This window comes from Nelumbo nucifera, chromosome 2, assembly GCF_055504915.1.
Source record: "Nelumbo nucifera cultivar China Antique chromosome 2, China Antique-T2T, whole genome shotgun sequence".
Lineage (NCBI taxonomy): Eukaryota > Viridiplantae > Streptophyta > Magnoliopsida > Proteales > Nelumbonaceae > Nelumbo > Nelumbo nucifera.
In genome coordinates, this window is record NC_142650.1 from 31,728,723 (window position 1) to 31,800,811 (window position 72,089).

The 72,089-nt window shown below is 36.7% G+C and overlaps 1 protein-coding gene and 1 long non-coding RNA gene across 3 annotated transcripts in view; one reads left to right on the forward strand and one right to left on the reverse strand.

The window, feature by feature from the left end:
* The first annotated feature begins 17,562 nt into the window (after positions 1 to 17,562).
* LOC104603319 (uncharacterized) lies at positions 17,563 to 49,772 on the forward strand. 2 transcript variants are annotated; one of them, XR_016082727.1, is made up of 5 exons: positions 18,300 to 18,774; positions 18,866 to 19,470; positions 19,640 to 19,935; positions 47,516 to 48,167; positions 48,391 to 49,772. It is a non-coding gene; the product is annotated as an uncharacterized LOC104603319 (long non-coding RNA). The 2 variants fall into 2 exon arrangements; XR_736202.3 differs by lacking the exons at positions 18,300 to 18,774; positions 48,391 to 49,772 and adding an exon at positions 17,563 to 17,922 and having other exon boundaries at positions 47,516 to 48,001.
* Positions 49,773 to 71,175: 21,403 nt separating this feature from the next.
* Positions 71,176 to 72,089, reverse strand: part of LOC104603318 (CBL-interacting serine/threonine-protein kinase 6-like) — a 1,308-nt gene continuing 394 nt past the window's right edge. The window contains 1 exon segment of the mRNA NM_001319695.1: positions 71,176 to 72,089. This exon segment is cut by the window's right edge and continues 394 nt beyond it. Coding sequence (NP_001306624.1) covers positions 71,176 to 72,089 — 914 coding nt within the window.

The window sequence follows — 72,089 nt, forward strand, 5'->3', positions numbered from 1 at the left end:
GAGAATTCGGTTTAGTTACTAAAAAAGTTATCTTTTTCTTGACATGTGGATCTAGTTGTGAATATGAGGAGACCCTGGACCATCTCAAAAGAGGTGGTCCAAAATTAGACCAATGTGGTTTTTGATCTATCTCCATTATTGATCTCCAGTGTAACATACACTGTGGGATCATCTCTAATCAGTTCTAATGCAGTGCACACTGTTCTTACTGATAGACTAGTGCACATCTGCTGTGGGAGTCCATTTGAGACGTCAAGGATGAAGTAAGTCTGTTCAGGGTACGTGATCATTTTGCCATTTCATCACTTAAGATGGTCGACTGTACTTATCCTTCTTAACTCCGGATTCATTCAGCTTTTAGTCTTCCTTTAAGTGCTTTTGCTTCATTTATCCTTTTCAACTACATCTTAAACCTCCTGCTTGAAGTAAAAGAAAGCTTTCTTACCAGCAGTAATGGTCCAAATCCAAATGATCAGCATGTGATTGGCACCTCTTCCCGTCTCTGTGATAGGTATCAGCCGAAGAGCTGCTGAGAATTGACCAAAGGATAGAGTTGATTTGATTTGAGGCATTTTCGTAACTCCCTTTTTTATTGCATTACATGTGGATGGAGGAGCGGAGGCAATCCGCGAGAGACAGGACTTCCATGTAAACCTGTTCATGGGCCGGGTGGCCCGACGGCCCAGCCCGGCCCGGCCCGACTCCCAGACGGGCTTGAACAGGCTTTTTGGCCCGCAGGCTTAACCTCGGGTCAAAAAGCCTGGCCCGCATACAATTCGAGCCAATCTCGGGTTTTGCCAAAATAGCCTGGCCTGGCTCGACCTATAGTTAAACCAAAGTAAACCTGGCCCGACCTATAGTTAAACCTAAGTAAAAACCCTAGATGTCCATTTGAATAAATTTTTTGATTTGAGAATGTTGTTGATTCACTTGTAGGCCTATTATTCATTTAAATAGGAGAAAAAAACATCTAAATTAAAATAAAAAATGTCCATTTGAATAGGAAAAAATTCGAATTTCTTTTATTTAGTCGGGCTTCGGACTTTTTATCAGGGCTGGGCTCAAGCCCAAGTTATAGACTCGTTGGTCGAGCCGGACTCGGACTCGGACCTAACATTTTTCTATTAATAAAGAATCAAAGCCTGGCCCGAGTCCGACCCGACCCGGCCCATGAACAAATCTACTTCCATGCATGTCCATATCAAATTTCAATTAATGGGGAAGCGGTTGGTGGTACGTCAATCATGTCAGACAGAGATAGCAAGGTTTTTAAAAAATAAAAAAACAAAAGGGAGAGAAGGTTAAATCATATTTCTTAAAACAAATAACACTTTTAATTAACTATTATTTTTTTCAGAGAAGTAAATTGTACCCCACTCCAGAATTCTGAAACTATAACCCCCCGTAGTCTATTAATAGCACCCTGTCTGTCAGATTCATCTCATCTGTACGGTAGATTTAAGAATTCTGAAGTGGGTTAATAGTCATTCTCTGTCTTTTTCTTTTTAAATTATTGATTCTAGGGTGGATTCAAGCTGAAGCTGTTGAATCGGATCAAATATCTAACAATTAAAGAGAGAGAGAAAGAGAAAGAATAGGTTTTTCTTTAACAATAAAGAAAGAAGGTTAAATCACAAACATGCATCGCTTAGAAAGCTTCAATATTTTCACAAACAAACGTTCCTTTAATTAATATTTTCAAGCTGAGTTTACCTGAGCTATTCAAACTCGATGCGGTAGAAAAACATTAGGCTCTACTTTGGGTTCTGAGTTCGATTCAAGCTACAGATGTAAACTTAAATTTGACTTGACCCAAAAGCTCGTATTTTCGATATCAAATTGGTTCAAGCTCGATAGTGAATTAAGTTATTTTCATATAAAAATAAAAAATTATACATATAAAAAATAAAAATTATATATATAAAAAGAATATTTATTATATATATATATGTGATTAGAAAAAAAGAAAAAAACTTATATATTAGTTTCGAAGCTTGATTTAAACTTAGTCGATTGAGCTTTTTACAACCAAACTTGAATAACTCGTAGAAAACTCAATCCATAATTGATTTTGTAGCTTATAACTAATATTTTTATTTATTTTTTATTAATATTGTAATACTTTTTATATTATTATTATTATTATTATATATACATTACAACATGAACTGTCAGACACTACTTTTTGAGTAGTCAATTCTCAATCTTATTTCCAATAGAACAAGAAACCCCACATCTCCTCTGGTGGGTTACAAGTTGTCATGGTATTAATAGTTAATTTTTATGTTCTTGGCTTATATAATTATTTTTAAGGTACGTGGCAGTAGCTCAGTTATATTGTCTTGCAAGTAGGGTCTGAGTTCCTAGTAACTTTGACAGAGGATCAAGATCCATCTCTCCACAAAGATTAGTATGTATATATTGTTAATAGACCTTCACCATGCCATCTAGAGATTCAAAGTATTGGTATGTCCAATATGAAAATATTGCATATTATGCAATGCAAACTAATAACGAGTTTGAAGCTTTGAATCAGGCCGTTTTCGTAAAGGGTATATATTAAACATTGAAAATGACCATGCGTCCAATATCTATATGTATTTAAGATATTAGAAAAACATTATACTAGCTTAACCAATCAACTGGTATCATAAAATAGCTAGTAATTAATTTATCAAAATTTATGAAGGATTTTGATCAATGTTTTAAAAATTATTTTGGAGGCAAAATTATTCTGGCCATCGGTTTTCGAGTTGATTGTTTGAACGTCCGATTTAAATGGACAGCCCGCTCTAATAAAAAAAAAAACATAATTAAAATAAAAAACAGTCAAAACTATTGAATGGATGAACATATTAACAGTTCGACCGTTTAAGTCAATGGGTTATTGATCAATTCAATAATTTTTGGCCAAATGCTGAATTTAGGGCCAATAAAACAAAATTGGTTGTCTAGATGATTCCCATACCAAACAATTCGATTGTTTAGGTCAACAACGGTTTAAAAACATTGATTTTGATTGGAATTATGCATGTTTCGAATCACATCTCATGATGGATTTTAGTAGAGAAATATCAAAGTGGGAAAACTAATTGAGTAGGTGGTTTTGATATTCACAATATGTATTAGAAAAATGGCAAGTTATGGGGCCTAGACAGGTACATATGCAGCTGTTGCTGTGACACCAAGTTGAAGCGCCTAACCTGTCTGCCTATTGCATAGGCTATTTTAGAATTTCTTATTCTAAGTGCTCCCTTTATTTTAAAATAGGCCTAGTGAGTAGTGAGTACATGCCAATGATGGACTTTATAAGGGAACTCTAGGTTTTGAACAAAAAAAAAAACTATTTTTTTATAAATTAAAATATATAAAAAATTATATGAAGAACTTTTTCCCACTGGATTATAATTTTCTTTCCACCACGATTATGAGTTACTAAACAATATTTCACAAATGATTTGACCATGTATACCTATCTTGGAGAAACTTACCCCTTTTTAAGAATTTTCTATTTTTGTTTCATTTTAGGCATTTTCTCATAATACTAAACCATTCTGAGAGATTGGCTTCAATAGTTTAAATAAAGACAAATTAAGAAATCAATGAAGAAAAGAAGAGGAAAGGTATTAAAATATTAGTTAATCCAAGAAAATTATATGCATAATTAAAACATTCATTGCTCTTCATTATATTGCTTGAATAACAAAGCTTTGTCATTGTCTCTAACATAAAAATGCATTACAAGGCCCATCAATTTATACATACATATGATGCATGTATATATACATTTACATCTCTCAACATTGCGTGAAACACATTCATTATATTATAGTGTTACATGATGTATTTTTTATGCATACATGATGTGATATTATGTGCATACATTCATAAAAACATCCATTGGTTGTGCAATGGTGGAATGTCTGACAGTCTGAACAAGAGTGAGAACATGGTTTTATGCCCTATACACATGTCAAATTAAAGCTCAACTATAAAGTAATAAATTACCATTATATATCAAATCAAACTTATCTCCATTTCAACCAATCCCTAAATCAGGGGTAACTAACTATCTTCAATTATTTATAAATTTACAATTAATCTTGCCATGTTTGATCCAAGTAATATGTGCCTTGTGAAGTATAGCTCCTGTGGGCTCACACAAAACCTCCATTCTTTTGATGAATTCATGAAAATTGAATACATGCTTCCCACTTCCCACCATAAAGGCCTTAGCTTGTTTTCTCTCTTCATCAGTATTTCAGTGTACAAAGGAACTTGATTTTTCTTCAAACCAATCAGATACATACTGCCCCCGTGCAGTCCCATGCATCTTAAAAGTCTATTCTAACATATTCTAACATGATCTGTGTCCATACATCTCATACATAATACATAATAGGTGCCAATATATAGATGATGCTGGAAATGTCAAATGTGTTGAGACAGTTTTTGTTGGGAGGAGATTCTAATTTTGGCAATAAAATTTATTCACAACAAAAATTATCCCAACACGGTTCCAACATGATTTGTATCCCCACATCTCACCATGAGACCGTGACCTACCATATTTAAGTCTAAGATATGGGGACATAGATTATGTTGAAACCTATTGGGGCAGCTTTTTATTGTGAGGACGGGATCTGTTCCTCACACTGGGCGCCTCACATGCACATCCACCGTACATTGGTAATATCTCCAGTGAAAAATAATTAATATTTACGAGAAATGTTCCCAATACATGATTGAATGTGCGTGTGAGGCGCCAGATGTAAAGAACAGATCCGGTCTCATCTAACTGTGCTTTTAGCTCTGCAACTGGACTGTGTTCACGTTATGACAGCCATGGCACAACCCCCAAAATCACTTTTTGCCAGCCTAGCTACCTCATTTTGATTGTAGTTTAAGCTCAAACTCAGAGCGTTCACTGTGCTGATATGACATCTAATTTTCCTACTCTTTCTTTCAACGTGAACGTGGGGATTTGAACATTGTGGACTCAGAGAACCGAGTTGGGATGTCCTGCCAACAGAACACAATCCAACACCCCGTAGAACCACCTGAACATTTAATTCCATGTACTACTTGAAAAATACCAGACTTGGACCATGCAAAATCGAGCCCTACCTGAAGGCTCAATCAGTGAGGTGTAAGTATATATGGGCTACATGGGCTCAAATTTAAGGCCCAAAAATGATATCAAATTAGGTTAATTATGACACTCTTTGGCATGGTTGGGATGCAACAAGGGTCTTACTTTCTTGAACTTAAAGACAGAAACATCTATATCCCATTTGACCTAATATGGGTTACAGAGTAGTGAGTGATAATCCAACTTGAACCTGGTCCAAAACTTTAACAAGGTCGGACCATCCAACCCACATTTTAAAAGAACCGGCCAGACTTCAGGGAAGTTCAAGAATGCTACCTGCACATAGATTTGTAACCTTAGGACTTAGGAACAGTATTTATGCATAAAAAGAATGACCCAAATAGCTACTAGCATCTAATTCCACAATAATCCAATGTGTGTGTGAGAGAGAGAACCAGGCCATGTGGGCCCAGACCAAATCCGACCCACTAAATTCCTAAGACTAAAGTTGGCTAGAATCAATTAAAGTTCACTATTTTAAAATCAATAGTAAAATACAAATATATTCTCCAAATCAAAGTTGCTCCCATGTGTTTCTGCCTCACATTTGACATTTCAGCTGCTGGGGTTCCCTTAATCTACTCTTCTCTGCTTTACAAATTCCAACCCTTTTGTTTTTATTGCTGGCCGGATCTCTCTCTCTCCGCTCGTCCGGGCGCCCAAAGCGGCCAACTAATCCCTACTACGCCATAGACAAAAAAGATTCCAACAATATACCGCATCTATCTCCTCTGGGTCTGGGGTACGGCCTCTCATGTCAAGTGCTGAAGCCATGAAGCAACGTGGCTCTCTACCACTTTTTTTATGCAATAAACTAAACATCCAAATGAAATTTCAGAATCTCTAAGTACTGAGTTTGACTCTAACATCTCAATTAATTTAGTTTAATATATGAAATGGTCCCTCCTTTCCTCTTATTTTAATCAGATAGATGGTCCCTCCCCCCACATTAATTTGCACATATATCTGTACTCTCTAGTATGTAACAGTGTTGAGTATCCAACATGGGAATAAAAAACTAAATTATTGGTTTAGAATTTTGCGCCACACACAAACGGTGCTTTAATCTAATAAAGGTGATGTATCAATGATTCTGCTATTCTTTACTCATTTTTACATGTTTGAATGTGCCATGTTTGTTGAGAATCCCGTTAAGGTTTCTTTTGACCCTCAACTTTACATTTTGTATGTTAAATCGCTTTTGTTTTACATGGGTTCGAGAGCTTTTGCCTTGATCCACCAAGAGCAAGAGCAAATTGCGTAAGCTTCTTGGGAGTTTCAAGAGCAAAAATGCTATATATCCCATTAACTTTGGAAAACCAAAATACTTATTGGTGGATGGGCGTAGCAGATGAACACCAAAACCAAAAAGAGGTAAGCCATGGAAGAGATTGATTTCTTCTTCATCTCAAGCTACTCTATGTTGGGTTATATATGAAAGGTTAATGCAGTGGTGAAGTAACAAGTTCAAATTGTTTACAGTTGTTGATCATAACAGCTGAAGTGGCTGATGAGCTTATTAAAATCAACAATATTTTGAAGATGTCAGGGGCTTTTTCATGGCTAAGTTGGGGTAGGTTGCTTGCTGAAGCACTTGAATCTTTTATTACAAAAAAAAAAAAAAAAGACAAAGCAATAAGTCATTCATTCAGCTGTTATCAAACTATGCCCCTACTCTTTGTGGGTATGTAAGTCTAATAAAGTGGTGAAGTAATGAGTTCAAATTGTTTACTGTTCTACTTGCAATAGTGGGCTAATCATGATAACCCACATCAGCCCTTATATGTCGGGCTAACATCAGGCTGACGTGGCAAATCATGATTCACCCAGTAAAGAAGAATCGTACATTAAAGTAATTGGGTGTTGATTCCTGGGGTCTGGTTGGACGGGCCCAAGGTCAAATGAGGCCTGGCCCTACTTACGCCCATACCTAAGCATTTGGTGAGCTTTTCTCTCCATTAAACAACAAAAATTGAATAAAAAAGTGGATAGATAAACAAAAAGAGGAATAAGTGGCTAGAAAAAGGCTTTCCTTGCACATGGTAAAGGTCCCATATGCTGAGGTTTTATAGGTCACGAGGGACTGAGATTGGTAAAACAAATGGAGCTATTTGCCCCTTCCTCCACTGCAATGTATAAAAACCATGTATCAATTTAACACTAGATGCAATGAAATTTGGAAAAGTTGTAGCCTTTTGTGGATGGATTGGATTTATTCCGGTTTGGATTTGATTCCTATTCAATTTAAGTAAGATTTTAGATATCCATTTAGCCATAACTGGATTGAACCAGATATGAAAATATGATATATTCATCAAGGTTATAAAACCAGCTCGGAAATAGAATTACTGTGGCTACCGGTTTTCAGATCAGTGGTTTGATCGTCTGGGTCAAATGGTTCAGGCGGTTTGGAATATTAGGGCAAATAATATTCATTTCTCTTAGTCTTTTATAAGAAAAAAAGAAGTCAAAAAAGAGATGGTTGTTGGCTAAAAAAAAGAAAGGAAGGAAGGAAGGATGGAAGGAGGGAAGGAGAAAAGAAGGTGGAAGAAGAGGAAGGGGAGGGAAGAAGAGGAGGAGCATCCGGTGTTCATCAACTGTGACGATGGCAACAGAAAACACAGCGACAAAATCTTGCTGATCTCTCTCTCTCTCTCTCTCTCTCTCTCTCGTTCTAAACATTTTTTGGCCCAAGAATGAGTTAAGGGTGATGGAATTGGTTACCTAGATGGTTTTTGGGCTGAATGGTCCAACCGTCTGAGTCAACGATGTTCAAAGACATTGTTATTCATTAATTGTATTGAATTTGGATATTGCCTCATCTGATCTAATGAGATTTGATCCGATCTTATTATATGTATCTATATGCAATATATAATTTTTTTAATACTAAAATTCTTTAGAATTAAGTGGGAATTAAGGTTTAGATAAATTTATTTTTCTATTTATAGTATATATTTTTTTGTTTTATATCTAAAATTTTGAATTTATGCTAATTGTATGTGGATTTACTAATAATTTTAATCAATTGAAGTCAAATCTATATTTTAGTATCCATCAAATATCGGATTGAGTCCAAATCTCTTGTGTTCTTATTGGATATGATACTTTGTGCTTTATTGATGCTACCCCTGATCAGTTGGAAGTGATGCTTAGTATCCTATGATGGTTTGAAGTTGTATCAGGTCTCAAGGTGAATCTAGGGAAGAGTTGTGCGTCATGTTGACAATGTGGAGGCTTTGGCTGAGGTGTTGGATTGTCAAGTGAATAATCACCTTCCAAGAAAATATTTGGGGTTCCCTTTTAGAGCAAAATGTAATTCTACTTCTGTTTGGGGTCCTGTAACTAAGCAGATGGAAAGGAAGTTAGCTTCTTGGAAGGCAAAGTACCTCTTTTTGGGAGGTAGAGTGACATTTATAAAGAGCACCATCTCAAACCTCCCTACTTATTTTCTTTCTCCCTTTCCCGTCCCTTCTAAGGTGGCAAAGAAATTGCAATCCCTTCAGAGAAATTTCCTCTAAAGGGGTTGGGAAGATGAAAGGAAAATAAATTTTGTTAAGCGAGATCAGGTCTGCTTGCCAATAGTGGAAGGGGGATTGGGATTAAGGAAATTAAAGATTTTCAATACTACCCTCCTAAGCAAATGGTTATGGAGGTTTGGATCTAAAAGGAATGTTTAGTGGAGGAATCTAATAGCTTCTAAATTTGTGGTGGACTAGGGTAATTGGGGATCTTTGGACCCACTGCAGAATTGGGGATGCTCTCTATGGAAAGGAATTATGAAATCCTTTCTTGCTTCCTTAGATGGTTTGGGGTTCAAGATTGGCAGAGGAGATAGGCTGAAATTTTGGAAGAATCCTTAGTGTTTGGACATTCCTCTAACTGAGGTTTTTCCTCTTTTCTTTCAGTGTGTTGTTCGCCCAGATGAATTAGTTGTTGAGTCCTATGGCATGAGTGGAAATTTTGTCTCCTAGAGACCAATTTTTAAACAAAATCTTTTTGACTGAGAGCTGGAACAACCGGTGATCGCAACACCAAGTTTTTCCCTGCGACGGTTCAAGCAAACAGACATTTAGAACATCTAAGATAACAAAAATAGTGCTGGACAATGGAACATCTATCTCTCATCCAAAAGACATTAAGAGGGAAACCGTTAATTTTTTTTTTTTTTGATATCTTTACAACTGAACATTGTGCTTTTCATTATGATTTGCTGAATTGTATTCCTATGGTTATTGATTCTACTGACAATAATCTCTTGATGATAGTGCCATCGGATATAGAAATTAAGGTTATATTTGGTTTGAAGGAAAAAGTAAGGACACGAAAGAAAAGGCAAGGAAACCTTTACAAATTTTGTATAAATTTTTTTTTTCTCTTCTTTTCCCTACATTTTCCTTCAAACCAAACATAACCTAAAGGTACATTTTCCTTCAAACTAAACATAACCTAAGGGTGTTGTTTTTTCTCTCTCAGAAGATAGCTCTCCTGGGCAGACGGATTTATGGGTTACTTCTACACTCACTGTTGGGATATTATTCAGATGGATGTGGTTGAAGCGGTTCAATATTTCTTTCAGGGAGGCAACTTCCCTCTTAGCTTCACTTCGGCGCACCTCTTTCTCATCTCTAAGGTTCCAACACCTTCCTCCTTTTCAGACTTCAGGCCAATCAGTGTTTGCAAATTTTCATATAAAACAATTGTGAAGATTATGGTGGAGAGACTTGTAACTTTACTGCATAAGGTTGTTTCCCCCCAACAAGCAGCCTTTGTGAAGAATAGAAATATCCTTGATAATGTTGATTTGGTGCATATGATAAGCTCAATTGGCATTTGCTATTCTTTGGCATATGGGGGTGTCAATTGGACTTGATTTGGTCCAATCTGATCCAATCCAATGTGAGTCCGTTATAAATGGACCAGGTGCAATCCAATCCAATGAATGTTTTGGACCAATTTGGACCAGTCCAATTTAATGTCCGGACCATCCAATCTGTTCAAATTCATTTTGATTTAGATTGGTTTCAACCCAAACCTGATCCATTGACACATATATTCTTATTTTATATCAATGGACTGGATATTGACTTAATCCAATCCAATCCAATATAAATTTGTTATGGATAGGATGGGGTCCAATCCAATCTAATAAATATTTTAGACCGGATTGGTCCAATCCAATTTGTCTTGTTGGTCCGTCCAATCCGTCCAAATTGATTTTGGATTGGACGGAGTCCAATCCAAAACCGGTCCATTGACACCCTTACTGGCATGGATCCCTCCGATTTCTCTCCAGATTGGATCACTCTGATTAAGAAAGTGGTATGTAACTGTTGGTTTTCCTTGAAGATGGAAGGTTTGTCTCTATGGCTTTTTCAAATCTAATAGGGGTAAGACAAGGGGGTCCTCTCTTGCCCTACCTCTATTATAGTTGAAGAAGTTTTAAGCAGAGAGTTGTCTCAATTGTTCTTAGATATCCGCATATCACTCACTATTTATATGCAAGACGACACCATTATTTTTATAAATGGCATTAAGAGTTCTTTGGTGAAGCTCATGGGTTTCCTTAAACAATATGAATAATGTTCTGGACAGAAAATTATGAGGAAGAGTGCTTTTTATATATCCACCAAAGCTTCGACTGTTCGTTGTAATGTGGTAAAGGCTGCGTTGGTTTTGAGAAACATCCTCTCCTTTGTAAGTACCTTAGAGTGCCAATTCATAAAGGTAAGGCCAGACATTAAGGCTGCGTTTGGAAACAATACAAATAGAGTGTAAATCTCGGTTTAGGGTAAATTTGTACTATGGTTCATTTTTGCTTGTATTTGGCAACATTACATTTATGCATTGACAAATGACAGATCAATGCATATTTACATTGATAATAAGATGTAACAGTACATCAATAAAAAAAGAAGTAAATTTGCATTCAAATGGGCTTTTGAAAAAAAAAAGCATATGTTTTATTGAAATTCATTTTGCATCCATTACAGTTAAAAGTCTGTTTGGTAAGAAGGTAAATTTGTCAGTGCAAAACTAAACCAACTTTGCAATTTATGTGAACCGTTTTGCTTTTTATATATTTACATTCACACTTATTTGCATCGTTTCCAAACGCAACCAATATGTTTAAGGAACACTTTTTTTTTTCTAAACTTTAGAACAAAATTGCTTCTTGGAAAGACCGACTTCTCTCTTTAAGGGATAATCTTATTTTGTTTAAACATGTTCTAGCTTCTATGAATGTTTACATGATGATGGATCTAGACTTGTCGAAACATACTATCTCTCTAATAGATAGATTTTTAAAAATTTTCTTATGGTCAGGTCCGGGTAATGATAACAAGTATAGTTGGATTTCTTGGAAAGATGTTTGCAGGAATGTTGAGGAGGGTGGCCTAGGCTTAAGGTGGCTACATGATGTCAATTAAGTCTTAGGCTTAAAGCTTTGTGGTGAACCTTGAATATAGAAGGGGTCTGGCCCAGTTTCTTCCAATCCAAGTTGATTACCGCCCTTACCAAGAATCAGCATTACAAAGGTCCTCTACATGGAGGAAAATTTTGTTCTTTACTAGATGGGTTTTATTCTTTATCAACTTGGCACATTAGAGAGGGTAAAATAAATTTTTGGCTTGAGAGCTGGTTCTCCAATACACCATTATTGCAGCATGCCCAAAATCCTGCCGAGGTGGATACCTCACTCAGAGAAGAGATTGCTACCTTCGGCTTATAGTTGAAGCCGGGTCGAGATGCAGTTCGAATTAGGTATTGTAAGCATATTAATGAGCACTTAGAAATTTTTTTGATACCTATCTCTTAAAATATCTCCAATTTACCCTTAAAAAAGATCAATACCCACTTTTGACAGTTATCATAATATTTATCAAGTGCTCATTTAATGTGCTTACTATGTTATGCCTATTAGATCCATCATGTTCAATTGTCATTCGGCTATGAAAGATTTTAGACTAACAGCCAATCAGGTCTTGTGGAGCAAATTTTTATGAGTTAAATTGCCTAATCCCGAACCAGTCTGCAATAGAGAGAGAAAACATTTTTTAAAGGCGGGCTAAGTTCTCCCCTGTATTATCTTTTATTTTGAGTTTTTTTTATTAATAAAATTTTAGATGGCCGCCCCTCTACCTATAGTAAAGTTTGGGGTTAAAACAAAAAGATTTTCTGTAAAGTATTTTAGTAAATATAGAGGATGAATGGTTATTTTTTAGTCAAATCTTTGGCCTCCAAGCTCAACAAGACAAATATTACTGGATTTCCAGTAAGCAGGTGTGGAATCCAATCAGCCTTTCCAAGGCAAACTTTCTTGTTTGGGTATTGACTAAATAAGTGCCTGTCAAAAGTCAATTTGGATAGAAGATGAGTGCAGATTTCTGATCTGAACAGTGGGATATGTGGGCTTCTACCAAAGACAATGATCACCTTAGTATTCAATGCACTATTTTTGCCAAGATTTAGGAGCATTTCCTCAAAGCTGCAGTTCATGCCCACATCTGTCAAAGAGTTATTATGCTGCTGGAAGCTGCCTGGCCTAAAGAAAAGGGGAAACTGATTTGGGAGACCATTCTTGCGGTTGTTTTAGTGTCTATATTACTATATATGGTCTGAGAGAAATAGTCGAGTTTTTTTGTAACTAAGTGGAAATTAAGCACAAAAGACCTAGTCCATATTAACTGTGAACAAGTTTGTGTGGAATTTGTAACATGTTTATATTGTAATCTTTCCCTTATATCACTAATAAAATGCTTATCTTACCTTTCAAAAAATGAAAGACCTATCTGCAGCCCTAGCCCTTTATAGAAAGACTTGGTGTAAAACTTTCGACTTGTAAACATTTTTTTTGAAGATAAATAATTTACATGGCTGCCCACCATAATCTTGGCCCACAAACCAGCCCGGTCCGTGGTATGGCATGAACCCACACGGGCTTGGGCCGTGGGCCAGGCTGGGCCTAGGGTTTTAGGTCCATGGGCTGGGTTGGCACGACATGACCAAGTAGGCCGTGCTGCCCGCTGCCTGTAGCACGGCACGACATGACCCATATATATATATAATCTATTTATATATTTATATATATATATATATATAGATATAATATGATATATAATATATTGTATAAATTATAATTATATAATATATTAATAAAATAAAACAATTATTTTCAATTTTATTGTACTAATTTATTTAATTGTTGTATATATAAGCAATTGTAACATCAAAATTCATATAAAATTAAAATTTTTAAGTTTTTTTTTTCAATTTTTTATAAAATAGATAGCTTTGGCCCGGTCCACGGCTTGGCCAACATACCAGCCCTGCCCGTGGCATGGCATGGGCCATGCCAAGCCGACCCCCAAGTTATCACAGGAGAGGGCGGCACGACCTGCACTTTGCATGAATCACCCATGGGCAGCCATAAAACAAACAGCATGACCCGTTTTACACCTCTAAACAAAGGACCAAACAACACACTCCCAGAACCAATAACAAAACTTCCCCACCTGACCAACCAAGAAACAAACTGACACTCGGGCATCTGCATCCTAGGAATTACTTTCCTCTTCCTCTCCCTTTAGTTCACCTTGATCGAGCAATCTACAAAGTATTCAACTAAATTTCTGATCAATTTGCGACTACCAATTATAAACCTCCCAAATTGAAGCCCCCATCTTCTTTTTCAAGTGAGATGTTCCCCTCTTATTCTTCTAGACAAGTACATTGATCTAAATCCTTCCTCCCCTCCCCCTCTTCCACCTCTACGTTCTAAAACACCTAGCTATCTTGCAAAATTTTCTCCATAAAAAAAACAGACCCAACATTTTTTCAACCTTCATGTCGATGGTCACTCTCTTATCAACCTTTCTTTACCTCAATCGAGGGAGAACTTTCACTCAGCCTAGCATGGCTAAGCCCCAAAGCCTCACCGAATCCGTCAGAATGAATTCTTCCCTCCCTCTTCCAAGTTCCAACCCACCATCATCAGAAGAGAAAATAGAAGAAGAAGGAAGAGGAAACTTTCTAGCTAGCTAGCTAGGCAAACTCTGATTACCTAGCTTCTCGACCTAGAGAAGCCGACCCAACTGCTCTCGTTCCCTCACCAACAAACGAGCCATGCACCAATATATCTACCTGAGACTGAGAGGCCCACCCTCTTCTCCTGAGGCTTCCACCGTACCACTCTCACAACAAATACCAACCACGACTTGGGAAAATCCGAAGGTGCTCAACCCCAACCAACTAAACACACGACCTTAATTTACATCTCTTAATTGAAGATTCTCCAATGCACATCAACAAAACCCCCTAGAGCCTGACCACCCAACTCCAAGTGTGGAGGGGGAAGCCGAAGCAACATACCCTCCACCTTTGAATGCCATTGAACACCCAATTCCTCTCTAACTCATGACACCAGTTTCAAAGCATTAACTTTACACCCATCACACCAAATTGGACTTGAACCTAATAATCTAAGTGCCTTTGATTTTGAATGCAACACCACTAAGAATCTTGCACCAAAGAGGGCCCAAACTCCACCTCTTCCTTGCCCCTTGCCAAGAGTCCAGAGAAACCCAACCACCTTTGGAGGGCCCGGACCGGTTAGCATGGCATGAACCCGAACCAAGCGGGGGTGGTCCAATTTAGGATAACAAACCAAGCCACTTGATGGTTAATGGGAGTGTAGAAGAAAATATATATAAAGGGGATGGGTTCCCAAACAAGGGCCGGGACCCAATATCTGAATACACCACAGAAATTCATATTCTCTCTCTCTACCACTAACATGGAGTCACTGCCATTTCTTCGGACCTTGGGAGGTTCAACCACTACCATTTTCATTTTGGAGTCCCACTGGTTTGCATCAAGAAACTTTAGATACATGATCAACTTAGTTAGGGCTTATTATTATTATTTTTAATAAATTGGGAAAAATAATCTTATATTAATGTTCCTTACATTATAAAATGCAAGAGAGCAAGGGAATCCATATCAAATCAATTGCCTAGATGACTTATTAGTCCTCCTCCTCTCCTCCTCTATTCAGCAAGAGCCAAGAGGGGGATGATAAGATGCTCGGATCATATCTGATCAGGTGATATATAATTAATTATATATCAGTCTCTCATGAGGTTCACATGTTTAAGTAAAGGCTCGGTGCAAAGCAATACAAGATATATAGAATAGTGTAGGACAGGACAAAAGGGTACGAAATCACTTTAGCTATGAGAAAATTAATTTGATTTGAATAAACGCCAAAACCAGATATTTCCAAAGTTGGTTCAGACCTGATTATGTGCCTACCTGTACATTCTCATGTGTCCCGCCTTACGCAAGTTGGAGCCCATTGGAATAACAAAGATGAGTACTGATTGTTCTTGTGCAGATTACTTGATTTCTTTTCAGACTCCTGTGGCGTACACTATTCTTTTTATACAAGAGCATTGGTAAGAAAAACAAAACAAACAACATCGAAAAGATTTGATTCTAAACAACAACAATAACTTATTCCAGTTGTATCACATTGACTTGATTTTCTTGTCTACTCCCTTTTCATTCTTTTCTCATATCTTTAATGTCTGAATATTTTTGATTAATTTTATCACATACCTTGAGAGAAAATCAAAGGCAGAGAGAGAATGCTATACATACTAAACAGTTACTGTTTCTGCTGCTATTACTAATAACAACATAGCTTTTATAATAATAATAATAATAATAAATGTTTATGTCTTTTAAAAACTAAGATGTTTTGTATGGTTAGTTAATTAAAAATGGTGTGCCTAAATCATTTTTCTTTAGTTTAAATACATTTGTAATTGACTTGATTCATTTATGCACATCTCTTTTTTGATTTCTTTATGTTATGAATTTTTAGGGGGCATTTGGACATGAATTCTTGAGAACATCTTCATATTTGTATGCTTTTTTTTTTATAGGGAGATATTTCTAATGCAAGGTTACAAGGGGTTGTGGGAATTGTATAAGCACGGTCATGTGAGCACTAAAGTCAATTTCTAATTGGACGTTTGCTATAGATAAATAACTTTTCTATTGATATCAATCCATCATCAATTGAAAAGGAAAAAAGAAACAGCAGAAGTTTGGTTTTCCATCTACAAAATAGCTCTGATAGGTAAGCTTTAGCAAAAGAAAGAATTTATGATAAATTTATGTGTAAAATTAATTTTTGATAAATATATTACCATAAACTTACTAACAATAACCAAACGCCACCTTAATATTTATAATATTTCAACCTCACCACTTTCACTACCTCATAGGCTGTTCAGGTTAATGAAATCAATGTGTGTACCGTTACACTCGTTATACTTATCCATGATTCCACTGTGAGAACCTACCTACCAAGTGGTTCATGTAGTCTTGATTAATTCAAGCTTACTGACACACTTTTGTACTGTCTCCTTGAATTGACCTTGTGTCAAAGTTGAAAGAGTAATATTGTCAAAATAATAGAGGAGGCAAAAGAATAACAGTTCATTTAATTACTAGCTTCTCCCTTTACACCTTAGGTTAAAGTTCTCTCTCTTTCTCTCTCTTAGAGAAGAAGAGCTAGAAGATTGCATAAGGGAAAGGTTCAGTTAACCGTGGCCTTATTTTTCAAACTGAACAGGTATTATTGATTTTTAAAAAATCATAAATCGAAACTGAATTAGAACCAATTGATTAATCAGGTGATCCATTTGGTTTTTGACTGGTCCGGTTCTTCCGATTTTTAGTTTTTGATATACTTTGTAGATGAACACCCGAGAACACAAATCATGAACATTCTTCATGAAAAACAAGTCCGTTCAATTCAATTATTTGATTTTTTTTATTATTGATGAACACCCCAGAACACAAATCATGAACATTCTTCACCTCTATCTCTTTCACATCAGAAAAAAAAAAAAGAAAAATAAAGTGAATCTGCTGTGATAATGGAGAAAGTGGGATAATGTGAGGGTAATTAATGAATTTGTTGGAACGTACAGTCTATTTTATTTACTTCAGTCGTTCTCTCTCCATCTCCTCTCTTCTCTCACTCTCACTCTAGGGAGAGAGAAAGATGGAGAGGTGTGTAGTCGGGCCCCTCCAGCCAGGCTCCCTCCAGTCCAGTCCAAGAGTCCAAGAGTCCACGAGTCCACCAGACCACCACCACCACCACTGCAAATTTAACAAAGGAGTAATAAATACACGCACCAAAAGAATTTAAAAGAGCCCCGTCTATATCTTGTCTCCCTGTGTGACGCAGTCCAATTCGCACAAACCCAGGAGGGGGCCATCACCACCACCGACAGTGGGCCCCACTCTCCTCTCAATCAATGGCTTAAATCCTCCGTACCAGTCAAATCAAGGGCTCTAAAATAATGAAAAGTCAATCGCCATTATATCAAACACGTAGCCAGACCATCCCAGCCAGCCAGTCGCCGGTCGCCGCTCGACAAACTCGCTTCCTTCTCCGAAGGCCCTCCGCACCTCCATTTATCCTTCGGCTCTCCGCTCCGCAGAATCAAGCCATGACCATGACCATGAAGAGAGACCAAAGCACAGAGCTTGAGCCTCATTAGTCGTCTCGTCTCGTCTCGTCACCTGCTCGCTCGCTCGCTCAAGGCTCAACAGTCACCAGTCACCACTCCGCCAGTACCCCCGCCTCTCTCTCTCTCTCTCTCTCTCTTGTGTAAACCTGTGTTGACCCTTTCTCTCTCCTCACCACCGGTGCGGCAGTTCTGCCTTCTGCGCTGTTGAAGTACTTGAAGGTACGTGCGACCGACACGTGTGTGATTGCATGGAGAGAAATTGTAACTTCTAACTACTAACTAGAGTTGTAGAAAGTAGAAACAGAGGGGAGGGGGAAAGACAGAAAAGAAAAAGAAAAAAAAAAAAACAATATATAAGAATAATAATAAAGAAAAGCAGACAGGAGAGGGAACTCACAAGTCACAAAAGGGTTTCGTGGGTTCGTCTACATAAACCCTAATATCGTCCTCGCTTCTTAAAAGGAGGGAGTGTTTGATTGAGTTCGTGAGTTTCATGGCTTCTGATACCTTTCCGTAAATGGGTGTCTCTGTGGTTTCAGATCTGACTCTTTTGGTGGTTATTTATTTCCATTTTGGGAAAGCCTTACCGGGTTTGTTTTTCTGGGACGTGAGAGACTGACAGAAGAGAGTGAGCACACACAGGCAATTGTATATGGGTATGCCGTCGCCGGTGCGTGCTCACTTCTCTTTCTGTCAGCTTCCGGTGCCGGAATCTGACCTTTCGGGTCGTTTCCTGGCCTGCTGATGCAGTCCCACATGAATTATTTTTGCTGCTCTTTCTCTCTCCTCTCTGTCTTCGTTTCCTTTCTCCATCTGTCGTCTGCCTAGAAAAAAGGGAAATTTGTAAGGCCAAAATAAATGGAAGAAAAGGAAAAGATAATAGTTGGAAACGACACATCAAGCAGCAGTCTTATCTTCCGCTCGCCACCAATCTTATCCTCTCTGTCTCTCCTCTTTCCAATTCTATCCTTATCAAGTTTCTTCGAGTTCCGATGCTGAAGAACGAAGGATGATCTCTTTTTTTATGTATTTATTATTTTTCTGGTAGAGAAATCGAGATCAATTCGACAGGCAGGTTTTTTTTTTTGTTTGTTCGTCTTGGTATTAGTTTTATATACATTTGATCAACAGTAAATTTGCTTGTTTTTTAATCATTTTTTAGCTGAGATGAAGGCTTGAAAGCGTGACTTTTGATGACGCTCCAGGAGAGGACGATTGAAGTGGGTGACCGTGGGAAGGTACGCCTGTTCACTGTGCGGATTTAACGAAAAACTGTATGGACCAGTTCATCGATTTCGCTCTGTAACCTCTCTTAGTTCCCATTCTTTATTGATCATTCTTCATTTTTTATTTCATGCGCATGCGACCGATGATTCGCCGGCCATTTGAGCTGTTTTCGATCGGAATCTAGCCGGAATCTGGATGCTCGTATTCCAAATTCAAACGGGTCTTCGTCGATCTGCTTATTGTGCCGGTAGTTTCCAAGAAACAGCGGTCTGTTTTGATCAATTTCTTTTTTGTGATGCGGATCCGTTTACTTATTGTGGACTGTTCAGCAAGGTCTAGCAGATAATTTTGGAAGTTGGGTTTCTTTGGGATGGTCGTAAGTATGGATAGTTTCCGTGCGTTTTGGTTCATTCTTTCTTTCCTCTCTCGCTCCTTCCTTCTGTATTTTCCGTTCATGGGAAGATGGGTAGGATATTCTGAAGGAGGTCCCAACTCCCAATTCATGAACAAGCAGCCATGGAAGCATAATCTATTCAACAGGTTAGATCTCGTGTTGCACTTTCTTGAGCATCTGTTTCATATTATATCGTCGTTCATCCGTTATGATCTTGATATTGTCAAAGCATAGCGGCCTTATATTTCATGTTTCCTTTCATCGAAAACGCTTTCTCCTTACACTTGCCTTTTCTCTCGGTATCTCAATTGGTAGGCAGGTTGTTAATTCAGAGATGCAGACTCGAAGGTGGTCTGAGATATGCCTCACTTCATGAATCACAACTCGTATCACTGATGACGAACTTCGTCTGTCAGTAAAGCAACTAGGTCTACTATATTCTTTGGATGAAGTTGAAGAAATGGGATTTTCTGGTGGCCAATTGAAGGCAACAACTTGTACCGGAATTAGATGGACATTTTCTTCGATGGCTGGCTGTGGATGGGCTGTGAGGTGATACTTGGTTTTCAACACTCAACTGCAAAAGAGATCTAGCCTTTCTTCTGGATGCGGTACCGATTCCTCACCTTAGTTGAACTATTATCTGAATTGAATCCTGAGCTTGTTTTTGAATCCTTTTGGGTAGTGAATATACAATACAATGGGTTTCGTTCATTTGCTTGACTTGGATTTTTGGTAGTCTATGTAAAACAGTGTAGAGTCTAGACTATGAGGAATTTCGCTTAGTTTTACTTTACCCATTACATAGGGTTTGCTTTATTGTACACTACTGAGCAAGATGAAAAGCTTAGTTTGAAAATCGAGAACAGCTTAATTCCCCAGAATATATAATTAGAACAATTTAAGCTCTACTTATCTGAACTAACCACCACAAGCAGTTGGTGGTTTGAAAGGTGCAACCGAAAAGGGTTGTCCATTACATGCAAAGAGGTTCTGTGCAAGATGAATTGTAACCTGAATGATGGAGAATATGTGGGTTACTGTTCAAATGGTTCAGTTTTAGTTATCGTCAAGTAGAGTAGAAGATGAGAACGAATGACATTGGGTAGGATTAATGGCTTTCTGCTTATGGTTAATGGCTCAGTTGATCCTTTCTTCTTGAGGGCAAAGTTGGAGGAGGGAATAGAGAATCTTCAGCCGCCTCAAGATGGATGCAGACAGATACCTTTAATGGAAGAAAGACAGGACCAGTTAAAGACCCCAAGGAGTTGTACTTTACTTAGGCTACCCAGATTAGAGCCTGCCCTCTATGAGTGAGACCCACGATTAATAAGAGTGGGGAAGACAGAAGAAAGTTAAGTTGCTTTTTTCCTTGCCTTTTTCTTTTTCACTTACTTTACTATTATAACTAACTTAATGAAAACTACGAGCCCATTTATAGAAGAAGCTTTGACCTGTGGTCTGGCTCATAGATAAAATGGATAGGCCACCCGACTGACCTAGCATGTCTCCTCTTGCACGAAGTAAATGTTTTAGCTAATCCTACAGGCCAGAAAGCAGGTAGACATATGGACCATATGGTAGTTGTACAAAGGCTGTGCAAATCATTCTGACATTGCTGGATTCTTGATCAAGTTAAGGAGACCTGGAATGGTTGATTGTAGGCTGATATGTTGCTCATGCACGCGGTGTCTTGCTCTTTAATAAATGTCCATATCATCTCATCATTCAGCAACTTATCCAGAGGATTGAATGGTTTAGGTGGTGATTTTTCATAATAATAACCCCCATTCACAACTGAACAAGCTTGGCTTTTGTGCATTAATTAACCCAACTAGGTGACTATGTTCCAAGTGGATTAACAACCAGTAGAAGGAACACTGCAAAACTTGGAAGGTTCTTAGAGATCCTTTTGACAAGGACATGATACTGTGCTTGCCTTACAATGTCATCAAAGCATTTTTTAATTATGTGGTTGCAGCCGTCTTCTGTGCTTGGTTGAATTGTGTTCTATGATGACATCTCCATCTATTTGTGTTCTTAGGGATATTGTAAATTTATGGAGTGTTATGATTACTACAAGAAACTATTGGACCTACAATGAGAGCATGAAAACAACCAACTAGGTTGTTCACGACTACCTACATGCCTACTCCAATGGTCCTGTTTAAAATTATCTTTGTGAAATTGCAAGAGAGGTAGATAACCAACCACCTATGTCCATTTACAAAAAGGTATCTGTATAGGAACATGTAGGCAGTCCTATGACCAGTAGGTAGTAGCTAAAGCTAAAAGCATGTTGTAATTAAAGATCCATCCTCAACTACAGTCTTTAGAAATTTGGTCCATGAAAAACCTTTGCTTCATGAAGAATTGATACAGCTAATTATATGGAACTTCAGCAAGCACCAATTAGTCTATTGGCTCCCAATCCTGATGAGAAAAATTGATCAACTACTAGCCAAGGGGACATTTTGGCCCTACATTTCAACAAAAAGCAACATAACAATTTACTCCTCTTTCTTGGTTTTCTCTTTTTTCTTTCACAGAACATGTTCATTTTTTGTGACCCCACTAACTCAGCCCTTTTACAATTCATGAATTCAATTCTAAAATGGTAGTCGGAAATATTCTAAGGGCAACTTAATATAATCTAAAGAAAAGTAAAAAAAAAAGTTATTATGTAAAGAAACCACTAAAAAATGATTTATAATATTAGATTAGAAAGCCTATTGATTCTAATGAATTTCAAGCACAACCATGTAGACTATCTAACAAATAATCATAACTTTTTTCTGGCAGAAATAAATAATCATAACTAATTGTTATAAGGAAACTACTAGAAATTGTCTTAACATAGGAAGGAAATTAATTGCACCTATCCTGATTGATTAACAACACAATCACGGAGATCATTTAATTCTAAATACTTACTAATAGTTGATCCTTATTGTCTAATTTGTTTTTTTTTTCTTTCTTTTGGACCTGATATAGTGCATCATTATCATGTTTTGGCGGTGGGATATATGGTGAAGTTTACAAATTTTCAATACAATCAATAGGACCATATAGGCACTGCCATAGAAGAAAGTGGGATAAAAAAGTAGAAGAAAGATGAAAGAAAAAGACAATATTGAAAATTAGTAGATATTTGAAGTAAAATTTATATTTTTAGTAACATTCAAAGTATTTGTGGTAAACTTTGGATGTATTATGTATAGTTGATTTTATTTTATGTTACTGATTGGTTACAAAGTTGCTTCTCTTTACTTTTGGAGTATCTCTGGTATTGTTTATTCTAATGTTAAGTTTTTTGGCCTTAATTTGTTTGGGATTCCGAATGAATAATGTGTTTTCTATAGATTGAATCACATGTGATTTCAGTAACAATATTCTTACCCTTTTTGTATAAAGAGATTTTTCGTATTTCAATTGCATTATATGATGCACAAGATTAAAACCATTGCATGAAAAGGAGATAAAACACTGGCAAGACCTTTTTTTGAAGCCCAAAGTCCACTTAAACCACTGCATGAAAAGGAAGGTACAACAAATTCTGAGACCTACTCCCTCTTAGAAGAAGATAGAGTGAGCAAAGAAGGGAAACAATTTTAGAAGAAAATTCCCCTACCCACAAAGCCTCTTAGAAATAAATATTATTAGTAGAACAAACATCATTGTTGATATAAATAAACTAGAAAAATAGGAAAACATTTTGCTGAAGGTAAAACTAAAAGTATTTAAAAGAAAAAAGAACAATACATGAAAGGTGACCAAAAATTTCCTAAGAGGAGAAAAAGAAACAAAACTTCATACCCAGCCATAAGAGTCATCCAACCAAACTAACCAAACAAATGACACACAGAAATCTCCCCTTGAGCCTGAAAACAAAAATAGAAAACACAACTTCTTGCCACACCTTTACAATAAATCCCTAAACTCCAATAGAAAAACAACATAGGCCGAACACCTAGAGAAGACTAACCTTCACATCAAAACTGGGAGAATCTTCTACCCAATTACTCAGCAACACCCAGTGATGATTTCTTGGGAAGTTCTTTGCTTCATTTGTATGCTCTCTTTGTTTTCTTGACCCTTTTATTAGGCCAACCCCGAAGGCACGTTTCAATCTAGCAAATACTTTTGAAACTTTAATTTTTGCATTTTACATTAGGAAACTTCTTGAGATCCAAAGGATCCTTATGACCAGCATTAATCCTTTCTAACTCAGATTGCATTCTTCTCAAAGCTTTAAACTGCTCCCACCTCTTGATCTTGTCTACTATTAACTCTTGTAACTCTGGATGATCTCCAATCTGGAACGATTTCTGTTTGTTCTTTGAAAATAGCCATTTTCCTTACTTTCTTTTTTCTCTTGACTCTTTTCTTCCAATTCTTTAAATGCCTCCACCACAAACTCTTCCCCCCAGGTAAAACAATCCTATTGTTTTTATACACCTCCACATCTGCCTTCACAACTTCTTCAATATCAAACACTCTTTCTACTTGATGAGTTTCATCTAAAATCACATCTTTTGTACCATCTTCCCCACTCTCAGATAAAGCCTCCTCATCTCCATCCTCAATTAATGGTTTATTGCTGTTGTTTTTCTTTCTTTCATAAATTGAAACATTCCAATCATCATTCTGCACCATTGACCACTAGAGTTCACCTAATTCTGTATCTTTCTCACTCATCTCCTCAACATTCTCCACATTGACTATCCCTCCTACTTTCAGATTCAACGTGAGCCCCCTGCTTATTTGTTCCTTGTTGTTCTCACTACACATTTCACTTCATACCTCCACACCTTCTTGAGTTATAACTCCTCTCCTTGACATTTCACCTCCAACTGCAATAATTGAATCCCCATCATTTCTTTCATTAAAAGCTCTTTCAAAAACCACTATCCCTTCATTGTTTGATTTTGCTGCCTAAAACTCTTCACTTGAACCCCTACAAGATCCACCATCACAATTAACAATGCATATCACCCAGTGACTTAAAAGGCATGCCTAGGCGCATAGGCAAGGTGCATTTTAGGGTAGGTACCTCGCCCAGGTCCTACACATAGCACTTTCAAAAGGCACACGCTTGGTGTGCCTAATGCGCCTTGCACCTTAGCATAAGCATTCCCCTTTTGAAAATTTTACGCTTTTTTGCATTTTTTGAACCTAGTGCATGGGTCAGGGGCTCTGCCCCCGAACCTCTGACCACACCCCTCGAGGCAAGCCCAAATGAATCCATGTTAGGGTCTTAAATTCTTAATTTTTACATAAAAAACAATGATTTTACAATTTTATTTGCCTTTTAAGAAAATATTTTATTAAGATGAATAAATGAACAACATTAGCAAATAGGGGGTTCTCTGGACTTGTTTGTGCTTGCCTCGAGGGGCATGGCACAAAGGTGGCTTGTAGAATCAGGAATGTAATATGTTTTACATCACATTAGGTAATTGAAGTAATGCAATTGAGGAAAAAAAGAGATTGTCGGTTTTACATGCTTGAAAATGTTTTATATGTTTGATTTTATTTTTAAATTTTCATTTGAATATGCTTTACATGTTATGTTTATGTATTTTAATTTTAGATAATAGGTTTTTTTAACATTTATTTTAAAACTTAAGTTTATATATTTTTTTAATATTATGTGTTGAGTTGGTCCAAGTTGTTTTTATTTAGTTAGGAAGTTGTTGGGCTTTAGGCTCATTAGTTTATGTTTTTTTAAGTTGTGACTGTTCAGCTATATTAGTAGCCACCCTACTAAGGGCATCCTTGTAATATCTCATCCTTTAAGTTAAGTATAAATATAATGAGAGGTAGGCAGCTAGGGTTAATTTTACAATCCTGGTTTACTTCCTACTATTTTCTTCTTCTTTCTTCTTTACTGTTGAAATCTTCATCTTCCCCCTCTTTCCTTTCACAAGAAACTCGACTGAATCTGCAATTAGTGATTTCTACTTGGTATCAGAGCGGGCCAAAGGTTCCTTGAAGTTATTCCTTCCTACAGCCCTAGATCGGCCGACAGCATGGTGATTTAAGAGGCTGATCGAAACTCTCAGGTAAGCCTAGTTTTTGGATTTTTTTGGTGGATCTGTGTGCCCTGTAGCTGGTCTAGGGTTTCTCATCAAAATCAGGAAAAACTGGAGAAAGGGGAAGAGTCTTATTTTTGTTGGACTCTTCGGTTTTGACCTAGGAAGTGGCGTCCTAATTTTTTAGGGTTCCTTGGAGTTTTTGTAAGGGGCAATTCAAGTCTTGCCTGATTTGGAGGCTTCTAGAGAGAGCGGTTGCCTCCTCTCTCTCTTTCCCCGTCACACAGAAAATGAATCTTTTGTGGGAAGAAAGTCTAGGACACCAAAAAGGTGTTGTTGGTTCCAAAAAGTGTTTTGTTTGATCTTGTTGCAAATTTCAGTTATTTTCTTTACATTTTTTGAGAAGCAAAGAGGGCCACGGAGTTGAAAATAAGCTCGGGAGTGAAACAGGACTAGTGGGAGGAGGTGCTGGAGGCCCTTTCGGGGCTGGGACCATTACTACAGTTAGGTGGGATGGGGTTGCAGAAACCTATTCATAGAGGGAAAATGTTGCTAGGAGTTATCAATTGAGAAATCAGATTATTTCTACAAGGCAGGGAGATAGACCTGTTGCAGCTTATTTTTCAGCCCTTAAAACCCTGTGGCAGGAGATTGACCATTTATAGACATTTGCTTGAGAAACCACTAAGCATGCAACTACCTATCAGAAACATCTAGAGAAGTATAGGGTGTTTGAATTCCTTGTTGGCTTTAATCCTGAGTATGATATTGCACGACAACACCTTCTTTCTAGGGACAATGTTACTCTCTCCCAGGCATATGCCTTTGTATCAGGGGAGGAGTGCAGGAGAGATGTGATGATGAAAAACCTTATTCCTGATCAGTTTGCCATGGTAAGTGTTGTGAAACCTAAACAAAGTGGAGATCGGGGTAGCAGTGAAATCAAGAAGGAAGATAAAAGAGATTTGATCTGTGACTACTGTAAGAAGCCTAAACACACAAGAGATACTTGCTGGAAGCTTCACCCACATCTTGTGCCGACTAGATTGAAAAATAAGAAGGGAAATGCACACATGGCAGTTATTGGTGACATTCCGGCCCCTCCTACTACTACTCTAGAGTCTGTTGCAGCTGTTGTAGTAAGGGCCGAACTTGAGAGGTATAGGCTACTTCTGAACCAGTAGGATACAACCAGTTCCAGTTCAGTCGTAAGCGGACAGCAAGGTACAGGTGGCACTGGTGTAGTCCACTCTACTTCCTTTGCTCACACAGGTAGTTCACACGTCACTACAAATTATGTTGCTATTTCAGGTAAGGAGGGACCTCCTTGGATTTTAGATTCTGGAGCCTCGGAGCACATGACCCAGAGCTCTACTATTTTTTCAACTTACCAGCTCTGTTCTGGCAGAGATAGGGTCTCCACAGCTGATGGATCCCATGTTCCTATTGCTGGAAAGGGATCTGTCAAGATTATGATTCTATTTCTCTACCCTTTGTTTTCATGTTCCCAGATTGAACACTAATTTGTTATCTGTTAGTAGTTTGACTAAGAATCTGAACCTGAATTGCTTAATATTTTTTTCTCCTGGTCATTGAATTTTGTTGGATCTGGATTCAAGGAGGACGATTAGGAGTGGTCGTGAAGTGAATGGAATTTACCTCTTGGATGTACTTCCTCCTCATCAGAGTCATCATGTCAGTAGGGATAGTGAGTCAGGATCTGTGGGTCAAATTATGCTTTGGCATAACTGTTTGGGCCATTTACATTTTTCTTCTTTGAGTTTTTTGTTTCTAGAACTTTTTAAGTCTGTTAGTTTGTCAAGTCTGGAGTGTGAAGGTTGTCAACTTGGAAAGCATTGTAGACATTCATTTAAACCTAGTAATAAAAGATGTTTTTCTTCTTTTGATGTTATTCATTCGGATGTGTGGGACCCTTACCATGTTTCTTCTATAGGTGGCTATCGATATTTTCTTTTATTTGTGGATGATTTCTCACGATACTCTTGGATTTACCTGGTGAGATCCTGCGATGAAGTACCATCCTTAGTGAGGTAATTTCATCAGATGGTACTAACACAGTTTGGAACAAGAATAAAGGTGTTCAGATCCGACAATTCCAAGGAATATTTTGAAAGACACCTTACATCATATCTATTAGAATATGGTGTTGTCCACCATAGCAGTTGCCCCTACAGTCCACAGCAGAATAGTGTTGCAGAAAGGAAGAATATACACATTGTTGAGATTGCAAGAAGCACGATGATCACTTTTACAGTTTCAGTTCGGTTTTGGGGTGATGCAGTTCTCATAGCAGTATATTTGATTAACAGGGTGCCCTCTCATATACTTGGATTCAACTCCGCATTCAGTCTCCTTTTTTCTCAGGGGGAGATGTTTCATATTCCTCTCAAGGTGTTTGGGTGTGTATTCTTTGCACATATCCTTGGTCCTCACCAATTGAAGCTTGATCCCAAGGCAAAGAAGTGTGTCTTCCTTGGATATGCAGAGAATCAGAAAGGGTACTACTACTATGATCTAGTCTCTGGGAGCCGATATGTTACCATGGATGTCACATTTTTTGAATCCACATACTTCTTCTTAAAGAATCCTTCTCAGGGGGAGTGTTTTGGGGAAGTGAGTCAGCAATCTATTCCTCTCCCAATTCCAGCCCCTGTGTTTACTCCTGTGCTTGACCACCACTCTGTGTCACCTACCTTGCCACCTCCTTTGCGTTCTGCTTCTCAGCATTACTTACGACAGAGACTTCACAAGGAGGTTGATTCCACTACAGCAGAACTCACATCACTTCCTGTCGATTGGAGACTCCAAATTCGGCTGATATAGATTCAGGTATTCCTCTTGGTCCCGCTACTGTTTTAGTTCCCATTGATTCTACTAACACTGCTATATATAACCTTGATCTTCCTATTGCTCTCAAAAAATGGAAGAGAAAGTGTACTGCACATTGTATTTCACAGTACTTATCCTACAATGAACTTTCTCCTTCCTACCGTGCTTTTCTTTCCTCTCTTGATTCAGTGTCTATACCCAAGGGTGTTAGCGAGACTCTCTCCAAACTTGAGTGGAAGACAACTATGCAGGAAGAGATGGCAGCTTTGGTTAAGAATCAAACATGGGACATTGTGGATCTACCAGAAGGAAAGGAGACAGTTGGCTGCAGATGGGTTTACACAGTAAATTATAAGGCAAATGGAAGTATAGAAAGGTATAAGGAAAGACTTGTTGCAAAAGGGTACACACAGACCTATGACATTGATTACTTAGAGACCTTTGCACCAGTTGTAAAGATGACCTCTGTTCGGATACTTCTTTCTCTTGTTGCCTCATACTCTTGGCCCTTGTTTCAACTTGATGTAAAGAATGCTTTCATAAATGGGGATCTGCAAGAAGAAGTGTGTATGGATCTTCCTACTTGCTTTTACAATGATACTGAAAAGGGAAAGGTATGCAGTCTTAAGAAGTCACTTTATGGCTTGAAACAATCTCCTAGAGCATGGTTTGACAGATTCAGAAAGGCCTTGATTGCTTTTGGCTACACTTAGACTCAGTCCGATCACACATTGTTTGTGAAGCAAAGGGGATCTTTGGTGTCAGTCCTAATTGTTTATGTGGATGATATTGTTGTCACTGGGAATGATATGAGTGAGATTGATGGTCTGAAAAGGAACCTACATAAAGAATTTGAAATTAAGGATCTTGGAGAACTGAGATACTTCTTAGGCATTGAAGTTGCAAGATCAAAACATGGAATTTTTATCTCTCAAAGGAAGTATGTCTTGAATCTTCTTCAAGAGACAAGGAAGCTTGGAACAAAGGCAATCAACACCCCTATTGATCGGAACCATAAAATCAATGCATCAGAAGGTAAACCAGTAAAAGACATTGGGAGATATCAGAGACTTGTGGGTCGGCTGCTATACTTGTGTATGACAAGACCAAACATTTTCTATGCAGTAAGTGTAGTAAGTCAATATATGCATGCTCCACGAGTCGATTATTAGGAGGCAGTTGACAAGATTCTTGCTTATCTGAAGGGACACCTGGGTAGAGGCATATTATTTATTGATCATGGACAGTTGAAATTAGAGGCTTATATAGATATAGATTGGGCAGGATGCCTTGATGATAGGAGATCAACTTTAGGAGTGTGCACCCTTGTTGGGGGTAACCTTGTCTCATGGAAGAGTAAGAAACAAACGGTGGTGGCAAGATCAAGTGCTAAAGCCGAATACAGGGCCGTGGCACATGGAGTTTCAGAACTTCTCTGGATCCATTCCCTGTTAGAAGAAATTGGTGTACAGGCAGAAGAACCTATGATGCTATACGGTGATAACCAGGTAGCAATTAACATTGCCCATAACCTAGTCCAGCATGGCCGAACTAAGCACATTGAAGTAGAGAGACAGTAACTTCTGGAGAGGTTTGTCTTCCATACATTGCTTCTAATTTGTAGCTCGCTGATGTTCTCACAAAAGGTGTTGCAAAGAACAAGTTGGAGCATGATCTACGCAAGTTGGGAATGTGTGACATTTACTCCCAACTTGAGGGGGAGTGTTGAGTTGGTCCGAGTTGTTTTTATTTAGTTAGGAAAGTGTTGGGCTTTAGGTCCATTAGTTTATGTTTTTTTAAGTTGTGACTGTTCAGCTATATTAGTAGCCGCCCTACTAAGGGCATCCTTGTAATATCTCATTCTTTAAGTTAAGTATAAATATAATGAGAGGTAGGCATCTAAGGTTAATTTTACAATCCTAGTTGACTTCCTACTCTTTTCTTCTTCTCCTTTCTTCTCTACTGCTAAAATCTTCATCTTCCCTCTCTTTCCTTTCACAAGAAACTTGACTAAATTTGCAATTAGTTATTTCTACTTTATGTTTAATATATTTTTATTTTTTTAATTTGTAGTTTTTTTTTTTTTTTGTATTTTTGTGCTTTACTCCAAAAAGGTGTGCACCTCGCCTTGGGCACAAAATGGCCACTATGCCATTTTTTGCTTTGTGCTTTTAAAAACACTGCCATCACCCATGGTGTCACAACACTTGTCCCTACCATCTTATGCCCCAAACTTGGAGTCAATGGGGGAGATAATTGATTGTAAACAGTCATCCCTAAGCACCTTTTTTCGTTAATGCTCACATGAGCCCTTAAGTTGTCACATGAGTTATCCCCATCTCCTTCAAGAATGCTCAACATCTTTTTTAATATATCCACTTCTCGACCATCCAATTTACCTCATGGCTTTGAAATAGGATGTGAAAATCTTTGTGGTTGCCAGGGCCTTCTTTAATAGCTTTGCATTAAATTTTAAATTAGAATCCACATTAGGAATCCCAGTTCAAGTAACACATTTTCCTTCTCAATCACGACTTTTTCTCTTCCTAACAAATCATCTCCACATGGTGCTCATTCTATCGCTTCATCATCTTTAAGCTTTTGCCCTAAGCACCATGCTTCAACTTCTTATGCAACCCAGGTCTTAATCCACATCCCTTCCATAAGCAACTCCATCAAACATGTAATAGTTTTTATCCTTCACTCGCACCACCTTTAACCTTGCTGCATGAAGATTGTTTGTGCTCAATACTACAAGTACTCCACATGCAACAACAATCTTGTCAAAGACCTATTTGTTCAACAAATGAAATGTAAGACTGAAACTATTTAAAGTAATGTTTCCTTCCTTATAGGAAGATTATCATGGATTGTCTTCTAAGGAGAGGCCAAGGTAGCACTAGAAGATAAGCCACGATTCCAACCATTGTCCTCACATATTGCAACTTTCTGCCACAATTTTTTTTTTTCAATAGGAAATCTTTGCAACCATTTCCGTAATAGATAAAGCAATGCTTTTCCTCCCCACATTCCATATTCTTAACCCTCCTTGATTTTTTTTCTACACACCACTTTCCACTTTACCAAATGGTTTTTTTACCCTCATACAATTTCCACAAAGAATTTTCATTACTTTTTCAATCTTCTTAGCTGTTATTTGTGGGATTTTAAGCATTGACAATAGTATGCAAGGAGGTTAGGCAAAGTTGAATACTATCCACCACCCAAAAAGATATAACTCTTCTTCCAAGTCATGAGCTTCGTAGCGAATCTTTTTAGGATTGAATTCTAGAATCAAATTTCCTTGGGGTTAGCACTTAGAGGAAAACCTAAGTAGCTCATTGTTACCGAAGTTAATCTATTCTAAGCAACTTTATCAAGGATTATTTTAAGATTTAGATTTGCTCAAACAACTCTACTACCAACCTTAACTTCTTAATCATCTAAGCTTTACTCTCATCATAGAACAATATTATATACCACCAACAAATTGATGATGGGTGATCATATAGGTCTTCAAATGAATAGAATATTGATCCAATAAGATTCAAATATAATCCATTTATATTGGACTTAGACATCCAATAAACAATAACAAATTTAATTTGAATCTAAAGATGAGATTTGTTTTCTAATCAAACCATATTTGGATAGACCCTGATTTGATCCATTATAATCTAAATTAAATATTCAATTATCAGTATGATATATGTTATATATATTTTAATATATATTAAAAAAACCATCACTCTATCTAATACTTACCAATGCCTATCTATAATTTTTTTCATAATCTTTTTTATTTTGGCTAGTTTGCTTAAAAAGAAAGTTTGCTCAACTTCTTTTCTTTAAAAAGAGAGAGATGAATCATGATTCTTTCTATATATACTACCAAAACCTATGAACTGACTTGTGGGCAAGACTTTTCATATGGCTGGGTTAAGGGAAGAAGAAGCATTACTTGCAACAACTAGCAAGTTGACACAATAGATAGAAAACCATGACTTCACCATTGTCAATTGAGGTACTCTCTCTCTCTCTAGCTAGATTGAGATGCTTCTTTTTAATCTTATTATCAATACTTAGTTGGATGTTTCCTCTATTCCAAATTGCTTACTCCCTCTCCCTCCTCTCTCTCTCTCTCTTCGATTTTCTGTCCGATTTTTTTTTTTTTTTTTTGATTAGTAACAAGAAAGATAGAATAATATATCTTATGGTACAAAACTAAGAGTAATGCTATCCCTCCCCAACATGAAATTAATTATAAACATTACAATTTTGCCCAAAATAAAGAATTTCTATTCACCTCTTTCTTGGCCTAGCTATCTGCCCAAGTGTTAGCCAATATTGGAGTCCACTGAGCCACCACATACATATTCCTAATCCACCATTTGTATTTCTTCTTCTCATTTCCATAATACTACAAAGCTCTAATTTTTCACCCAACTTATAACCACCTTAGAATCGCCCACTATTACCAAATTCTCCACTCAACCCTTATGGAATCACCTTCCCCTATTGGTCCTAAATAGATTGGTTTTACTCTTCCCTATTCATCCCTTATCACTCCTCCGACCCCCAAAAGTTCCAGGTTTCCCATACTCCTATCAAAATTAAGATTAAGATAATCTTTCTTTGAAGGCTCTCATTCCTAATATCTTTGCAAGCCTATAATGATAAGGATAGACTTAGACTCTTGAAAGCAAGAAGGAAGATGCCACTAAGGGGGATGAACAGGACTTAGCTCAAAGATAGAATGACATTGGGTCCCCCTTACAAAGGATGGTCTCCTCTCTATTTATAGAAAGTAAGGTTATAGGTTATGTTGCATGAAGTCCTAGGATATTCACCAGCTTAGGTGCTGTCTAAGAACAAATTCCATCTACCTCTCCTCTCGAGACTTGTGTCCTTTAGGACCACAAGGTTGTTAGAGCACAATCTTATGCCTTTTTAGAGAGAAGCATGCCAATACGACATAGGTGTAGCTGGTTGTGGTTTCCGTGGGGCACTAAACACATGTCTGAAACTCTAGTGTGACTCTGTGAGGCGGAATTAATATATATAACCTCACAAGGTAAGAAGTAGTTGAGCCTCATGTGGCAAACTTGGCTCATAAGGTTGAATTAGTATGACTTTACAAGGCAACTCGCAAGGCCACATTAAAATGGCCTTGTGAAGCAAACTCAGCTCAGTTTCATGGGACTCATCCACGACATGTCTTTGCTCACTCTTGCAAGTAAACTTTCCTTTTGCCTCACAATGTTATGTTTCTTGAAATGCTACGAGGCATCTATTCCATCATTTATTGTAAGTCTCCTCATACACATTGGCAAGGCTTTATTTCTTTACCCTTGAATGCATATTCACCATCTTACGATCTTATCCAAGAAAGAGCTATAATCTATATATTTTCAAGTGTGGTGGCTTTGGTCCTTTATGTTTGATATTTATTACCCATTTTTCTATTTTATAAGGGATTTTAGACCAAATCATTGAATATTTGATGTTGAACACTGGTCACCATCCTAGACATAGGTCAGTCAAGTAACATTTGGTGTAATTTGTGGCATGCCATTTATTTTTTTTTAGATTTTTGGAAAGTTTTTGTTGTTGTGATTTTCAATATAATTGAATTTGAATAAGATATTTAATAAAGATATCAAATTGAATTTGAACCTAATGGTTTAGTTGACACATTGGCTAAACAAGGGACTGTGAAGGAGATAATGTTCTGGGCAGTTTTGTAAGAAAGATTACTGGAGGCTCAACACCAGTAAAAAAATAATTTGAACCTTCATTTACAAATCTATCTAATTCTTATCAAATTCGAATCTAGTAGATGTTAATCATGGTTAGAAGTATTGATACATATTGATTTCTAGGGTCACTAAACATTAAATATTGTGAGTTAGAGTATTTTAAAACTTTTCAAATGTTAATACTCATCCTAACATAACTAACTATGAAATATCAATATGAAAAAATAAAAATGTGGATTACCAATTATTGAAATCTCATGGTACACAATCGATACTTTGAACCATGATCATAGTTACCAAATTGTTTCTACACATCCAGTTAAGAGAAAAACAGTACCCTCTAATTGGTCCCATGACTTAATGACTTCCAAACTGTAAACCAACCCTAACAATGACCTAAGTAACAACTTATGACCAAGTTCCACATTAAATATATAAAATGATAAAATATCTTCAACTCATTTCAACTAGCATTTATCACAACTATTTGGGATTGCATACATGAATCCTGTCTTACAATTGTGCTTTATCAAGACACTTTTTTCTATCAATTTGTAAGTCCTTAAATCATTTTTTATGACTTAAGACCATGTTCTCTTTTTTCTTTCCTTGCTCTTTTAGATTTTTTCTATGACTCAAATTTTAGGAAAAATTATGAGGAGAAAAATCCTAGACTGAAATTTAGGACCATTTTGATTCCCACATCATTTTTCCCCTAGTTTGAAAAAACTTCACCTTAACTTTGAACATTCAAGCATGTGTCTTTCACTTACCCTTCAATTGTAGACTTAACCTTAGGATAGGTTTCCAAATAAGATAATGTTTTTTCCATCCAATCAAAAAGTAAAGAACAAAGATTTGTTGAATACCGATGAGGACATTTTGTCCTTCCTTTGCATAAATAATCTAGAGAAAATAAGAAAACATCATGTAAGTACATCTTGTTCACCACGACTGCGATTGCAATGAAGGTATTAAACTGGAAGCACAAAAACACCCATGGTGACACGCAAGCCGATGCAGATCTGCGAGGAGTCCATAACCTGTCACGGACATGCAATGAGCTCAAAGCCATCACGGACTCGCGATGGACGAAAACACCATCAACCAAGTCGCTCATAGCAGGACATTTAGGAGGATTAAGCAGAACACGTCAGACTAGTCCTAGCGTCACCCACACCACGTCAATACAGGAGACCTGTGAAGGGAAGTAGCACACATGTACTATGAGAATCCTCTAACGAAAGGAAACTACATCCTGGAAAGATCTCATGAGACACATGGCAAACCCCAAGTAGTGTCCCCCTGACAATTGACATTGAGTTGAAGATCCCCTTTCCAAATAGGAGTCAAATCCTTTTTGGCTCCTTCCCTCCAGGGCCTCAGAATCTCCCCTTATAAAATAGGTGTGGATCATAACAAACACACAATTCCATCAACAAAAGATGATAATCTACCTTTGTTACCCAAGACTCTTAGCCTTTCTTTGCCCTTCAAGGAAACCATCACACTTAGACTTATCACACCACCTACACATCATACATTTATTCATGTTCCTAACCCCTTCCTCTTGGACAAAATAAAAAAGTGGAGAAGATTTTTTTTAATGTTATGTGTAATTTTTAGTAGAAATCTTGGCAATTAGAAATTCATTTTACACTTGTATATGTGTGCATAGTTTTCTATTATAATTCTTTTTGCAGCAAATTGTCCTGCCATATGATCCAATGAAAGGTTTGCATAGGTAAATGGTGAAACCAAATAGTTTAAATGGTTCTGAATACAAATGAAATAAAAAATTTCAACATTTTTTTCCGAAAATGAGAATTAATTTTGATATTATAATCTATATTGGCAGCAGATCAAGCAATAAACAAGAGTCATATGTTTTGTGTGCACATTTAATTTTACCTTTCCATGTGTTATGCTAAAAAATGTTGAATTAACAACTCATCTTCTTGAAGTTGAATCAATATAGTCAGATAGGTACAGAAATTATCATATTCAAATGCATGGATGAGGTAGAATATTTGGAGTCTGGAATTTTAGAACACCTTGAAGGTTGTAGTGCAACTTAATAAAATCCCGTCCATGAAAAAAGGGATAATGAATATGTTCAATTTGACATAGTTAATCATCAACTATTATATAGTAATATTTTGACCAAATATTTGATTCCTCAGATATATAATAGCAATTATAATTCATGGCAATTATTATAACTATAATTCTAACTTTTGCTTCTTTTTATGGTATCATTTGTGTTCTAAATATGGCATGCATGATACTCAATGTGTATCTTTCTCCACCAAAGAACTGCCACATTCATTTTTTCTTTCAATTTCCAACCGTGGATATTAAACCACTTCCTTTTCTTCTTTATGAGCGTCCCTTAAATGCCGCTACATTTTCTTTGGTATTATTTTCCTCTTCATTATATTGGAAGGGGGTTGAATAGAAGAATAATCAGCGAGGTTGGATGAGTTGATTGTTGGAATTCACTTCTTGAACAAGCTTAATGGAATACTTTTAAGGACATTAAAGGGAGAAATTCAATTTTTGTTCTTGTTGGATTCAAAATATTCTTAGATGAAAAAAATATGAAAGCTATAATTGATATTAAAGCCATTTTATGAACATTTCTAGTAATTAGATTGACTGATTCTATGGTTAGAGATGTTATTTATCAGTAGGAAGTGTTATTGGTAAGTTTGAGAGATAAATCATCATTATCACCACTATCATCATCTAAGCCTTGTGCCAAATATATGGGGTTGGTTAAATCCTGTGTGGTTATTTTGTTCTATTCAATGCCATATCCATCATCAAATTATGGGCACTTAAATAATTTCTTAATACTTCCACCCAAGTCCTTTTCAATATGCCCTAGCTCTTCTAGCCCCTTCAATTTGTAACGAATTACTTCTTCTAATGGGTACTGTAGATGGTCTTCTATGCACATGACCAATCCACCTCAGTCTACTCTTTATCATTTAGCCACCTATTGGAGCTACTACTAGCCAGGCTCCATTGTATGACATCATTTCTGACCCTATCCTTTCTATCTTTATCCATTTAAGCTTATAAATTTCTGACACACGTATTTTTTGGAAGTTTGAGAGGTAAATGCTATCCCTATATATAGCAATTTGTTGTACATGGGCGCACCATTATTTTAAAACATTGTTTCAATGTTATCCATATCTCCCCAGAAAAAGTAAGGAAATGTCTATTTATTTTAGTGTGTTGAGTTCTAATTTTTACCAGAGACTAGTGAGTTTCTTTAGATGTAATTTAAATTAAATTAAAAACAGGAAACTTTATTAGGACTTTTAGAGATTCCCATCCTGAATTAGGACTTGATTAGGAACAAGGGTAAATTTTCTCTTCTATTGCTTCTGGTGCTAAATTCTCTCTCTGAAAATTTGCCTTGCCTAGATTTTCATTGCATAGTGCCTACGAATGATGTTTTTCAATGAGACTAATTCATTGGTTATATTTTGGTTCATAGATACTGTCCAAATTTCCAGCAGCCTAGTTCTTATACTCCATAGGCATCCTACGTACATTAGTTTGGAAATAAGGCACAAGCATGTGCATACAATGGTTAAAGCATTCAAAATCATCGCGGAAAGAATGCTTCTCGGAATCTCATCCAATTGGAGAGATACAATTATAATAAACCCTGTCTTAATTCATCTTTTTCACTTTGACTACTCGATCTCCACTAGTGTGAACTTTTCTTACACCGTCAGCCTTAAGCCCAGATGGATGAGGAGGATTGTGTCAGGTTGGTAGACGACACAAACTTTTGCCAAACTCTCATGTTCATGGATCCTAATGATGATGATTTTTCTCACTTGATCTTCAAAAATTTTTCTTTTCCTTACAGGTATTTGATCTCCAAAACTTGTCCAAAGCAACCTCTCCAAACCCAACCTAGTTATATTAACTGTACTTCTCCCTTGAAATGCAACAGATCCCCCTCTCAATGATTTTCAAAACTAAGTTTTCCTTTGAGATTAACATATCTAGACTACAAATACCCAAAATTACAATTTCATTTAAATGATGCAGTTTCAGCCTCTCTAATCCTTTCTATTTTGTTTTTTTTTTCAATTCCAAAAATATTTTCTTGGAAAATCATTCACATCTTAAAAGAAACAGATCCATCTTTTCAATTTCAATCTCAATTTTAAAGTACAATCAGATTGCCTTGGAGCCATGCTTCGGTATTCATATTAATTGAACCATCAGCTTTTAATGCAACAGTGGTCCAAGAGCTAATGCAAGATGTAAAATAAGTTGTTATCAGCATTGATAAAAAAATAAGTTGTTATAAGCTAGGGCAACCACTACTTCTTGTAACAACCCACTGATCCATATTATAACTATTTGGAGCTAGGCTGTTTGACATGATATCTATTGTTAAATATAGGTCCTGAAGTCTCTTCTTACCATTTTAAACAATATCTTCTTTTCCCTTCTCTGCTTCTTATCCTTTAGAACTTTTAATTAATGCCAACCAAATTTGTCTTTTGTTTTCCATCTGTAACCATCTCAATTGACTTTTGTTTCATTTTATCCAGTATTTTCCTTTAAATAACTTGTGTGGCCTTATAGCTGTTCCGGGTTAAGAGGACTGCTAACTTCTTGACAGATGTATTAGCTAAGCAAGGGACAAGAAGACAATTGATGTTCTGGGAACAATTATAAAAAGAACTTGTGGGGAGAGATAGTTTATCTCTCAATCTTTGTATAGTTATATGTACACCTTTTAATTCTATAATTTAATGAAAGCCGCGGTTATTGATAAAAAATAGCTGTTATGGAAATAAATGTTGAAAAGGGAAGAATATATAACAAAAATAAAAGAGAGGATGGTAAAAGTTTTATCATATGTAGAAAGAGAACTTTTCATAAAACATGCAAATGACATGTAGGGTATATAAGAAACAACAAAATCATCCAAATGAAATGGTTTATCCTATAGATTTCAATTTTGGTATGTAGAGCAATTAATTGGATTTAAGGAAGGACCAATGATCTGGAAATTTCATCTATCCACCATAGGTTTTCCAATTAGGTATTTTTTTGCCCTAAATAACCCATGAGTTTTATATATGGCAAGTTATTTTGGGGTTTAAAATGACTCCAAAATATAGTCATTCTAGATGGTTCTCTATCTAGAAAATGGTATGGACTAACCACAAGAACCCTCCATGTGGATAAAATAGATTTGATAGTGTAATAAAGCTCCATATGACTCAATTAGTAATCCTTTTTTCCTTGCATTCTTCAATTTATTAAGTAAACACATGCTATTATGTAGTGAGATGTTGTTTTGGCCCTTTACTCAGGCCCAATTGGGGTGGGAGATTCATTAAGGGCAGAAGTAATGGCCTTACTTCATTAAGGGCAAAAGTGGAAGGAGACTTCAAGCTGGTAATAGGGTGGATGAAAACTGGAAACCTAGGAGTGTGGTCTCTTAGACAGGCTCTAAGAGAGATTATTAGCTTAGAAAGGGAGATTGGGGTGAACTTTAATTGGGTAAGAAGGTCAGCAAATGGAATGGCTGACACTTTAGCTAAGCAAGGAGTTACTAGGGAGGCTTTGCTTTGGGCCTGTTTGTAAGTTTTTGATTTTCTTTTTTCATCCATTTTGTGGGTGGTAAGCCTGTAATCTTCTCAATTATCTAATGATAAGTTTCATTTTATTACTTGTATAAATTGCATTTTACTATTTCCAATACATGCCATTTGCAATGTTAGTATTTCTACCAAATTGGTCAAAAGTCTTGGTGTAGCTTAAAATTTACTTCGTTTTTGTATTGATGTCATATAGTTATAAGCTTTTTAGGTGTAATGTTCTCCATTTCTGAAATTTGGATTAAATTAGAAGCATGGAGATTCATTAAAAGTTCCTTCCGATCTATTATTAAAAGAGTTGTGGCATGAAAAAGAAGGAACCCCCACCTTAAAAACAAAGGCACTAGGTGTAAAAGAGAGGGGACTTGATGAATCAAGTTCCTCTTTACAGTCTTGTGTTTTCTTAACAAGAATTCTATCAAATATATTTTCATTGTAGAATTATAGTTTGTCCATACTCATAAAAAAGAATAATAGTATAGTGGTCTTGATTAGAAAAATGACTAGGGGTGAGCAAATGTGTAGGTTCCAAGGATTAAGGTATCGATACGATACTCCTGATACGGAGCGTATCATATCCGTATCCATGATCACGGATACAGGATATGCTACGACTGGATATGTATCCTACAAGTCATGCGTATCAGTACGATACGCCTTTGTATCAAGCCGTTTCGCACCGTATCGGTGGATATGGTCCGATACACAGCAATATATGCTAGCACTAGCAAAAGATGGTCCTGGCTCAAAACCAATATAGGTTAGAGTCATTCGGCTCATTTAACTAGGAAGCAACACTATCTAGGCATCTAGGTGCTCCACCACTTATTACCTATAAGGCTATAACAACCTATATAAGTGGAAACCTATGCAAGAGTATGTTGTCAATATAGTTAAGCCAGCATTCAATTTCAGGATTGGAGAAATTTGGAGGAAATGAATCTTCTAATAACTCATTAACCTCATCAGTGGTTGAGGCATTGCTACATACTAATCCTTTTGTTTCAGTTATTTCATACTCATTAACTTCATCAGTGGTTGAGGCATTGCTACATACTAATCCTTTTGTTTCAGTTATTTCATAATGGACATTCCTAGAATGAAATTACCTTCTTTTCCATTTAGCAACTGTAAATTGTTGATTTGAGAATTGCTACTTAACTAAGTTTGTTATGACTTATGGTTGGATTCATAATTGTTCTGCTTTGTTAAAAGTCATGTGTCATTAAATTCATTATCATCATCATTTCCAAGCCTTGTCCCAATTATATGGGATCGGCTAGGCCAATCATGTTTCGGCACTCCATCATTTCCAAGCCTTCACATTATTGTGAGCCCTTAAATATTTTCTCTTATTACCCCTACCTTGCATCAGATTACTAGGTGGCAGTTGTTTTGATTCTTTGCCAGATTCTTTACTTTAGCTCTAGGGCTAGGGGTGTCAGTTGGATTGGATTTGGTCCAATCCAATCTAGTCCAATGTAGTCCATTATAAATGGACCAGGTCCAATCCAATCCAATGAATGTTTTGGACCAATTTGGACCAGTCCAATTCAATATCTGGACCGTCCAATCTGTTCAAATTCATTTAGATTTAGATTGGTTTCAACCCAAACCCAGTCCATTGACAAATATTCTTTATCTTATATCAATGCACCAGATATTGGCTTAATCCAACCCAATCCAGTATAAATTTGTTATGGATGGACCAGGTCCAATTCAATCTAATAAATATTTTGGACTAGATTGGTCCAATCCAGTATGTCTTGTTGGTCCATCCAATCCGTCCAAATTGGTTTTGGACTGGACGGAGTCCAATCCAAAACCGGTCAATTGACACCCTTATCTAGGGCAGGGGTGGCAAGGGGACAGTTAGAATGGGGATGCCCAGGGCTGAGGTGCATCCTGTAATTGCTTTTTCTTTTTCCTTGTGCTATTTGGCATACTGCCCACCTCGGTGAGCAACAAGGTGTTTAAGTTTTAATGAAATGCTTCAATTAATAATTTAATATATAGGTGCCAGTTCCTCTGTGTACATGCCCAAGCCATCTTAGTTCATGTTCACAATGTTCTAACCATTCTATCCTTAAGTCTCTCCACTTGTTATCTCAATATCCTCATATGTGATACACTCATTTTCTAGATTTATTGCTTCTTAATTGTCCAGCATTTTACTCCACACATCATTACTGGACTTGCATTAGTTTTATGCTTCTAATGAATTCAGATGGGCTCCCCACTGAGTGCATCCCACACATTCTCTATAGCCCATCTCTCTGTGCATTGGGAACATCTTCCCATGACGAGTATGGGAGATGTTCCCAATGCACAGGGGGATGGGCTGTGGGGTGTATGTGGGGCGCACTCTGTGGGGAGCCCACCTGAACTTGCTTCTTATCTGATTGTATTCATCAATCAAGGAATCCCAAATACACACGTTTGTAGTGCTTCTATTATTGTTAAATTAACACTACATATGTTGTATAGCCTCTATGTATGTGCAGGGGTAAGGCTGTGTACATCTGTTCCTCCCCAGACCCTGTGGGAGCCTCGTGCACTGAGTTGCCCTTTTTATTATTGCCCCATGATTCATTGCATTTAATCCTACTCCAATCTTTGTGATGGATAAACAAACACCATGGAACCTCCTCATGTCTAATGATAAAAAGCATAAGCTAAGAACCGACTCTTAGCATAGTTGTCAAGGAACAATATAACTGGAAGCATAGTTTTCAAGGCACCAAGGCTAGGCATCAGGAGGGCACCTTGTCACCTAGTTGTCTAGATGATAGATTATTTTTTTTAATAAAACCATGAATCCTAGGGTCATTCCCTAGGTTCTATAGATAATAGCAACTATCTTTTATTGTTAATTATCTATAATCTTCATAAAAAATGCATAAATTTCATATTAAAACATAGAAAATCAACATATTCATGAAAAGAAAAAAAGAAAGAAAAGAAAATTTAGAAACTAGAGGACTGAGCTCCTGTTTTGGTCATAGGAAAAGAAAAATTAAAGGGTGAAGAAGAAGATTTTAAGTTCAGGTTTTGAAGTCTTTGAGGGTTCAAGACAACATACACCAAGTTTTTGCTTGCAGGAGATCCAAGTTCCTATTTGGATGGACTGATGGAGGATTTTTTATCTTATCAGTCTATTAATAATTTTTGTGGGCTAGGCAAATTTGAGAATGAATTGGGAAGAAACGAGGAAGCCCATGAGTAGATGCATTGATTTCAGTCGTCAGCTGGAAAATTCTTAGTTTGTCCTAAACATTTTGCAAGATTGAATCCTAATAAACAAGAGAATAATAAAAAATAAACTAGGATTTTAACTCTCAAACTGAATATGGAAGTATTTAATAACACCATGTACAAAATAGCTAGGCAGCCCTCCATGGGAGCCTTGTTGCCTAGAAACCTGCTTCAGTGTCTTGTGTCACCTTGACAACTATGACTGGAATCTCTCAACTCTGTCTCAAATGTTTTGTTACTAGTCACTATTTTGTAACTATCTAAAGTGAGAAGTCGAGAACTAAATGGAGATGATGTAGGACTATAAGAACACCAAATGTGAAAAACTTTTAATTTTTAGTATCTCAGAAGTTTCTGCATATGAGGATGAAACAGGTACTTTAATAAATTAGTAATGTGTAGGTGCATTATGGGCATATATTGTTGAGGGGGGAGAGAGAGAGAGAGAGAGAGAGAGAGAGGGCCTATAGACCAACAGCCTGGGCTACTGGGGAGCTTCTTCCACATGACACGCCAATTCATTTAGTCCCCTGTTTGCCTTTTTGGTCGAAGTTAAGAATATTGAGGGCAATTTCTCTTTTACCCCATACCCATGGTACATTCATGCTCAAGAACGTTTCCAACTGATGATGTTTTCCTGTTTAAATGAAATTAACTTGGTAAGAGAGGGTGCTTGGATAGGTTATAGGTGTTTTTTATTTTGAAGAAAGGGTGCTTGGTAAGAGAGGGTGCATGAGACCTTGGGTAAGGCCTCATGAATTCGCAACAAAACACAATAAAAAAATACTTCACATAATAGGAGCATGTCCCAAAATTCAGGATTCAGCTCCCTTTTCTCTGGGGTGCTTTGCGGTTCCAGTTTTAACATCTTGATCTGTGGTTTAAGTGTAGACTACCTACTTCCAAGTTTATGATTATCAAGGTCATTGCACTATCTTAGCTATCCCTATGCCCAAATAAAGGAGGGTTGTGTCAGGTTGGGGCTAGCTTTAAAACCTTTTTTTCCCAACACTTATGAACATGGATGCTGAATTTAGAATCACAGTGCACAAAAAAGGCATTACTTTCTTCCCCTCAATTCAATTGACATGTTGATCTAAGTAATGAATAAAAGAATATGAGTTTGAAGACCATATTGATTGTTTGTGAGTTTGAAGACCATATTGATTGTTTGATATGTGCATAATTTTTTTTGAAGATAAAACAAAAATTATTAAAAAGAAAAATGAAATTACAAGAAAAGTCACCCAAGAGAAGAAAGACAGCAAAACATCCTCCAACACACCCAAAACCTCCACCACATTCTTCAACAACCACTGTAACTCTCTCCACTACAAAAAACTTAAGACAACCACCCAGCCCCCTACAAACTTTGAAAATATATAAAAAATAACCTGCAAACAAATAACTCAGTTAAACACCACATTATCAAATATCAACCCAAAGCCAAAACACCAACCCCCACAAACTCCAAACATGAAGACAAAGACACCAAGACACTACACTCCTCTTCTCACATTACCCACCACTTTACACTAACTTACAGCCTCTCCAGTGATTTGAACAATGACCCCTTTGTTTCTCTTCAGCACATTCTTTGCTTTCTTCACCCTCTTGATGGTCCCACTCCAAATAAACCTTCTTTCAGTCTTGAAAAAACTTTTGAGACTGGAACAGTTTGAACATATCTTTGATTTTTGAAGCATCTTACTACATTAGAAAGCTTTTATCCTTAGACGGCATTTTTCTACAAGTCTGGACTGTTCAGGTGCAACCATGAATTAAAATATTGAAACAGATTGAAAGCGGGGAGTTTTGGATGTGGATGAGATTGTGGAATTAAAGCTTCACTCAACCATATGGTCATTTAGCTTTTATTATCATGCTTCATTGGAAGGTTAATTATCAGTAATCTACATTTCCACAGTAAGTTGAGGAGATGGTTACCAAGATAATTAATCCCTGCTATAGTGGATGATTTAGCACATAGTTGCTGCTATGGCAGTTGTCTTGTTTCGGAAGACAAAATCATGCATATTGGCAATCACCCCCCTAATTAATGACCATGATCTCTACATCTATTAAAAAAGTGACTTCGTTAGACCATTATCAAATGTTAACTGTGAAACTAGTAAGAAGCTGTGTCAACTGTGGTTGCATGATAATATATATGAACTATACTATTAGAAAAAGTAACAATTGTTAACTATGTTCTGTGGATATTGGTCTTCTTCTATATGTGCATAGATATTAGTGGTTGTAGGCCATTTCTTTTCATGTTGTCATTCTAACATAATTGGCTGGTGATTGCTATGTGGAGTGTTGATGTAAGATGGAAAAAGGAAAATTCTTCTAGGATGTGGTGAGCAATGAAGAGAAAGTTATTGATCTAAATTATAAAGGAAAAATATTCAGATATGAGTAAAGAAGAGAAGGGAGAAAACAGAAGAAATGGTTCAACTTTAGAGATAGAAATAAAGAAGATAAGACTTTTACCTGTAGGTTGCTTCAAAATAAACTTTTATTAATTCCATTTTGTTAACGATTAAAGTTAAATAACAATAACCTTGTAGACTAAAACATAAGGTCTCAAATATCCTTCATAGGCTCCAATTAAACCTCAAAAGCTGAGCTAAGATAAACACCAACTACTTCAAAATTATGACAACCCAATAGGCAACACAGAGGAACACTCAAATATGGAATCTAACTCCTAACAACTCAATCTTATAATACTACTGCAGCTAATAAAAAAATTGCAAGCATGACCAAAGAAATAGAAAGATCTTAATCTTATCAATGACTGACACTATGACCATCAGTGTTTTAAAATGCATGGGAGACGTATGCCTGGAGTTTGCCAGAGGCGTTTATGCCTCTGAGGTGTACACCTCAGGTGCAAGAGGCATATGCTTGAATAAAGGGAAAGAAAGTTTGAGACTTCATCCCCCCCCCCCCCCCCCCCCCCCCCCCCAACACCTTTTCAATAAGACCCCCTTTTTCAGCTAGTCTTAATGCAGCTTCATTATTCATAATATAAGACATCTTTCATTTAAAAAAATAAAAAAGGATGAGATCCTCCTTCCTCTTCTTCCTCTCCCTCCTTCTTCTAACTCCTCCTCCCCTCCCTTCTTCCTCATCACCCTCCTCTTAAGGAGTGTTGTACTTCCTTGTGTTTGGGAGGCTTATGCCTCTTATGATCTGAACTTTGCCTAATGCCTCCGGGTTGTGGAACACCTCATGCCATGCCTCTTCATTTTAAAACATTGATGACCATATCTCCCTCAAAGCTTGTTAGATTTGCAATGTATTGGCCTCACTTTATAGATAACTTGTTACTTATCTGATAACACCGAAACATTACAAAATGAAGAAGTTTTTACCCTCGAGAGACAGTCTGAAAGTTGATCTGAGTAGATCTTCAACATTTTAAAATTGTAAAACCTTTCTAATAAGGCTCTATAAACTAATTTGGTCATCTAAAATAACTGATCCTACTCCTAAGACTCTAATGATATAGAAAGTAAATCTAAAATACTAAAAAATATTAAAATTACCTAGAAATTATGAAGTTGTCACTGGTTCAAGAATATGAAGACAGTTGATTTAGTTCTCTACAGTTTCTTTCCTTGACTCCATGCCTTCATCAACTTTGCAAATTGATTTGGATCCTAGTTGATAGAATAACTATTAATTTTCATTTGAATTAATCACATGGCAAAGGGGGTCAATTAAGAAGTGAGAAATATTAAGTTTTCATGACCACAGAGACGGACAATATTTGCCTTTGTAGATTGATGAATGATGTGGTCATTTTTTTATAATAAAATAAAAACAATTATTAAAACAGGAAAAAAAAAGGTACAAAAGAAAGAAGCCCAAAAGCCCCAGTCAAAAAGAAGGCCAGCAACCTCAGACTATACAACATATACAATCTGCACAAAACAACTTGGGCCACCCACAAGGCTCTGAAAACTCAACAAAAACTAATCAGCCCTCCTAGAACAAATGCCCAAGACCCTTTCAATCAGCAACACACATTGGTGACACCTCTGTCCCTAACTGCCTGACTCACCATAAAAAATCACTAAATTGAGTTCCCTCCTCTTCTACCTCTTTCTCTTCAAACACTTTTTGGAACTCCAATCATGTAGAGTCCTTTTCAAAGATCTATCTGATAGAAGTCCAGTATTCATGCCATTGGAAAACTGAATAGGTTTGGTCTCATGGAATCATCAAGGAATCGTCAAGATGGATACTTTTTGAAGCCTGGGTACTGTTGGGTTAATCAAGAATTTCAATGACATTCTTAGGGTCAACAAGACCTGCTCGAGATTTTGTATTGGGGACTTTTGGATCTACAATTGTTGAAGTATGTAAATAGGAAATTTACTCTCATGAAAAAGTTCCTTAAAACAGTTTTAACTTCTGAGAGGTTTTATTTAGTTATTTTTGGGCATTATTTAGTTGCAGTACTGTTGGATGAGTTATGGAAAGGAGGTTCAAAATTTTTGAAGAGTATTCATTTCACTTCATGGATATTTACAGTCGATTGGTTGATACTTTTGTTTGTGTTATTCTTTGTTTTGTTTTCTTTTCACTATTATAGACTTGTAACAGTTTTGTGTTTTCTTATTGCCACAGTTTTCAAGGATGTGACATCATCATAATATCAAGAGTACAGTTGCAATGCTTGTTTACTTGCATGGTGAGTCTATATTGCTGTATGCATGGGGGATGCATTCCACTGCACACAATTGACTGATTACGAAGATGTAGTTCCCAATTTATTCTGCTAAAGTAGGGAGGATCCGAAAATGCCAACATGGTCTCTTATTACTAGGGCTTCACTTTTTCACCTGAATTAGATGTATGTGAGGAAAGCACCAAAGTTTATAAGGCTACCACAGAAAGATTGTAAGACAGTGGAGACCATATGCCAAAGTTCTTGAATATGTATAGGCCCATCGCTTCCCAAAATGTTGCATTCTGTACTCCACTGTTTATGCTCAATTTGCCTTTCATGGGACTATCTTATCATGCACTAAAAAGCATGCTATATTGTATGGATTACTCCTGGAATTTATTTGGTCTCTAATATATCCCAGGACCCATGTTCAATGATTACTACTCTCATGTCTCACACATCTGTAGTTATACAATTATACTAGCTGCAAGCCTGCAACCTTTTCTTTCTTGCATGGGATGTTTGTCAAAGTTCACATACTAGGAACCTTCAATGGTGATGCCATTACAAGGAAAACTGAATACTGTGGAAGCTTGTGGCAACATATTGGTAATTTTCCTTTCTTCCTTTTATCCATTTGTATTTGAGAACAGAATGGGGCCTTTCCTACTTGCAAGGCATTAGAACATGTAAGTGATTGTGATGCATCACAGATCGATCACTATAAGATAGGAAAATGTAGAATAGAGAAGTTAAAGAATTCAAATACACCAAGCAACAAGTTCAGAGAAGAAGCTAACGTAAGATCTTATTACACTCTGGTTGTTTTCAGCATATGTAGAGGAGTTCTGGTACAGAGAACCTGTTATAAGAAAACGAGTATTTTCATGAGGAGAATACAAAATGCAGAGAACACGATAGGCACTGACATTCAGTTGGAAAAATTTCCTTACGTTTTTCGAGCCCCAAGCTCTGCATACTTTCCATCTTTCCCGCCAACAAGTCTTTGTCCAGCTCTAAATTGAATGCCGAGAGGTCCTATTCAGAACGTACGTTGTTTAAACCAGAGTTCAAACTGTGTTCCAGGTGCAACTGGTCCGTCTGTTTTTATGGGTTCTGAACCTTCTGATTAAGAGCTTGAATCTGACACTTGTTTCTGTTTCAACAATTCAAGAGACCCGTTGCCCAGAAATTCAATGAACCTGCTCACATATTGCACTGAAGAAATAATGATGGTTCAACCCTCAAGATATCTTTACGATGAAAGCTCACAAATAAAAATCAAAATCTTCAGATTGCTCTCTTTCTATGCAGCTAAAATCTATCTTCTCATCTCTCGGCACATTCTTCTAGCACATTGGCCCAACAGAAGCCCTCGTTTACTGCTCGGTGGTGTTTAGCCACTCAAAATCTTCAAATTTCTCTCTGACGACGACACTTCCAAGAAGAGAACTCAGAATGCATTAAGAAAGAAACCCTGTCAGTCCAAGTTGCATTGTTCAAATTCATCAAAAAAAAGGAGAAAAAGGAAAAGTTGTATGCTGTTACTATCAACACAAATGCACAATAATTCTATGTTCTGTCTGGTCGGTTGACTGTGCCAGTACTACAAGCTTCAGCAGTTCATGGTCCGTCCTTGATTTTCAGCCAGGTACTACCCCAAACAGGTCCATCTGGATCGGTTGGAGGGAGCTAACTGTGAATGACTGACAGCTACCTTCCAGTATCGTATGTCTAATGCAGCTTGCACGAAAGTCTGTACAATGAGATGAGCTCACATGGCCAATCTGAAGAGTTCAGAGGTACACCTGGGGACCATGGCCAAATAGCCAGTCTGAAATTGACTGGACCCTGTGCTCTCTTCATGGGGCCTGAAGATATTTTCAGACCATACACCATGAATGCAACTGTGCAACTGAGCTTTGTTTATGTCTTTTTTAACTCTGTATTGCCACTCATCCACGATATCATATTCGGGTTTAGTCTTGATTCTCTCAGAGTTTCAGGGTTGGTTCTTTTTTGTATTGATAACCAAATACTCTGGCAAAAGGACAGTGAAGAGATTATTAGAAGTCTCTGTTATTTGTTTAGATTCCTCATGCCTCGCAAAGATATAATATGAAATCTACAGGGATTTTCAAATGACTCTCCATTTCATGTTTGAGTTCTGTAAGATGATCTTACACTGAACAGACTGATGGATTAATTTGCTCTCCACACAATACAATCCCTTTCGATTCTTTGGTCTTTTGGTTGACAACACTTTTTCCAGCTCTCCACACAAGTTTGTTTAATTTAAATAGATAAGAGCAGTGATTTTCTTCAGCCCTAATGGTACCCAAAACAATTGCAACCATGTCATGAACTTAAATGGGTTAGACAATTGAGAGCAAGATTCAAAATGTTGATACCCTAGGTATATGTGATTATCGTGAATGAGAGTTTTGAACCACTGAAACTCTTGATTTTTTTTTTTTTATGCTTGGGGTCATTTTACTAAGTCATGCCTCCTTTACTTTCTCCTCTGTATAATTTTCTTGTTTGTTTGTTGTTTATCCTTTGTGGTTTCTCCCTATTGTATAAAAAAAAAAAAAGAAAAAATAAAAAGAAACTCTTTGATTCTATTTATTTATTTTGCTTTGATAAGCTAACAGTAGATAGTATACGGCAGCTGAAACTTTTTAAAAATTATTGAAACTCTTTGAAAAAACATGTATCGGTAACTGTGAAAATTTAATAAGAATCACAATCTCCTACCCACAAGACACTACAGCTGTACATTAGGAACATCCAGAACAGGATCTGCTCCTCACAAATGGGCGCCTCACAGGCACATCCACTATGCATTGAGAACATCTCCCATGAATAATAAGTATGGGAGATGTTCCCAGTGCATAGTAGGATGTGCGTGTGAGATCGGTGTGAGGCATGAGGAGCAGATCTGGTCTCGGAACATCCTCTCATGTGAGGCGTGAGGAGCAGATGCGGTCTCGGAGCATCCTCCCATGAATGTTAACATGTAAACAAAGAAGATGTTCTCAATGTACAGCTGTAGTATCCTATGGGTAGTTGTGAGTAGGAGATCTGAGCTAGGAAGTTTATGGACCCATATGTTGTGATATTTTGATCCTTGTTTGAGAGTTTTTTCTCAAGTGATATTTTGATCTTTTTTTCATGCTAAAAGGGTGCCTTCCTATCAGTGGTTTAAAGTATTGATACGTTACGCCCTGTATCGGGTGTATCATATCGTATCTTTTGAAAACAATACGATCTGAAATGCCTGTTTTCAGGTGTTTCGGAACCCCAACTTTTTTTAATTAAAAAAAAACATGTTTTTAACTTCCCAAAAAATTAAAATTAAAAAAAAACTAAAAAAAATAGAATCTCGGGCGCTTCTAAGTACCGATATGATACTGCCGACACGTGTATCGTATCGATACTTTTAACCTTGCCTTCAGTCACCATGTCTCCCATGTATAGAGGATTTGGATCCACTGTCAAATGGTTACTTCCATAGATTATTTTGCCTAAAAAAAATCAGTAAGTTTAGACAAATTCTAAACTGTATGATCTATAAGCTGTTTTTTGTATTCTATCAATGGCTTTTTCACCATTAAATGGAGTCTCAAGTTTGACAGTGACAGGTTTAATGCCTCTACTTACTATATTAGGGGTTTATATCTAAAGAAATTTGGGGGAAGATGTGGAAAGAGTGACCTAGCAATCGTATCATGTGATATTTCATAAAATAGTCAAATTTCAAATTTGATAATCTAATTTATATTTGGAGGAAAAATTTGTGAATTGGCAGAAAGTTGGATGATTTTGTGTTGATCTCTGCCTAAAACAAACTATATTATTTTCAACTGTAAACTTTTAAGTATTATTTTCTTGATTCTTCTAATTAATTGATTTGCTATTTTTTATCTCTAAATGATCAAATTAAATTAAATAATTATTAATAAAGAGCTCAAAACCTAGTTAACATTTTGATTTAAGGTTTGCTCTACACACTTTGCCCAAGGTGGACATAGGCCACCTTCCGTCTATTGCTTTGGGCTTAGGACTGGCGAAGGTCCAAGTTCTTTCCAAGAGCTGAGAACAAATGCAATCCAACTAAGTAACCTGGGCCTCAAGTTGGCCCATGCTGAACGCAATGGCTGTGTAGTGGGGGCTTATCAATTGGTTCCACAGCCCACTAAACAGCCAGTGTGTTCAGCTAATCCGATCTTACTTGCAGGAATGGTTTTGTTGATCAGGTAATGGTATGTTTAAGTTTTCTCCAGGGACTTAAGGTTGACATGGATACATTGCAGCTTAGCAAGGCAGATAATGGGCCAGCTATATCAGACTGAAATTTGGGCTGATCCAATACCCAGTTGAGCATCCATTGAGGATAAAAAAAAATTGGTTGGTAGAGGTGCAACTTAGGTTAGGTTAACTTGTAAAATTGTTAAATTGTCAATGGGCTAGCCAGACATGGGCTGGTCTTGAATTCGCACTGAAGTCGACTCATTTCTACCCTCAATCATTGTAATTTCTGGACCACAATTCCGACCAAAACCGGAGCAGAATTGACCATGTTATACGAAAAGAAAAGGGTGTCTCCCCCACAGTCATCTTGATAATGCAGGAAGTCGTTTTTGGCTTGGTTGTTTGCAATGCAAATTTCATTTGCACTGGTGTAAATGAATGAGAGTGCAAATAGATTGAGTGTAAATTCGGGTTCTGGTATACTTCTGTTTCAGATTTCACCGTCTTATTTATTTGTAAAATGGTATGATCCCCACCTAAATTATATCGGTCTCATTCCTTTTCTGGTAAAAACGAGGATAAGTGGGTGGGTCTCACGGAATTGCAATAATCCAGCATTTGATACTCTCCTCCTGGAGGGTGGGCAAAATGAACAGGAACAGACCATAAGGGCAGCCCAGTACACGAGGTTCCCACCAATGCAGAGTCTAGAGACAGACAGATGTACACAGCCTTACCCCTTCGTTAAAAAAGAGGTTATTTCCAAGATTTGAATCCTACTCACCCAAGTTGCAATAGAGAAATAATCAACCATTGCGTCAACACCCCCATCTTGTGATGCTCACATTGCATGAAAAAAGTTGAATTATTAGGACGAGGGTTTTTTCTTTTTTGTTTGGGAGTGAGGTTTCAAGCAAAATGATGCAGCGGTGCCAAATACAACCTAACCGTAGTCCCACTTTATATGAGGTATTAAGGCTCAGTTTGATAGAAATACAAATACAAATATGTGCAGTACAAATGCATACAAAATAATGTAAAATACAAGGTTTTGTACTCTGCATATTTGTATTTGTACTCCTCCCAAATGGAGCCCAAGTAAAAGCAAATTAAACGGATGCAAAATTTGCACTGTTAGGGTGCACGTGAGGAAAACTGTACAGAGTTTGTATTGTTTAGGAGTGTGAGTGAGTCATACATTAAAACAAATGGATGCAAAGGTGACAAATCCAAAATGTGTATCAGGTTCAGATTTACAAACAAACAGAGCCAAAGGTGACAAATCCAAAATGTAAAAAGGGAAAATTTTTCAGATGAAATATTAATCGAGCTATATTTTTGTCTCTTATACAATGAAGATTTTGATTCCATCCGTTTGAATCGGAACAAAGGCTTTCCTATAAAAGGGATGAAAATAATAACTGAAATATTTCAATCTCAACATCAATTAATGGAGAGATAAATGCGATGAGCTAATAATGATGCAAGGACCGTTCAAACAAGGTGACGAGATGCCTAATGGTTGGTACAACTCACCATCAATACATTCTGCATATGATGGCATTTGGGCATGTAGTAGCCCCACAAGGTCACAACTGTATTATATAGAGATTGGAAGACAAATAGATTGAAGACAACAGCAAAACAAACCAACACAAATTAAGGGTGATGTTTTCAATACATGGCAGGGATGTGCTGTGAGGGCGGTTCCTTATTGGACGGAAATGTGAACTCATTACGATAAACGCCCTACATATATATCTCAACGCATTTATTATTGGGAGATATTTTCAATAGATGGTTCGGATGTACTATGGGCCGGACGCCCATGAGGCGCACTCTATGAGGTGCAGATGTGATGTAAATTCTTAATTGAAGTCATGAGAGAGCCTTTGTCATGACGTTATTATGTTCTCTTGTTCACAGACAAAAGCACCTGCCATGCCCATGGGGATGGGTTGGGAGCTTGGGAATTATTGGGGCTGAGATAAAACTTCACAAGCTTACATCAATTATCTAAAGATATTGGCCGGGCTGGCAGTGGTGTTTTGTGACATATTATTGGTTAATGCACAACCCTAGCCCGACCCAATGGGTTCTAGTTCCTTTTCTTTTTGACCCAACTATTGGGATCCACCAATTAAGAACCCATCCATGGTTCAAAGTATTGATACTTACAATACCCAAAAATTGAAATAAGTTTTAGGTTCTAAAATGGCCTTTTTTGTCGTAAATCCTGATATTTGGCATTTTGATGGATTAAAAATCGGATATATATTGTATGATGATACATACCAAAACATTATAGCATTTTAAACCAACCCTGTACCCATCAGGAATAAGTTCTTCTCAGGTCTATCAAGTATTGGTAATCCATAAGGAGTTCACTTTTTCTATGACACTATTGGTTAAAACAGAATACTGCAATAGCCCCACCAAAGAAGTCACTTCATCTAATTCAAGGTGGGGCCATGACAAATAAATCTAACGCTTTGATTCAATTGTTTTAGCATAGGGCTATAAGACACAGTCCTAACAAATGTGGGTTATTCGATAAAGAGCCAACTGGCTCAGTTGGTAAGGTTTTTGGCTTGTTGTGGCTTGTGGGGGAGACTTGAATCGGTTTCCACCTTCACTTAGATTGAGAGGTGACGGGTATCGGGGCCCAACAGAAAAAAAAATGGTATTTGACATTGATGATGTGTATTTCGACAGCTCCTGACTGGCAGGTGATTCAGATGTTTGGCTAAATAATTCTTACCTGGAATGTGGCTTGGATGCCTAGCTAAATGGTTCTTACCTGGAAGGTGGTTTGGACGCCTAGCTGAATGGTGACGAGCTGGAGAGGTGGCTCTGACGCTTAACTGAATGGTGATGAGCTGGAGAGGTGGCTCCGATGTTTAGGTGAGTGGTGACGAGCTGGAGAGGTGGCTCTGATGCGACTTGCAATGACACAATGTCAAAGTGCCTGGGTTGCTTTACCCGGGGTGGGCACTCCGATGTTTAAGTTAGCGAATAAGAGATTTTAAGATCGCTAAATGTGAGAGAGCTAGAGAGCTGCGAGAACTAAATTGCGCATCTCCCCCCTGGAGTTGGAGGTAAGGCTTTTATATAGGCATTGTTTGGTGTGAGTATCACGCAACAAGTCCGGGATCTTCGGGAGGACGTGCCTAATTGCTCCGAAGTCCTCAGAGGTAGTCGTGCACGTAGGCCAATCTTTGCGCCTTACTTGATTTCTCCCAAAACATTCAATGTGAGAGCTGACTTTTGAGAGACCCGGGAGTGATGGGATGCATATAAAAATCGACGACTAGCACGTCTCGTAGGTCGCCACCTGGACCTCAATCAGGTTGGCAAGCCCTCGAGGGAAGTCGCTCCCCACGTCGAGGTCGCTTCAGCCAATACTACTGACGAGGTACCACAGTTCGGCCCTGGACGAGGTGTTGCTAGCCGCCCTGAGTCGTGGACAAGGTTACTGCCTAGGTTTCTACTAGGTTGGGGGTGGAGGCAGGTCGCCAGGTTGGCGCTAGAGGCAGGTTGCCAAGTCGGCGGTGGAGGCAGGTCGCCAGGTCGACAACAAGGACAGGTTGCCATGTCAGCACTAGAGGCAGGTCGCCAGGTCGGCACCAGAGGCAAGTCGCCAGGTCGGTGCTAGAGGCAGGTCGCTAGGTCGGCGCCAGAGGCAGGTCGCCAAGTCGGCAACAGTGCCAGACCACTAGCTGAGACTCCATCATTTTGGCTAAGTTGTCGCCTTGGTGGTTCTGGGTGTCACCCAGTTGTTCCAAGATGCCATGTGTCATGATGTTAGTGGAGGGCCAAATCAGCCCTCATCAATTGCCCCCCACTCCCGAGCTGAGATCAGCTCAGCGAAGAGATTAGATTTGTGCTTCATTGTAGGTCCTTAGGCCTGTTACCAACATATTATATGATTGGCTTAGGGGTCCTTGATGCTGAAGGCAGTTTGGCTTCCCCTTGTGATATGTACGTTGATGTTGGAATTTTAATAGTGGGTCGGTGCCACGGTTGCATTGTATCACTCCTTTAAGGTGTTGGTCATCTATTCCTACGATAAGCCACAAGGTGCTCAACCTATGGGGGCAACTTTACAAACTGCAAGTTGCCAACTCGCATGGGAACCTTGAAAGGCTCAACCCACAAGGGCGATTGTAGTCTGTTGGCCATCGATTCCCGCGGGAGCCACAAAGGGCTTGACCTGTAGGGGCGACCTCGCAAACAAGACTGACAAGGCTCGTCCAGGCTGATTACGTGTGTCGCTAGGTTGGCGGAAGCAGGTCGCCAAGTTGTCAGAATTTTGATAGTCTAGTTTTTCTCTCAACACCTCGTCACCTTGGCATGACTAACGTGCGAGTGTGGCTCCACAACCTGTTGGCCATCAACTCCCACGTAAAGCATGGAGGGCTCGATCTGCGGCGCGACCTCACAGTTTGTTGTCTATCAACTCCCACGGGAACCACGGAGGGCTCAACCTATGGTGTGGCCTCACATTCTATTGGTCGTCAACTCTTGCAGAGAGCACGTAGAGCTCGACATATGGGGGTGGCCTCACAGTTAGGGAGATTCTGTCAGGGCAAGACTGTGAGAACTCGTCTGAGCTAATCATTTTGCTTCTACCCCCCTAGGGGGTTCTTTCGATCAAGCATTGTTGTTGTTGCTTGAAGATATTATTAATTGAGGCTCAGAGAATTGGGTGAGAAAATAGCCTTTTGTAGTGTTTCCCATAGATGACGCCAATTGATGATGTGCATTTCGGTAGCTCCTAGCTAGCAGGTGACTTGAATGCCTGGCTGAATAATCCCTAATCCCTACCTGGAATGTGGCTTGGATGCGTAGCTGATTGGTTCCTACCTGGAAGGTGGCTTGGATGCCTAGTTGAATGGTGACGAGCTGGAGAGGTGGCTCTGACGCTTAACTGAATGGTGATGAGCTGGAGAGGTGGTTCTGATGTCTAGCTGAGTGTTGACGAGCTGGAGAGGTGGCTCTGATGTGACCTGCAAGGACATAGTGTCAGAGTGCTTGGGTTGCTTTACCCGAGGTGGGCACTTCGATGCTTAAGTTAGCGAATCAAAGATTTTAAGATAGCTAAATGTGAGAGAGCTGGAGAGGTGCGAGAACTAAATTGCTTATCTCTCCCCTGGAGTTTGAGGTAAGGCCTTTATATAGGCATTGTTTGGTGTGAGCATCACACAACACGTCTGGGATCTCTGGGAGGACATGCCTAATGGCTCTGAAGTCCTTGGAGGTAATCATGCATGTGGGCCAATCTTTGTGCCTTACTCGATTTCTCCCAAAACTTTCGGTGTGAGAGCTGATTTCTGAGATACCCGGGAGTGATGGGATGCGTGCAAAAATCGATGGCGAGCATGTCTCGTAGGTCGCCACCTAGACCTCAATCAGGTCGGCAAGCCCTCGAGGGAGATTGCTCCCCATGTCGAGGTCACTTCAGTCGATATTGATGAGGTACCACAGTTCGGCCCTGGACGAGGTGCTGCTAGCCGCCCTAAGTCGTGGACGAGGTCGCTGGCTAGGTTTCTACTAGGTTGGGGGTGGAGGCAGGTCGCCAAGTCGGCGCTAGAGGCAGGTCGCCAAGTCGGTGGTGGAGGTAGGTTGCCAGGTCGGCAACAAGGGCACGTCACCAGGTCGGCGCTAGAGGTAGATTGCCAGGTCAACACTAGAGGCATGTCGCCAGGTCGGCGCCAGAGGCAGGTTGCCAGGTCGGCGACAATGCCAGGTCGCTAACTGGGACTCCATCATTTTGGCTAAGGCAAGTTGTCGCCTAGGTGGTTCTAAGTGTCACCCAATTGTTCTAAGATGCCATGTGTCATGATGTTAGTGGATGGCCAAATCTGCCCTCATCAGACATATTTTGAGTAATATAAACTTGTTATCTTTTCATAGATGGATTATGGCAATACTTATTTATTTATTTTGAATTTCAGAACTGGCCAGGAATTGGTTACATGAATCTTAGTTTTAGTGTCATATCTGTTGCTAAATTATGACCCTCAAATCATTTCTCGCTTTACCCTATTTTCTTTTTGTTCCACCCTTCAACTTGTAACAGATTGTCAAATACAAATTGTATCGTTATTGTTTTCATTCAAAAACTTTTTTGAATTGGTCAAATACAAATTGACATACAACTTAAAAATGTTATTTGTTAAATCCAAAACATTTCAGGTAAAAACAGCACCAAATACAACCTAAAATATATTTGCTGTAATAGAAACTATGGATTGGTGAAGGGGTCAGTAGTTATCACCCATAGTTTTTGCACTACAAACAAGAGTTTTATTTTATGTTTATTTATTTTGCCCATAAAGATAATATCATCTCGATCTAATGAAGTATTTAAGCTGATCAAATTTTCTATTAACGTGTCTTAATCTTGGCCCTAGTTTAGTGGCAAGAGATTTTAATTAGTATTGGAATCTTATGACATTTTCTTATAATTTCTCAACAAAAGGATGACCCCTTCTCGACTTACTCCATTAATTGAGGCCCCATTGGTGTCAAGTTGCCACAACCTTTTATTTTCTAAAGGAGATGAGAGCTCCATGGTCGTACATATTCTTTTCATTAAAAATAAACAGCCTACGATGATGAGCTCAGTTTATGTGACTAGTCTGATAAACTGTCTAAATAATTATGTTAATGGCAATTTTAAACAATGATTACGAGGATGATGACATGTTTCTAAAGTTTTTAACATTCTTTTTTTATATTTCTTTGTATAAAATTAATTTTTATTTGTCACATTTATTCTTGTTTAATATGATGAATAGTTGATATTAGAGATGTGCAAAAATGTTTAATGATTTTTATAAAATTTATTCATTTTTTAATTTTGTTTGTATTTTTTTAATTTTTATTATGTAATTATAACATCATGGACTAACATATTTGACCTAAAAGGTTTAATTATTGATGATTTACCATCAAATATGAAAACAACTTCACTTTTGGGTTAGTTTTGATTTTTGCATTTCGTTATCATCATTAGTAAAAGCACTTCTTTTTTAAGCACACTTTTCTTTAATTGATTAATAAAATATTAGAAATGTGTCCAAATGCTTTCTACAAAGTTTATGCAATTTTCATATTTTTTGTGTTTTTATCATTGTTTTATATTTTTATTATTTAATTATGATATCAAGTGCCAACACATTTAACGTAAAAGATTAAATTGTTGCCCTCTACCAAACAGGAAAATAATTTAATTTTTGGGTCAGCTTTATATTTTGTATTTCATTCCTATCACCAGTAAAATCAATTTTTGTTTATCATACTTATTTTTATTTATTATGATTAATATAAAATATTAATAAATTTATGTATTCTTTTCATTTTTTGTGTTTTCAATCTTTTTTTAATTTTTATTATTTATTTCTGACATTAAGGGTTCATAAATTTGACCCAAAAGCTTGAACTCTTGATCCACCACCAAATAAGAAAACAATTTCGTTTTTGGGTCAGTTTTAAATTAAATATTTCATTTCCAAATCAATAAAAACAATTATTCTTAATCATACATATTTTTCTTTAATATGATTATTATAAAGTATTAGAGATGTGCCCAATTTTTTTTATTTTTATAATTTTTTGTATTTATTTTCATTTTAAAAGTTTCATTACTTAACTATAACATCATGGGTTTATCCATTTGATTTGGATGGTTGAATTTCTTACCCACTATTAGAACGGAAGAATGGTGTCAACTTTGGGTTGTTTTAAACATGGTTTTTTTTTATTGCTAGAAGCATTGGATAGAGATCTAATTAACAAAATTTGTTTACAACAAATTCAAAAAATAACTTAATATAATATTTAATGAGAGCGAATGGGAATTAAAAGCTTAAATATAAGACTTAATGGGAGGGAAATGGATGAGGTTAAAAGAAATAGTTTTAATAACATTTACTACCATCACAATTAAAGAGGGACCAAATTCAAAAAATAGGGGTATTCTAGTCAAGAATAGGATTCAACGAACATTAATGGAAGTTAATACCTTAAATATGAGACATGATGAGACAGATTTAAATGAGGAGAAAAGTTAAACTTACATTTATGTCCTTACAATTAGAGAGGGATAAATTTAAAATTTGGGATATTTTAGTCAAGCAAAAGTTTCACACTTTTATTCACACTTTTAATAGTAGCATATATTTTTTATTAATTCATCAAGCAAATTGATTTATTTATCCATTTTTTTTTTCACTTTTCTTAACTCTAATGGTTCAGTGGTTATGACCAAGGTTCTAAATATCAATACAGGTCAATACATGAGATGGGGCACATCAACCTGTATCAATAGGTGCTTTATAGGCTTTTTTTCAAACCTGTCCAAGGGGATCAGTATAATGTGTGTCTAGCCCCTGAAACAAATCAAACCTCAAAACCATCCCTATAGTAGCATACATATCAACCAATTAGGAATAGGTTTGTTTATTTATTTATTTATTTTGAATATCAAATATGCATATGAGTTGGTTACATGAATCCTATTTTTCCATTCCACCTAGTCTCACCTGTCACTAAATTATGACCCTCAAATCATTTCTCACTTTAGCCTATGTCTTCTACAAGACCTAGTTTCAACTTGTAACAAATCACCACTTTTTCTCAATAAGGTCGTGTTCGATATCATTGTTGTTTCCATAAAAAAACATTTTGAATTGGTTTAGTACAAATTGACATACAACTATTATTTGAGGACTTTTATGATCAAAACAAGCATACCTAAAACATTTTAGGTAGAAACAACACTAGTACCAAACACAACCTAAAATACCCAAGTTGTTACAACAATTAGGGGTGCTCACAGTATAGCTAACCCAACCATGGCTAGTTTTGAAACCAAACTAGTACCATTTTCTTTTGAAAAACAATGAACTGAAACCAAACCGAAACCAATTGAATAACTAGTCCATCGGTTCTATTTTTTATCTGTTCGGTTCCTCGACTTTTTTATATTTACAATATATATTACAAATAAATTATAAATATATAATATAAATACTATAAATATATTATATATTATAAATAGGTGTATCTATTTATGCATAATACATACATACATACATACATACATACATATATATTTATACGTAAACTACTTTAAAAAGCACGAATGGCCTCAATAATATTTCTAGAATTTTCTAAGGACAAAATTTAACCTTCTATATTTAAATTTATTGATAAAAATGAGGACAAATAGGATAATCGGTTCTTGATTTTAAATGAGTTGAAAAGAGATAATTTAAAGATATTCAATGCATTCAATTCTCTCTCATTAAATCTAACATTTAAGTTATTAACTTGCATTCATATTCATTGAATCATATATTTAAGTCATTTTTGTTTCTTCTCATCATTAAGTTCTACTAATTAAATTCATACTTATTAAATTAATAATTCTAATAACATAAAAGCTTATACTTTTAAAATCTACCTAGCAAAAATAGTGTTTTCATCTAGGTACGTGGTGGTAAGAAATTAAATCATTTTGGGTCAAATGGGTTAATCCATGTTGCCACGAATAAATAATAAAATGAACATTTTTAACATACATATTAAACAATAATAAGTATGATAAATAAGAAATGCTTTTATTAATGATGAAAATGGAATGTAAAATTTAAAACCAATTAGAAATAAAAATATTTTCCTATTCTCTCTCATTATATCCTATATTTAAAATATATTTTTCTCATCATTAAATTATTGTAATTAAATCCATAATATTAATTTTAATAGTATAAAAATAAATATTTTGAAAAGTAATTTGAAAACAAAACCATTTTCTTCCCTCTCGATGGTGGGCAAGCAATTCAACCATTTGGGGTCAAATGGATTAATAAAAAATTAAAATAAATAACTATGAAATGTAAGAAATATTTTTATTAATGGTGAAAATGGAATGTCAAATTCAAAATCTACCTAGAAATGAAATGATGTCATGGTCAAATAATAAAATTTTTAATAATAGAAAATACAAAGAATCGCAAAAAAAAAAGATAGAGAAAATGTTGGGCGCATCTAATGTTATAAATTTATAAAAAATAAAATATTGGGTACATCTCTAATATTGTGCATTCATTATATTGAACAAAAATAATTTTCATACATAAGAAATAATTATATCAATGATGAAAATGTAATACAAAATTTAATGCCAACCTAGAAATCAAACAATTTTTATTTTTAGATGGTGGGTTAGTGGTTTGAGTCAAATGATACCATAGACAAACAAAAATTAAGTGTGATAAGTAAAAAATATTTTATACAATGTAAATAAAATATATAATTTAAAGGGAAAATTATAATCAAAGTCCGTTGTACATTTAAAATTAGGTTGCAGGTTGGTCCAAAAACCAACAAAACTTTGACAACCGGCTCTACATTTCAAATTATAAAAACCCCCCGCTATGTCACCGAAGGCTTATGTGGTTGTTGCCAACATGGGACTCTTAGTCCATGTTGGACACAACAAAAAACCTATACTCACAGTCTTCTATCGATCTCCCACTCCCTCTATCTCTCTCTCTCTCAGCTTCGGTCTGTAGCCAAATCAAAACTCTCTCTTTCTCTCTCTCTCTCTCTCTCTCTCATTCTTCTCCCTCACTCTCCCTCTCGGTCAATATCTCATTTTCCCTCAATCTCTATCGTTCTCTAGTTGGTGTAAGTTTTACAGCCAAGAGCTTCTTGTGAATTTTTATCAAATTGGTGTAATAATTTTTGAACCATACCAAGTTGGTCTCATATTCTTCTATACGATCTGATTAATACCATATAAGTGTGTAAGAAAATAAAAAAAATGAGAGAGAGAGAGAGAAAGAGAGAGTAGGAGATAAACTAAGGGAGAATGAGAGATTGATCGAGAAAGAGAATGAGAGAGATTGAGGGAGAATGATAGGTAGAGAGAGAATGAGATAAATTGATATAGAGAACGTAATACAAAAACCAAAAAACATTTTTATTTATTTTCAAATCACAGTCGTTGAGTAGATAAAGATGATTATGAGTGAGAGTGTGAGGGGGAGAGAGAGAGAGAGAGACTAAAAACTCTTTTTTATTTTCCAATCACCCAACATTAAAGGGCAATTTCAGTATAAGCATTTTGTTGCGCTTAACATGGATTAAGAGTCCCATATTGGCAACAGCCACTTAAGCCTCTAATGACATGGTCAGGGTTTTTATAATTTGAAATGTAAAACCAATTGTCAGAGTTTTGTTGGTTTATGGACCAACTTGTAGTCTTTTTTTTCTTAAACCCCAATCTTTACTCCAAGTGGAGGGGCAACCACCTTAAATTTTATTAACCATTTTCAAAAGGAAAAGCTGTAATAACAAGGGAGGACTTAGCCCGCCTTGCCCCATTACCCAAGCATACATAGCTCTCCCTCACCATCTCAGGCCCACCAAAAAAAGAAAAAGGCCTAGCAAAACCTAATTAATTCTAAGGATAGGAAAACCCAAATTATCTTCGTGAATAAGAAGAGCCACATCTCTAGGCATTTGGGAATTGCCATTGATTTAAAACTAATCCGGTTGTAATTTTAAATGTACAGCCAGCTTCAATTATAATTTTCCCTAATTTAAAACTAATCCAAAAGCAAATACATTTTCTTATCAAGATGGTCGGTCAATGATCCAACTTTTCACCCATGATGTCATAATTGAATAATAAATATTTAAGTTTATTTTTAATTATATTGTTACTTTTGTTAATTTTCAATTTCTATCTTAACTATGATATATCTAAAATTCGAGTAATTGATATGAAGAAAATTCTCTCTCTCTCTCTCTCTCTCTCTGTATTTTTTGAAAAACACCATACCGAAACCAAAATCAGTTCGATTAACTGGATTTTTTCGGTTTTTATTTCTACAATATATATTATAAAAATATAATAAAAATTATAAATATATATATAATATTATATTTTAAATAATATATCATATATTATAAATATATATATTTATATATAATGCATATTTATTAATTTATAATATATAAAAATATTAAATATATTATAATATATAATATACATAAATATATATAATATATAGAAATATATGTATATCAGTCGGTTCAGTTAACCTCCGGTTTTCTATATTGGTTAACTGAAACTGAACTGGTACCTTCGATTTTTTGGTTAGCCAATTTTTTTATTCTGTTTCCATCAGTTTTTTTTATTAATTCGATTTTTTGGTTTTTTTTTTTTTTTGCTTATCCCTAACTACAAGTAGTGTATAAACTATGGATTGACGAAGGGATCAGGAGTTATCACCCATAGTTTTTTGTAATACAGACAAATTTCATTTTTATTTTTTGGCCCACAAAGAAAATATCATCTCGATCTAATAAAGCATCTAAGCAGATCGCATTTTCTGTGGATGTGTCTTAATGTTGGCCCCGCTAGTTTAGTGTCAATAGATTTTAGTATTGGAATATTATGACATTTTCAACTGAAAGAGGACTCTTCTCGGCTTCCCCCGTTAATTAACCATGTCTCATTTGGTGTCAAGCTTCCCCAACCTTGTATTTTCTAAAGAAGAGAGATGACTGATGAGTAGCCCATGATCGTACGCATTCTTATTATTATTAAAAAGAAAAAAAAAAAGTTATTTATGATGAGCTCAGCAGACAAGTCTGATAAACTCTATGCCTGTTAATTACATTTTCTAAATCTTCAAACAATGGATTTATTTATCCATTCTTCTTGTTAATTTTTTTCTTGGCTCTAATGGTTGGGTGGTTATGACTTATGAGAAACATTCTTTTAGTTATTGATTTTAATTCTAACCACGGTATGGTTTGACGTCCATCAATTTTTTAAGTAGTACATTCTTTTTTACGAGTTTAGAAATCAGAAACTTGGGGAAATGCACTAGCTTTACCATACATCATCAAAATCAATTTGTTTTCTGAAAATAAAATCATTCGTATTGGCAAACACCCCTTAAATGGACACAAGCAATAGTCTGGAATACACTTCTGTGGTGGGTACTGTTTGCAAAATTGACTAACTGTACCTTACTGTAAATTTTGAATTTACATTTTTATCCTTCCATTAGGACCGACTTATTTCGAACTTATTGTTTAAATTACTTTTTTACCCTTCTATTAAAATGGACAAGGGATCGATTAAAAGTTGGTCACCCATTTAGAAACCTTTCTTGAAAAACCACGACGATGTTTTCTCCGAAGAAACGATCAATCTGACCTCAATGGCATGCGTAACCGGCATCGGTGTTCAGGTGCCTAGAAACTCAGAAATACCTACCAGCACTGTAATTGGTCACCAAAAACCCACAAGGGGAGAGAGAGAGAGGGGCTGAAGGTGGAAACGGTGGTGTTCCCCTACCCCAAACGTGCAGTACTACCAAAACGTCGCTGGAACTTCTCACATTAGAGTTTGTCAACCAAATTCTGACATTACAACCCCAGCCATATATTGGATCGAGGGAAAGAGAGGGAGAGGGAGAGGAAGAAGAAAAAAAAAACAAAAATGGGAAGAAAGAGCTGTTGCCAAGTTTAAGGCGGTGGTGAAACAGAGGAAGTAAAGAAACATAGGGGAAGAAGGAGAGAGAGAGAGAGAGAGAGAGAGAGAGAGGATTATCCTTCTGACCCACCAGCCATTGTTGTGGAAGGCACAACTTCGTCAAAAACAAAGAAATCAACCTTAACGTCAGGAGTTCCTTGGAATAACGCTTAGAAGAATGTTTCAGCCAATGGGGAAGGTGGAATTCCAGGTGGATTTAGTGACGGCAGTGAGATTTAAGATCGTGTGGTCGAAGACTAAGCAGCACATGACAAACATCAGCGGGCGGGTCCAAGTCAACCGGGATGGGAAGAAAACATAAAACCCTCCGGCGCATCGGAGCTGGTTTGCTATCATACTCTCTCTTTTTCCTTTTAATTTTGTGTTAGCAACTAGTAGTAACAGTAGATGGGTTTTCTCCTTCCCCGACACCGTAGGGCCGAAACTCACCGCCGCTTCTAAATGTTAACAAAATGGATCACCTCCAGTGATGTCAGCGCTGACAAATAACGGCTCAGATACGTGTAAGAGGCCAGTGATCCAGCCCTAATGCAAATATGCAATAAATAGTCCAGCGCTGACCAAGTCCTAAATGAACTGAACTAAAATGAAAAGGGCATTTTAAAAATTTTAGAAAAAATTTATTAGTCACGTGGTTTCACATGTAAATGGTTTATGACGATCCACTAACGGTACGGGAGGTATGTGACAATTGTTAAAAAACTTAAGAATAGTTTAAAATAATATGTAAATAATAAGGGTATAGTTAATCGATTTTACACAGTAATAATTTAAGGAAATTACCCTTAAAAATTTTATCAGATGGGTTTTGTAGAGAGAGAGAAGTTTTATTTCCACGTAACAGTGGGAATCCATCTCATGACTCATACAATGAGGTTAAGAGTTGCTTCTGGTCATTGGCCTTTGGCTGGCTTGTGAAGTGGGTGGATAATGGATACCCAAAAATGACAATTGAGACAGGAGAAAGGAATTTTGAGGGAAAAGGCAAATCAAAATCAGAGAGAAATCTGCCAATCCAATAGCTAGGGTTTCAACTTTGGCATATTAATTCTATGTCCCTGTATTTTTTGCTTAGCGGTGGTGCAATTCTGTGTGGGTTAACTAAAAACCTGAATGATCCAAATAGGGGTGTTCTATATAATGTGAATATTTATGCTTTCACTTGTTTTTTAACTTGTTACATCAGCAAAAACCCAAAAAAAAAAAGAATCTTGTTCTTGAATAGTGCTTTTATTTTGAGAAGGGAAAACGAGTTGATTTCAAAAAATAAAAAAAAAAAAAGAAAGAAAGACAAAAACAATTCATGTTTGTAAAACCATCATTTTTTTATAGTTTTTAAAACAAAAACAAATTGTGAGGTTCATCAGATATTGTATAAATTATAAAATGTGGTGAGAGATTATGAAGTATATGTTTTTCAAATCAGAAATTCAAAAACATGTTTTTTTTTAATTTTAGAAAAAAATACACATATCATGTTTTCCATGTTTTTGTTTGAATAAAACCAATTTATTTTCAAACCAGATGGGTTTGATTTGTTTTGAAAATCACAAGAAGAAAAGAAAAATCACATTAGATAACCCCCCACCAATCAACTCAACCCGATTTTGATGTATTATATTAACATACCCTTATTAATATCTTCAAAGTATTCTTAAATACTTATGAGAATTTATGGACTCATTGAGTTGAGGGTTTATTTATTTATTTATTTATTTATTTTTGAGAAGGTAAGTAGTATTTTATATAAAATCAATTCATTGTTCAAAGTATTGACACATATAAAACTCAAAAATTGCATATGCATGATTCAAAGAGGTGATATTCAGTTTTAATAAGTTTTAGGTTTTAAAATGGCCTTTGTCCTACATTCTATTATTTGGTGTTTTGATAGATTCAAAAACCTATAAATATATATAATGTGAGTATATAAATTTGGCTACCTTTCGATAGATGAATTATGGAAATATTTATTTAATTATTTTGAATTTCAAATCTCCACAGGAATTGGTTACATGAATCCTATTTTTCCATCCAACTAGTTAGTATCATATCTGTCGCTAAATTATAACCCCTCAAATCATTTCTCACTACTTTAGTTAATGTCCTTTTTGGCCCAATTCTCTTTATTCAACCCCTTCAACTTGTAACAAATCATTTTGTCTCACTATGGGTTTTTTTTTTTTTTTGATATTACTGTTTTTCTTCTTCCACCAAAACGTTTTGAATTGATTAAGAGTACAAATTGATATAAAATTATCATTTGAGGTTGTTCATAATCAAAACAAGCATACCTTAAAACTGCTATAAATTAATCCAAAACTATGTCTGATGGAAAGAGAAACGGTACCAAACACAACCTAAGCTGCTTCTACAATTGCTGCCATAGAAACTATGGATTGGTGAAGGAATCCGGAGTTGTCACCCATGGTTTTTATAATACAGACAAGTTTTTTTCATGTAAAAAAATATTATGTCGATCTAATGAAGTATTTAAGCTGATTACCTTTTCTATTATATGTGTCTTAGTCTTGGCCCTAATTTGTTTCAGTGCCAAGAGACTTTTAGTATTGGAATCTTATGACATTTTATTATAATTTCTCAAGTGAAATGACCCTTCCTGCTTCCCCCATTAATTAACCAGGCCCCATTTGGTGTCAAGCTCCTCCAATCTTGTATTTTCTATAGTCAGAAGTCAGTCAATGGTCGTACAATTTCTTTTCATTATAAAAAAAAAAAATAATAATAATAATAATAATAACTGTCTGTCTATGATGAACTCAACCTACGAGATTAGTATTATAAACTGTCCATTTAATTGCATTTTCTAAATCATCAAGCAATTGATTGATTTCTCCATTTTTGTGTTCTTTTCTGGGCTCAATTGGATGGTTATGACAAGCATTTCTTTAATTAATGCTTTTAATATTAACCACGGTATGGTATGATTTGAAATCCATCCATTTTTAAAGGGTATACTGGAAAAATTTACCACCAATCAACGGGTATTATAAAATATGTCAGCAATCAAGTGGTAATCATTAAACTCATGGGCCCCATGCTTTGATTAGTCAATCTTTTTCCCATATCACATCTTTCCCGTATTGTAGATTTTTTAATTTTAAATTGTGCATTCTCCCTTGTCAGTTTTGAAATAAACACACAAAAAAACTAAGTATTGAAGTCTTGATGAAAAGCACCAGCTTTTTGTCTAAGTTTGGTTTTGTTTTTCTAAACTAAAGACAATTGCCACATCAGCGATTTTTTTCTGATGTGGCAATTGTTTTTTGTTTTGAAAAACAAAATCATTCGTATTGGTGAACACCGAGCCAAGCAATTGAGTATGGAGATAAAAAAAATATGCATAATTGGCCCCAAACGGTATGATCCTGAGTGCATAGGTGGTAGATGCTCAACAACTTGAGGTGATTAGTTGATTACTTTAGGCTCAATTTGAAAAAAGTATAAATATAAATATATATAGTATAAATACATAAAAAATAATATAAAATACAAGATTTTGTATTCTATGAATTTATATTATACAACTTCCAAACTGATCCTTAGCCACAAAATTTTATAAAATGGCTAATTAGGGTTTATATTAGTCCAGTTAAGACTTGACGATCCAAAATTGATAAAATTACTAGTCAGTCAGTAGTCACCGGTGAAAACAAAGACGCCAGAGAGAGATGCATGTAAGGCGGAGGAGCTTTATTTTCCGTGCATAGTGGGAATCTATCTCATGCATTTAAATCAGCAGTTTAATAGTTGGCTCCTGGTAGGGGTGGCTCGGCTCGGCTCGGTTTCAGCCGAGAATTCAGTTGCTCAATTATTAAATAAGCGAAGCTCGAGCCTAATAGAGCTCAAATCGTGAGGTTTGTAAGTCGGTTTGAATATATATATATACAAAATAATATATATAATAAAAATATTATAATTATTTATTATTATAATTCTTAATTTTTTTAAGTATAAAATAAAATTTTTTTATATATAATTTTTTTATAAAATATAAAATGAGCCGAGCCGAGCTCGAGCTTACGAATTCTTGACTCGAGTCGAATTCGAGCCTGGTACTATTCAGTTCAGCTCGGTTCGAATCCACCCCTAGCTCTGGGTCTTCGGCTTCAGCCGGTGTAAGTTCATGCTAACACCTTTCGAATAGCCTCTTGTAATTGGGAATATTTTCTCATGAAATAAAATACATAAATACGAAGATATTTCCCATGGTTTTCAAAACTGGATGGTCAAACCAGAAAAACCGGGTGACCAGTCCTGTTTTTCCCCAAAACCGCTTTTTCCGCCAAAACCATTGACTTTAGTCAACAAACCACTGAACCAGCTGGTTAACCGTTCAAACCATTTTAACCATTTTTCAATTTTTTAAATTTTTTAATTTTTTTTTGTCAGAACGAACCAGCCATTTAGGTCGAATGACTAGACCGTTAACCATTTTTAAAACTTTTAAATTTTTTTATTTTTTTTTTGTCAGAATGAACCAGCCATTTAGGTCGAATGACTAGACCGTTCGAACCGATAACCAAACCCTCTGACCGGTTCGTTTTTAAAAACCATGATGTAAAAGTTGTTGGAATGGGGGTTGCACTGATTGAAGCTGAATTGGTCTGGGGAGTGAAGTGAATCATATGGGTTGATACTCAAAAAGGACAAGAGATAGGAGAAAGGCGTTTTGAGAGAAAAAGGTAAATCAAATCAGAGAAAAGAAATACTCACTTTCCATATACAAAAAATCTGCCAACTGCCAAAAAGCACAGCTTTCCCCATAAACCAATGAAGTTGGCCTTCGTCAAATTCTTTCCCTTTCTTTACCTTTTTTTATTTCAAACACCAAAGGAAAGGTAGGTAGAGATCGGTAGAGTGAAATCAATCCAACAACCCAATAAGGTTTTAACTTTCAATTTTGGCATATTAATTAATGTCCATTACCGCCATGAATATCTTCAAAATATTATTATTAAAAATTCATGGGCTCATCAGGTTGAAGGTTGCATTAGGGTTATTTTGGATACTGAGATCTGAGATGTATACATTTATTTGAATGCAAAAAAAAGCATATTCTGATTTGATTTTTGTTTTGGTTTTTATTTTATTCCATTCAAATAAAATAAAATGGGGCGGGAGATTCACATTTACCCAACCCAAGAATAGAGTAGAATTGCCACCCAAATCATTTGCAATATTATGAATTCTGACCGTAGATTGATGCCAAATCCACGGGAGGAACTACTACAGTATGGGGGCTGTATTTCAGAATTCGTGTATTTGTATTTTGCAACTAATACAAAAGTTATTTAATTTAAATTTAAACAAATTTTACATTATCATAAATTGTATGATGCATTTAGATCTGCATTCTTACCAAACACAGCGGAAGGCATGATCCGGATAACTATGGCATTGGACACGGAGGTGTGGGTAGGTAGGATATGATGTGGTCATGTGATTCGGGTTAAAACTAAGAAAAATGAAAGAGCCCATATCCGACCCGTAATTCTGTATACCCAGATACACGGGTTTGGATCCGAATAAAAAACAACAGAGCTAGAGAGAATGTAATTTCTGCAACCAAACAAAAGAGCTACCTACACACACCATAAACGAATCACGAAAGCAGATCTCATACACAATGACACAAACAACTGAAGAGAAAGATTCCATTTCACCTAATCATGATTATTGACAATAATCACATAAATACTAATTAATTAAAAATCTTAATTCCTAAATTCCACTCTCCCCCGCTCTGCTCCTTCAAGCAGGCGTCGGATTCTCCGCCGGAGATGTCCAGACAATGTCCTTCAAAGCCGGCCGGAGCTCCTTCCTGCAGAACTGGTTGTACTCCAGAGTATCTCCTCCGTCCTTTTTCACTTCCACCACCAAGAACGACGGAGCCACCGCGAAGATTTCCGCTGCGATCGCTAGCTTTCCTTTCCTTCCCCTCTCTTGCCCCTGCAACTTCACCACCGACTCGCTCTTCTTCACGCTGAACTTCATCGCCCTCGCCACCTCCTCCAGCCTCGATATCACGCTGCTCGCCGGCCTCGTCGTCGCAAACCTCAACTCCTCCTTTTCTTCCCTCTTCTTCTCCTCGAACAACGGCGACAGATCGAACCCTTCCGACAACGATATTATGTGGAAGGCGTTAAGTGTCTCAGGTTGCTTCCACTTGGCGCCATTCTCCTCTCCGTCGAAGCTCTCGAATTCCATTTCTTCCTTCGTTCTTATCGTCCTTGGCAACGATTTCTTGAACCAGGACGTCTCCATGATCTTAGCTATAGTGATCCGAGTGTTGGGATTTGGGTCCAATAGCTTCGTGACTAGTCGGCGAGCCTCGGATGAGAACCAAGGCGGACACTTAAAATCTCCCCTGTAAATCTTCTTATACATGGCTACAATGTTGTCGTCCTGGAATGGTAAGAAACCTGCAAGAAGCACGTACAGAATGACGCCGCATGACCAGAGATCCGCCTTTGCCCCATCGTACCCTTTCTTCCCGATAACCTCCGGCGCGACGTACGCCGGAGTCCCGCACGTCGTATGCAATAGGCCATCCGGTTTCAGATGCTCGGTGAACGCGCTGAGCCCAAAATCTGTAACCTTCAGATTTCCTTCCTCGTCGAGTAGGAGATTCTCAGGCTTCAGATCCCGGTGATATACGCCACGGC